The 72,089-nt window shown below is 37.1% G+C and overlaps 4 protein-coding genes across 4 annotated transcripts; 3 read left to right on the plus strand and 1 right to left on the minus strand.

Moving 5' to 3' along the window:
• The first annotated feature begins 19,796 nt into the window (after positions 1–19,796).
• Positions 19,797–36,708, plus strand: LOC132098838 (muskelin-like). Its single transcript, XM_059505058.1, has 18 exons — positions 19,797–19,912; positions 21,317–21,386; positions 21,928–22,070; positions 22,322–22,410; positions 22,790–22,899; positions 23,222–23,414; positions 26,799–26,876; positions 27,042–27,107; positions 27,598–27,710; positions 28,662–28,874; positions 28,998–29,219; positions 29,527–29,656; positions 31,985–32,132; positions 32,895–33,009; positions 33,345–33,484; positions 34,032–34,134; positions 34,327–34,381; positions 34,514–36,708. Exons 1-18 carry the CDS (start codon positions 19,800–19,802, stop codon positions 34,633–34,635), a joined length of 2,223 nt encoding a protein of 740 aa, XP_059361041.1. The 5' UTR covers positions 19,797–19,799; the 3' UTR covers positions 34,636–36,708.
• Positions 36,709–48,305: 11,597 nt separating this feature from the next.
• Positions 48,306–52,282, plus strand: LOC132098839 (scavenger receptor cysteine-rich type 1 protein M130-like). The gene is made up of 6 exons (XM_059505059.1): positions 48,306–48,716; positions 48,980–49,288; positions 50,220–50,516; positions 50,620–50,925; positions 51,426–51,728; positions 51,837–52,282. The coding sequence occupies exons 1-6, from the start codon at positions 48,659–48,661 to the stop codon at positions 52,193–52,195; spliced, it is 1,632 nt and encodes a 543-aa protein (XP_059361042.1). The 5' UTR covers positions 48,306–48,658; the 3' UTR covers positions 52,196–52,282.
• Positions 52,250–55,144, plus strand: LOC132098512 (antigen WC1.1-like; the record flags this gene model as incomplete). Its single annotated transcript, XM_059504601.1, has 7 exons — positions 52,250–52,577; positions 52,652–52,969; positions 53,451–53,753; positions 54,034–54,111; positions 54,334–54,648; positions 54,736–54,951; positions 55,050–55,144. Coding segments are annotated over 7 exons (1,653 nt in total), but the record flags the coding sequence as incomplete, so codon positions are not given.
• An 8,958-nt stretch (positions 55,145–64,102) lies between these two features.
• Positions 64,103–68,406, minus strand: LOC132098840 (NADH-cytochrome b5 reductase 3). Its single transcript, XM_059505060.1, has 9 exons — positions 68,259–68,406; positions 67,826–67,951; positions 67,603–67,675; positions 65,833–65,939; positions 65,600–65,729; positions 65,361–65,444; positions 65,183–65,268; positions 64,921–65,020; positions 64,103–64,786 (listed from the first exon to the last, which is right to left on the minus strand). The coding sequence occupies exons 1-9, from the start codon at positions 68,274–68,276 to the stop codon at positions 64,614–64,616; spliced, it is 897 nt and encodes a 298-aa protein (XP_059361043.1). The 5' UTR covers positions 68,277–68,406; the 3' UTR covers positions 64,103–64,613.
• Positions 68,407–72,089: the final 3,683 nt, after the last annotated feature.

The raw sequence follows: 72,089 nt of genomic DNA on the forward strand, positions 1-72,089 counted from the left end.
GACAGCAACAGTGTCAGAATGATAATCAGAACCTTTTTTCGTGACATAGGCAAAACAAATTTTCGGACCCCCCTTCCTTATTACAATAATAGGCTTAATATTACCACCCAAGCAAACTAAAATATTTCTTAATCAGTGGAAACGTTACAGTGTTTTCTATAGCAATAAGCACTTGCGTTCAGTCAATAAAATTCAAATGTAGCTCTTAATTTGAGAATTCATTCCATTTAATAGGCGTGGCGTACCACTTCGGGAGTTACTTCTCTAATAATTTTAACAGCCAGGAGTCTTAACCACACATCAAGACATTGTTCAGATGATTTGTTTCAAGACATTTGACATTTTTCCACCCTAAAACTCCAAAACGTCTTTTTAGAGCTAATAACAAAGGCTCGAGCCATTGATATGCAGGCTAATGCAGTTATTAATGCAGTTCTGTCAGGACCACTATCGTCAAAGATAACTTACAATTAGCATACATTTTAGGTTGGGGGTATGGTTCTGTTCTAGGCAACACTCCCTGCCCATCCAAGCACCCTAGTATGGATAGGAACAAGGAGAGCATAAATACCCCCCTAGGGTAAACTAAACAGAAACAAAACATGAATGATTAATGTAGCAGATATTGTAAATGTTCTAAGTGATTATTTTATACATCAACATAATTCAGTAGTCTGACTCAAGAAGAAATATCCAATGCCAAGTCCTGACGAAAAGGGTCTGGCTGCAGGCTTGCACTTGCACTCTCAGACTTGCATTCTCAGACTTGCACTCTCAGACACTTGTGCTTCCGCTAGCGACGTCACTTGCAGTCTTTATTTTTTTATTTTGTTCAATTTTTTTATTACTTTTTGTTTGAATCTCTCAACATTTTACAACAGTAGGCAGGTGGCGAAGACAAGAAAAAAGAAACTAAATCACAATGTCACTTGCAATCGCTACTTGCACTCTCCGCTACCTGTGACGTCACTTGCAATCAACACAAATCGTGCATGTTGCCAATGGAGACAAGACGCTGTGGTGGTGATTAAACGATTAAAACTAGATTAAGATACATTAAGTTAAATTAAAAGATTAAATTCGATATATAGTTATTTTTTAAAGTACTACAAGGTAAGCAGATGGCTATGAACACAATGCGCAAACTTTGTCCACCCATACAACAAAACGCTTAATGTGGCCTAATAACAGACTAAGATGATAAAGACAATTCAGTAGGTCTAGCCTATATGTCTTGTTGTTGACTCAACGTATATACAGACCAGCAAATATGAACGTGCATTATGAAATGCATTAAGTGATTTTAAAAGGATCAACTCCGTACAGGCAAGCAGATGAGTACAGAACGCAGTGCGTTAAATTGTACATTAAACGTTTTCCTCCTATAGAAAATCATTATAAATAAAACACATAATGTAGGTTAATGGACAAAGACAGTGATATAAACGAGTTGTAGACAGTTTATTCTACATTAATTATATTAATGAACTGTATATTTAATTAGATAATTTAATAGCATCTTAATATATTGAGCCATGTTAAGTGTTTTTTTCTACGCTTCGCGAGAGACTTGCGAAAACGTTCATATTCTGGTGTTCTGGCCACGGATTTGCCGGTCTTGTCTTTTTCTTGCAGGACCCTGTACGTTATAGGACTAAATTAGTTTTAATCGTTTAATCACCACCACAACGTCTTGTATCCATTGGCAACATGCACGATTTGTGTTGATTGCAAGTGACGTCGTCGTCACAGGTCGCGGAGAGTGCAAGTAGCGATTGCAAGTGACATTGTAATTTAGTTTCTTTTTTCTTGTCTTCGCCACCTGGCTACTGTTATAAAATGTTGGGAAATTCAAACAAAATAAAAAATAAAGACTGCAAGTGATGTCACTAGCGGAAGTGCAAGTGTCTGAGAGTGCCTGAGAGTGCAAATCTTAGAATGCAAGTCTGAGAGTGCAAGTGCAAGCCTGCAGCCAGACCCTCTTGGACTGGATGAGAGGAGGAGTTGGGGATGGATGTGGGTAAATAGCTCCTGAGCAAAGCGAGAGCTACTGAATAATGACTAACAGGAACTCATAGATGGAATTATGAGCGGCATCGTATTCCTATAGGCAGACGTGAATACCTGTGTCTGTGTGTCTCAGCATGTGTTCAGCAGCAGCGTCTACTAAAAATTACGATGAAAATCATTCGGATAAATTCAGAATGGGAGAAAACTGATGAGTGATTTTATGATAAGTGATTACAAAAAAAACGGGACAAATATGCTAACACAAATGTATAGTCCATCACTTAGCAACATCTACAATAGATTTTTTCCCCTCCTCGTTACACTAATCGGAGACATGTGTGTCGCATTCTTTAACGTTCTGTCTGCAAACAAAGATGCCGTGACACCAAACCCCGCACGAAAGAAGAAAGCTGTAGTGTTTACTACTATGACGACAGGCGCTTATCAGTATCAACTAAACACTACCGTTCCAAAAGAATGTGAAAGTTCACGCCACAGAATCTTTAAAATATGTCATATAGTTTTACACACCGGTCTGTTATTGTGGCGACATTTTCATGCCCTGAAACGTGACGGTGAACGAAAAGAACTGTGATTGGTTGTTGGTCAAACAGCCTTGTGGGGGTGCCTTAGCCAATGAAAGCTGCCATAAATTCCAGACCTTCAGCCGTCAGTCTTAAGGTCTGGCTACACAAGACTATGTTACCAGTAGAGTATTGCATGGCTGGAAAAGGCACTCAGCCAATCAAATTTGAGGACAATAAAAAACTATTGCATATATATATATATATATATATATATATATATATACAGCCCAAAAGTTTGAACACACCTTCTTATTCAAAGAGTTTTCTTTATTTTCATGACTATGAAAATTGTAGATTCACACTGAAGGCATCAAAACTATGAATTAACACATGTGGAATTATATATGGAATTGTATACATAACAAAAAATTGTGAAACAACTGAAAATGTCATATTCTAGGTTCTTCAAAGTAGCCACCTTTTGCTTTGATTACGGCTTTGCACACTCTTGGCATTCTCTTGATGAGCTTCAAGAGGTAGTCAGCTAAAATGGTCTTGAAGGAGTTCCCTGAGAGATGCTTAGCACTTGTTGGCCCTTTTGCCTTCTGTCTGCAGTTCAGCTCACCCCTAAACCATCTTGATTGGGTTCAGGTTTGGTGACTGTGGAGGACAGGTCATCTGGCACAGCAACCCATCATTCTCCTTCTTGGTCAAATAGCCCTTGATGCCTTCAGTGTGACTCTACAATTTTCATAGTCATGAAAATAAAGAAAACTCTTTGAATGAGAAGGTGTGTCCAAACTTTTGGTCTGTGCTGTATATATATATACATTCTGTGCTTGTAACATGGGAAATTCCCACAAATATTTTTGCGTGAAAGATACTCGGGACAGACGCCGGGATGTATCTTTTGCACGTGCTTTTGAGTCTTACAATTTTAAACATTCAAGTGCTCAATTCAGTACTTGTGTGCTCTCTGTGAATCCCCTTTCTGTGAGCTCACACCCAAAGCACACGCACATAGAGCCGCATCTGAGAGCATAAGACTATACAGAATGAAGTAAATGGCCAAAAAAATACAAAATTGCCAAAATGCCCGTCTTGATGAGTATTCACATAAACAGTCAACACTGCCGGTATATAGGCTATTAAGTGAATGTAAACAAATGAGAAACAAAACTTGCTGCTGTTTATTTATTTAATTTACTGACTGTTTACTTGTCTTTTTTAGTTAAATTCAATTTATGAATTTTTTTAAGAATCTTCCTCACAATATAAATATGAATCAACAACATTATAAATTGTAAAACAAATACACTGGGTGACAAAACATTTAGGTTGGATGATTGTAGTCAAAAATACCTTAACTCCCCCTAACGGAAGAACCCTCCCCACCTTTTCATTTCAGGTCCTGATAGTGTGAGTGTGAAAACAGTTGACAACCCTAAATTAAACCAAATTAACAAACCGAGATCCACAACAAACCGACCCAGGTTAATACTGCTGAAGTGGGAAATTAGTCTGTAATTATGTGTATAAGTGTATGTGGTATCCGCCTACTGCAATGTTCACAATGCAACTGGGAACAAGACATGTCGTTTCTGAAAGACCCTGACCTGTTCGAGACACATGTAACATGCACAGACTGAACACACTCACACTTGATCAAAGAGAGCATATACGGTCTTCCACGTGTGAGGTGGGACTACATGCCATGAAAACGACTAATAGAGAGTCATTTGAGTGGGAAAAGTCTTGTGTTGTATGCCATGTGCCAGATTAATGTGCTGTGCGCCAAGGTGTTTGTGTACTTCAAAGCATGAGAGCTTTGTTTATTACAGTGTCAGGACACATTGTCATCTTTTTAGCGAGTGAATGATTGCAGGCGTTTTACTGTGAGTATTGTGTTGGTGCATGCGAGTGAAATTCATGCGATGTGTATGTGTATTCACGTCACAATGAAGGCTGTGGGTTTGGCTCAAGGGTATCTCAAAACAGCGATTGTATCTTAAACATGACTTGTTTGTGTTCATGTTAGTGAGTACATGTGGTATGAGAGTTGCAAAGTGCTAATTTTAGCAAATTATATAACAATGTGGGATCCCATGGTCAGACCACAAATCCCAGCAGCCAATAAACAGCTGACACAGATAAACAACATGCTACATATTCTTCAGTGGTTGTGACCTACACACATGCACACACACACCTTCCCTCACAGCCATTTCTATATCAAGTATAAGTGCACTACGGCCCTCTAGTGGAAACAAATTATACTACAGAGTAAAACAAAAATGTTGAGGCATCATGCAACTATTTCAGGATCTGATTTACATTTTTGGCCTTGAAAACTCACTTTAAATGGAGAGATCTAAGTCTTGAAAATGCCTTCGGAAAAAAACACAGTGTTTGATGCTAAAGCTATGAGACAGATAATTGCATAATGCACATTTACAACAGCATGTCCAGAGAAGCCTATAGGATGAGACTTTTGCTCACCACTGACATTCCATCAGCTGAACACTGTCATATGACCTCTTTACTTAACAATCCATTATTATCAAAACCAGGCTCTCCCAGTTCAACTGTTTATTCCTCTCTGTTTCTGTATCCATCTCTCCATGGAGTGTTTGCCTAAGGTGGCAGCTGCAAAGAGTGGGAAAGACCCACCAGTCAGTGACAATATCAGAACACACCCACAAATAACTTCTTCATCTAATCAGTGAACACACTCATTCAAAGTCAAAACACAAGGAATTAATAGCAATACATGGAACAGAACAACAAGAAATTAGATTGCTCTGAAACACATTACCACAATGTTTTGTTATACAGTTCCTCACATGTTCTGACAGGATGTTAGCAAGTTATATGGTCTACTTAGGCTTACAATACTTTTCAAAAAAGCAACCCTGATTGGTGTTTGCAAGTTGCAATTGTCATTGCTAAGATGTTATGGATGGTTGCTGTGATGTTGCTTATTGGTCCAAGATGGTCATACGATACTGAAGTGTGTACTACTTATTATAGATACATTAGTGTGGATAACATGGTTAACATTACTAATTAAAAGCAATAATAACAGTGATGCTTGCCTTAGCACCACTAATAATTAAATATAAAATAAAGGTGCAAAAGAGAAACAGGTACAGTTATCAGGAAACATCAGAACTCAGCACAGTGGCTTCTCTGCGTAGCCATATTTGTGAGCGTCTGGGTGTGGGCGTTTGTCCTCTTTTGCTTGGTTGGCGCGTGGGCGATTGTGTGTATGCTCTCACAGTTTTTGGTGGGAAATGTTTGCATTTGTTATGTATTAGCGCGGGAGTATGTTTGACACTAAGGATGTCAAAAATGGCTGAAAAATGAAATTTGAATTTTGTATTTAAATATTATAAAAATTCAAATTATATTCAAATTTAAATTGCATAATTTCAGTTAGGGTGAATAACAGCTTTGGCTTCTCTTCTGAGGCCACATACCGAGCAAAATATTACTAATGCACATTTATTCAAAGCATAATACTATCTCTTGTGTCACTGATAAGGCAGCCTCTTTAATGCACACCTAAAATTCGAATGCAACGTTTTTGCATTTGAATGTGGATTTTTATATGAAATTCGACAAATATTTGAAATTTTGCTCTTTTTTTTTGACAGACTTATTTGACACTATTTGCATATATACGTGCGCATATAAGTGCATATGTTGTGATGTGGCACCGGCATAGTAAGCACTTCCTGTGGTGTTTGCCAAGCATCTGCCTACGTGTCTGGTGAAGTGTCAAAGGCTTTCTGCCCATGCTAAAGAAAGACCTGGAAGCCTAGCAGCTTGATGGGAGGGCATGGCCTCTTTTTTGGACCTGATTCAGCTTCCTTCATGATGATGATAACTGACCCCAGACCAGATTTTTTTTCTGCTTATCCCTACCTGTGCATGTAAAGCCTGATCAAGGTTCAGTAGTAACAATTGTATTTTAGAATGCATTGACAAGTAGCCACTAGGTGGAGGCAGATGTATTGTAGCAATCAAGCCAGTGCCGATACTGCTTGGTCATGATGAACTTATCTTTGGCCGATGATGCCCCGAGTTACCTTTCAGTCAGTCACTTCAATGTTGTGTTGAAGTTCTGACGCTAGGGGTCAGAATTGGGAGCACAGACACCTCTGACATCACTGAGAAAGGCCCAATGAAATTTGCAAGCAAAATTTGCATAGTCGGCCACATCAGGGACATCCAGGTATAAATAGGCAAGCATGGCATTTGCTCACTTGTTCTGTTCTTCGGAGCTGATGCAGTGTCTCTTTGGGAGATGCAGCACTGCATTCACTGCATTCAGTTTCCTTATTATTGGATCTATGGCACAAGCAGAGGTTTCTGCCTAGCCCATACACAGATAAGTGTAGTGAGAGTACCCCAGTTTCTTTTTTCCCAGTAGTGCACGAGGAGCTGATGAAATCATGGAAGGCAAATTTCTGCCAACACTGTACATCAGTTACTCCATTCTCAACATCCTTAACAGCAGTCCAGAAAGGGAATATACAAGGGTTCCATGGCTGAAGAGCAATTGCTGTGCATTTTTGCACAAGATGCCATTGCCTGGAGGGACCATTTGAGATTCCTGTCTAGAACATATAAATTCCCTTGTCCTTTGTGGTGAGAGCTTATGCTGCTTTTGGACAAGGTGTGTCTGCGGAGCATGCCATGGCTGTCCTGAAGGTATTTAGGCTAGGGTCTGCAAAAGGTGGTCCCAACCAGGAGCATGCAGGAACTGATTATGCCTTCTGAGTTACGAAGGTCACCGCACAGGCTCTAGGGAGGGCGATGTCCACATTAGTGGTCCAGGAGTGCTTTCTCATTGCCCCATTTTCTCAGGTTGGTATCTGCCTCTTCATTTTCTGATGCAACAGGTCAGTCATCAAGGCAGTATGACCAACAATCAGAGATGCAATCGGGTTTGTTTGACAAATGCAAGTCAAATGCAATGCTAATGGGATATGGGTATTGTATGATAAAATATGGCAAATTATCGGTAACATCTCTTTAAAAAAAAGTTTATAGTGTGCCACTTTACTGATATCACACGATTACAAGGTGTTATTTTCCTGTAAGATTAGCTCAGACTGACTATAAATTCTCTGGCTATCAGCAGAAGAGTTGCTTTTGGCTGACCTCAGTTCTCCTTTCTGTTTTTCTTCAGCAATTCATAAGAGGGAAATCAGTGATCTGGCTAAATATGGCAGCTATGCTAAGTCCATTTTTATCTCATATAGGCCATTCAAGCACACAAGAGAAGAAAGAAAGAGGAACAGAATCAAACACAAGGGCACAGAGGTCAGCATTTAGATGGAATGGATGATTGTTATACATGTAAAATACATTCTGAAAGAAAAATAAATTGGCTTATAAAAAATTTTTTAAACTACCTGAGCTGCTCATTAGTACATTTTCTTTCCTAACAGGCTTAAGCAGCATTCAGCTAACCTGCACAGTAATGCAACTGCCTGCATCTTCTGTTGCTAGCTTGTAGCAATGAGTCAGCAGTTTAAGCTATTTAGCCTGATTGAAAGCATTTTTATTGGTCACGGAAAGTCATTTGAATTATATGATTAGAAATGCAAGAGCTAGATGTAATGTGAAGAAATCTTTTTTAAAAGTAGACTGCTACAGGCGAAAAAACATTTTAAAGGAATGGCTATGGACAATAGACTTAATTGATTTGTTTGTATAGTTTCACTCCTTTTGACTTGTTTACTTTGCATCAAGGGCATGGAGAAAGGAGAAAGAGACAGGGTATGGTTTTAAATATGGGATGAATGTAGCTTTTCTCTGGCTGAAATGACCCAGTGGAACTGACCTGATTTTCACTCACCCCAAAAGACCTTGGAATCCAACTAGACAAACACCCAGCCTGGGTCCTTTCATTAGTTGGAAAACAAGTCGATACTGCACCACCAATGAAGTTTCTACAACTCTGTAAAGTCTGTAAAGTGACTGTCTGTAGCAGAACAATTTGCGGAATCATTTCAGTTCTGTCCAAGTCTTGCAAGTATGACTCATTATGCATTTCAAGTCTCAATAAAATGTTGGCTAAATGGTCAAATTAAGCAAATTGACTTGGAATTTCTTGCTCACATTGCTTAGTTCATTGACAAAGTGGCTAAAATAAGAACAAGCAAGCTGTCTTGGGTTAACTGTTTTTTTTTATGCAACTATCCTTAGAAATGCATTAATATGGCAGTGCGGCCTTCTTGCCTATAGCGTTTTACATTTCCTATGAAATTGTACTGCGTAACATTGACCGAACCACTTCCTTTGCTAAGGCATCTGCATAAGGAACGCGTTGTGCTATCCAGTGCGGTGGAATCAAAGCATTTTTGGCAACCACTGCCAAGTCCAGCTTGTGTCATTACTCTGTGAAAATGTATCCTCTTTATGCTGGTCACTTTGAAAGCCAAACCACAGTAGCTCTCCAACTCTCTCACAAACAGACACACTCAGACCACACTCTTGATAGATGAGGTTCTGAGTAGGGCCAAACAGTGCCCATGTAAAGTTGCTCTTTGTCAATGGCATCCCAAGTGAGATATGAGTTCACATTAGGCAGTGGATGTCTTGGGTAGTGGACTTGCCAGGTTTGCTTGCCCGGGCACATTCCTCTCCCATTCAGCACTTTGGGAACCGGGAACTTGGGACACAAATATCTGCCATTGTTGCACTCTCCCTGCCAAACTGAGAAGCCCTGGGAAGAGAGGAAGAATCTCTCACAAAGCCAAAGTTTGATTGGGGCTTTTAAACCATAAGTACTAGAGTTTTGCTTGAACACAAAGAGGTATTTAGTACTCATAATATATCATAAATGGCTGTTTACAAGGAAGGGATAGCATGTTAGAAGCCAGAGCGGATTTGTTACTGGGTGGGTGATCAAGTTTGAGAGCTATAGATGAACTTTAAAGTCAACATGAAACAGCATTATTTCCAAGTAAAACAGGTTATTCAGTAAGGGAAAAAAATTATGTTTTCCATTGGATAGTGATTGGATTATGAAAAGTGGGTGTTTCAGAATGGATTTAGAACCACTTTCGCAGAAACTGATAATCAAGTTCTCAATGTTTCCTAATGTCCAGTCCTGCTCCAGAGAGCTCCAATCCCAGTTAAACAAACCTGAACACAGTGTGTTTCATTCGACCAAAAGTGCCTTGCAAAGTGAACTTCACATGGTATTCTGCCATCTTAAATAAGATTACATTCTGAAGGGAGCAAACATATACAGTTTGAAGGGCACTGCAAATGGCATAGGGAATGTGGGTACAACGATACATCACTCCACAGGAAAATGAGAGGGAAATTTACCCACCTGTCACTACCCATCAGCACAGAAGTTTGGTTACTTTGAGAAGTTTGACTAAAATGAGTTGTAAGGTGTTCTGAATGAATGCACTTTGTCAGGTGACATGAACTTCAACAGGTATACTGTGCTCAGAGAGTAGGGAGCAGTGAACACTCCATAGAGACCCTGTCAATCACAGCTAAGGTCTTGAAGATTACTAGAAACTTCCAGGCAAGTGTGTTGGGGCAGGCTGGAGGTACTTTCTCCAGGTCACTGGACATCCAGGAGCAGGATTGGAAACCTCTTCCCGAAGCTTTATTTTCACATCTAGGGTCTCTATAAATCAACTAATGTATCAATTCATTTCATGTTAACTTTAAATAGCTCTAAGATAATCCATACTGCAATAAGTTGCCACCTTTGCTTTACCTCTCCCTATGTTTTTTTATGATGTCCCATATTTTCCCCTCTTATGCTGCCTCTATGGCTCTCCTACCATATATCTTCTCTGAAGTCTTGTTAGTCCTTTTTTTCCTGCTCAGGGTAATGGCGGCAGCCTCTGCTACTGTTCTGCTCCTCCTGCGTCATCGCTCACTTCCCCTCCCATCCACTGTCGGATGTAAACACATGCAGTCACATGGGAGCAGTACATCATGACCACACACACACACACCACAGCGGAAACGCAGGTTTCACAGCTGAGCGTGAATCACACACACTTGCATTGAACAATACATACTTGCATTGAATAACCACAAAATGCATTGTATAAACCCCTAATCACGCACACAAGCACCTTTGAACATCATCAAGACTTGCTAATTCAAACCTTAACAACTTGATGTCCGCAGATGCTTCAAATGATATGCACATTAACCCTGGGACAAACACACTGCGAGCATGCATATAAATGGAGCCATTTTCATCAGGAAATGAAACACATTCTGTGTGCTGTTGGTTTTTTTTTAGCTGTTCTCTAGAAGCGTATATTTAATCTTTGGTTTCCAGTAAAATGTTTGCATTAGCTAGCGTGCCATAGTTGACTCATCAAAAGAGGAAGCTGCATCTGGGCATCTGGGCTTTAAAGTGATTTTATCTAAGATTAAACTGCATGATGTTGTTGCCTGGAAGTTCCCCATAAGAGATTGGATGAGGGATGTAAGGTGGTAGACAAAATTACACTAAATTAACTTCTAGAGAAAGTACAGAATAGCTTGTTTCAGTTCTGGAGCTCTTGTGGTCTGTATTTTTATCAATAAGCCTAGTCCATCATGGCTGATGACGCACTTCATGATGTCTGTTTGTTTTTGGCAGTGGGAACACACATTAATGTGCACGCACAAATATCCACAGCAGGCCTCTCCCATGCATCAGCAGCTACTGGTTCATTTTTAATGCAATGTTAATCTTATTGTTTTCCTCCATGCAGTGGTGAGTAAATGTGCCTTGTTAATTCACCCCAGAGTGGAAATAACTCCTTACACCACACTGATTCACTTAACACTCCCCAGAACAACATGACCTCAAGTTGATTTTTCCCATTCAAAAACACAAGCCAATTTCATAAATACCATCCTTTTCGGGGAATGTAGAAGTTTCGGTAGTTATGATCTTTTTTACAAATACATTGTGCACTTGTCCCCTTATCTTTACAACAGAGATCACTTAAATCTGGGATGACCCGACAGTGACCTGTTGTTAACAAAAGGTAATATGTTCCTGTTTCAGCTGTTCTGCTCACTAGCTCAACTGAATGACACTGAAAAAGAAAAAAAAAAGCTGTTCCATTGCCATTGCAAGATGACTTGCCAATGCTTTTATGCGGGAATGTCCTTCAGAGAATCAGCTTGCAATGTAACGTTGCCATAACAATAACTCCTAACATGCTGCTTACTGCCATCCTCTCTGTAAAACCATCTTTTCAAGTTAGAAAATGACCAAACAAATATACATTTTTAACAACAAGCTTCAAGAAGCCTACAGAAGGTGTTTTGCCATCAATGTATTTGTTTATTTTATGCTGCCCACAGAGGTAAATCTAATATCGCAGCATTGTTTACATGGTTCTAGCACTTATTACATATGATGGAATAACATTTGATGGTTTTGGGTTCCAGTTTTTGTGATTATTATGTTTCAAATTATTTTAGCCAAAATATTTTAAAATATTACATTCACATGCAAATGTCAAACACTGTTGTTTTATTTTTATATTAGCATCTATATTATTATAAAGATGTTAAATCATATTAATAAATATACAATATATAAAAATAAATTATTACATTCACATGTAAATGTCAATAATATAATGAATTTTATTTGCAATTTATTCAGTTCAGATTTTGGGGAAAGAAACATCCACTGAAATATAAATAAAATAATCAAAATAGTGTATCCTGACATTTTCCCCCCAGCATTGTCATGACATCACTTTTCTCCAGAGTCTTTAGTCAAATGGCATTTACAGGCTCAAAACTATTCGGCAGCAGAATTACTGTCCATAACCAAAGATGGCAGATATCAAATATGCATACTGCACCACCTGAGCCATTAAGATGAATGGATGCTAATGGATGGCCTACCTCACTTAAGTTATTAGCCTATATGAACCTCCTAGGTTGACATACACTAGCCTCAACCTACAAAACATGAGATGTTCTCTCTTATTAAACATGATCCACTCCTTCCTATAATGTGTCCTGGTTGGAGGCTTTATAAAATCGACATCCTACTTAAATCTTAAACTTTTGAAGTTAATAAAGTGATAAGACTTACATATCCCAGGCAAACTCTGCTTAAACTATCTTTAAAGTGGCCTATTATTTGCAGTTAAAGTTGACTACTCATCATTGGCGGAATCTTCAATGTCAACGTAAATCCTCTTAATACGCCCTTTACCTACATTACATAGCGACCTACTTTACAACAACCTGTTTACGTCACTAACAATAAATCAAAACCATATTTCACGCTCGCCGCCTACTGTCACTGGTTTGCTGGTCTTCTTTGACCGACTAGCTACGCCACGGGCTCAACCTACAAAGATGCGCGTTCTCGTCAGCGCGCACGCTCAGGTTGTTGTCAGGTGCTCGGCTTGTTTTTCGTTCCTACACAACAATATAGTGGCGTCGCGTTCTTGCGGAAAAAAAAGAGAAACACAAAACCTTAACACCACCAGACGTACATAAATCTAATTCTAATTCTTTAATATCAGGATCCACACAGTTGCCGTCTGTTTGTTTATATACACAATAGTACTCCCGTGTCATGTTCGTAAATCGCTCTACGTATCTAGAAAATAAGCGCGAGCTTTTGGACTTGCGCACTCACAGAACGCTCCGAAATAGGTTCTAGCCTAGTCCTCACGCAACTATAGTTATTTAAACATAAATTCAAATAACTGAACACTCGTGTCAACGCTAGCTATATGCGGGGGAGTAGGCTACAACTAAAATCCATGACTTTATATTCCTTAAAACATTCAATGACGCGTCAAATCCATGTTATTGCCACCGAAACAAGATATTAACCGTACATTCCTATAGGCTTATATAACATACATATACGTAAATCTGTTAAATAACACTCAAGTGAATTGAAAATCACAAAAGTCTTACGTGTTTATGAGAGGCATCGAGCCGGCTCCTCGATTCTGCAAAGTTTTGCTTCATAACGCCGAAACGCCTGTTCCGCTTTATATTGTGTAATGATGATGACGATGGTACTGAAATAACAGCGCAACTTCTGAAAGTGCGTGAGGCTTTACTGCTTTAGATCTGAAAGGATCCCTCTCGCGTTTCTGGAAGCTTTAAACATCAATATATTCGTTTCATCGTCAATATTAAATGCTGAAGTCGGCTGTACGCAGACATAGGCATCGGCAAGCGTACTAGGTTGCAATTACATCCTTCAGCAACTGCGCACTTACAGGGGGCGTGATGTTTGAAGTGCGCAGAGGTTTTAAATAAGACATCATCCACACGTAGCATTGAATGCAGGACTGGGAAAAAACCACCTTCAATTTGGGATTTTAATCTGCGCAACAGAGCCCGGAATGCGGACGTTGGCAAGGGTTTGGTGGAGTCCTATCTTCAATAGGAGACCTTTTTCCCCTGGACATGCACATACTTTTCCAATAGGCTAAGGCATTATTGTACACACTTACTTTAAGAGCTGTTGTTCAAAACAGTCCACACATTTCGGCAGTTCTCACATGCGCGCGAGGAGTTTGCGGTAACTGTGTCATTCATCTTATAAAGAAGCCGCAAATAACTTCATGCGGACGCGCGTTTCTGCATAGCGCGTATTATGCGCGGCAGCAGGTGCAGTCCGGTCCGCACTACGAAACCATCACTGGGTGATGTTGGGAATACTGCAGCTCCAGTTGCTCCAGTTATGAAAATGTAGCGTTTACTGTACGACTGCGTTGCTTTACAGTCTTATTTTGCAGTCATTGACACACAAACACCTGGCTTTTTTGTTCGCTGTTTCATTATATCATATCCATCATGTGACATAGTGCGGCCCCCCTCAATGGAAACTTAAAGGGACCTCCTACTGAACTGCTGCTGGATCTCATTAGCAACCTGTTCCGCCTGGGACACACTAGGTGTTTTAACTCAGTTTTTTGGGGGGCCAAGTTGTTTGTTAATGTTTGGAAACAAGACGCACACTGTGCGTCTATTATATATTTCTTTCCAACAATAGTTTGCGTAAATATCACAAAATAAATATATATTCATATTGTATTTGTATACATTTTTGGAAGAAAATGCAGAGCTATTTTAAATAATTGATCATATAGTATTTCTGTGCCTGAGTCACCCATGTTACTCTCCCTAAACAATGAGTGACATATTTTTAGAGTTTATGAGCACTCTTTGCAAGCTTTGTAGTTTATAATCTATTTAAAATGTATAACTTCGTTTTTCGGTCACACACACATTGCAAATTTCGGGAATGAAGTCTGCATATCTATGCGGGATTCACTCTCGAAGTAGCAGTGATTTACATAGTGATAACCATAGCAATAGACGGGACAAAATATGTGAAAATGTGCATTACGACTAGAGCACCCTTATTAATTTTAGAAACATGATTATTTCTGGAACCTGGTTGATACACTTTTATTCCAAAACTATATACAAAAACAACAAAACACAAATGCACTAAATAAAATAAATGAATAAATGCATATTTACCAATTTAAGCACTTAACTGAAATAAGCACCTGCGTTGCCAGCCAAATTTCAGGGACCTGCTTTAGGGGTACAGTCGCTTGTGAGGCAGTACCCTGAAAGGGAGATCTTTGTGCCTTATTTACCCATTAAATGTTCATAGTTGTACATTAAGGTTACACATTACTTCTCTAAAGTAATGCACCTTTAAAGGGTAAATATGTATGAAATTGTTTTAGATCTCCAAAGGTACAATTTGTGCAATTTTGTTTTCCAATACATTTTATTTATCTTACATAATTATGCACAGGTTAAAAAAGTTGCGACACAAAAACAGTCCCCATCCATTTGAGGTGAATTAAAAGAGCTCTTGCCAAGATCTGGCCATGCACTTAGCTGAAAAGACATTAACTTCATTTCTTACATCAGCTTGTTTCCGGTAAAAGACACCATCAGTGTGCTTTTATTAACTAAAGGCAGGATGCATTTATCTAGAAGGTCATTGTGTTCTTCAGTTTGAATAATTAGCCTCACTGATATGGCATTTTGACAGCCATGTCCATAGTGATACAAAATAATCATATTAGTTTTCTTTTAAAGAAACTGTTTTAAAAAAATCATAATTTGCTAAACAGTTTACTCACACTAAGCCCAATTATGTAAATTAATTTGTTTCTTCACTGAAACAGATTTGGAGAAATTTAGCTTTACATCACTTGCACACCAGTGGACCAGTGCAGTGAAGGGGTGTCGTCAGAATGAGAGTGTCTATCTATCTATCTATCTATCTATCTATCTATCTATCTATCTATCTATCTATCTATCTATCTATCTATCTATCTATCTATCTATCTATCTATCTATCTATCTACAGTCTATCTAGCTATCTATCTAAGCTTTTATTTGCAAAAAATATATAATGAGTCAATATTTACAGTGTTTACCCTTGTTCTTTATAACCTCTGCAGTTCGCTCTGGCATGCTAAATATTAACTTCTGGGCCAAATCCTGACTGATGGCGATCCATTCTTGCCTTATTAGTTTTTGGTGTTGATCACAATTTGTGGGCTTCTGCTTGTTCACTCACCTTTTGAAGACTGACTACAGGTTATCTATGGGATTGAGATCCGGGGAGTTGCCTGGCCACGGATCCAAAATTTCAATGTAATGATCTTCGAGTCACTTCTTTATCTCTCTTGCTTTGTGACATTGTACTCCATCATGCAGGAAAATGTATGGATCATCCCCAAATTGCTCATGGATAGTTAGAAGAGGCCGATCTTGCAGGACGTTTTGATACCATTCTTTATTCATGGCAGTGTTTTTGGGCAGAATTATGAGAGAGCCCTCTCCCTTGGTTGAAAAGCAACCCCACACATGGATGGTCTCAGGATGCTCACTGTTGGCACAACACAGGACTCATGGTAGCATTCACCTTTTCTTCCCCGAACAATCAATTTTCCAGATGTCCCAAACAGTCGGAAGGAAGCTTCATCAGAGAAAATAACTTTGCACCAGTTTTCTGCTGAATTCCTGCAGAATTTCAGTCTGTTCTGGACGTTTTTCTTGGAGAGAAGTGGCTTCTTTGCTGCCCTTGCTGACACCAGGCCATTGTCCGAAATTCTTGGCCTCATTGTGTGTGCAGATGCTCTCACACCAACCTGCAGCCATCCCTGAGCAAGCTCTGCACTGCTGGAGACACGATTCCATAGCTGACTCCTCAGATCGACTGTCCTGGTACTTGCTGGACACTCTGGGACGTCATGAAAACGTATTTACTGCAGTCGAACCTCTCTCCTTGAAGTTCTTGATGATCCGGTAAATGGTTCTTTCAGATGCAATATTTTTTATAGCAATTTCCTTGCATCTATCTATCTGTCTTTCCGTCTGTCAATCCATGTCTGTCTAAACTTTCCAACTTTTTCAAAGATTACTACTCTATATTTTCTTGTCATATTATATCAAATCAAAGAATCGGTGATATCATGTGAAAACTGAAGCCCACAGTCGGCAGATAAAAGACCTTCAGTGCATGGGATTGAAGAGGATTAGTTCATTCAAACAAAGAAGCACCTCTGCCCCTCATCCCTCGCTTGGCTCCTTGGCTATGAGGATGGGATTGCCCCTTGGGCGGCTAGCGTCTTGGAGAGTAGCCACTGGTTCATTTGCTTGTGTCAAGAATAGCCTACTTTCAGGCTAGCTGCAGTAAATTTGCTCTGAGCCTCATTGTAATGCACTGTAATGCACCACACAATTATATTCCTTCTTAGAGAAAAATGGTATATGTGAGGATTTCCAGTCAGGATTTAGACCGTATCATAGTACTGAGACTGCTCTTCTTAGAGTTACAAATGATCTGCTCTTATCATCTGATCATGGGTGTATCTCTCTATTAGTTTTATTGGATCTTAGTGCTGCGTTTGACACAATTGACCACAACATTCTTTTGCATAGACTTGAATACTTTGTTGGCATCAGTGGAAGTGCATTAGCATGGTTTAAATCGTACTTATATGACCGCCATCAGTTCGTAGCAGTGAATGAAGATGTATCCTATCGATCACAAGTGCAGTATGGAGTACCTCAAGGCTCAGTACTAGGGCCGCTACTCTTCACGCTTTATATGTTACCCTTGGGAGATATCATCAGGAAACATGGTGTTAGCTTTCACTGTTATGCTGATGATACTCAGCTCTATATTTCTTCGCAGCCCGGTGAAACACACCAATTTGAAAAACTAATGGATTGCATAGTCGATATAAAAAACTGGATGACGAGTAATTTCTTACTGCTAAATTCTGAAAAAACAGAGGTGTTAATTATAGGACATAAAAACTCTGCTTGTAATAACCTAGAACACTGTCTAAGACTTGATGGTTGCTCTGTCAATTCTTCGTCATCAGTTAGGAACCTAGGTGTGCTACTTGATCGCAATCTTTCCTTAGAAAGCCACGTTTCTAGCATTTGTAAAACTGCATTTTTCCATCTCAAAAATATATCTAAATTACGGCCTATGCTCTCAATGTCAAATGCAGAAATGTTAATCCATGCATTTATGACCTCAAGGTTAGATTATTGTAATGCTTTATTGGGTGGTTGTTCTGCACGCTTAGTAAACAAACTACAGCTAGTCCAAAATGCAGCAGCAAGAGTTCTTACTAGAACCAGGAAGTATGACCATATTAGCCCGGTCCTGTCAACACTGCACTGGCTCCCTATCAAGCATCGCATAGATTTTAAAATATTGCTTATTACTTATAAAGCCCTGAATGGTTTAGCACCTCAGTATTTGAATGAGCTCCTTTTACATTATAATCCTCTACGTCCGCTACGTTCTCAAAACTCAGGCAATTTGATAATACTTTGAATATCAAAATCAACTGCAGGCGGCAGATCCTTTTCCTATTTGGCGCCCAAACTCTGGAATAACCTACCTAACATTGTTCGGGAGGCAGACACACTCTTGCAGTTTAAATCTAGATTAAAGACCCATCTCTTTAACCTGGCATACACATAACATACTAATATGCTTTTATTATCCAAATCCGTTAAAGGATTTTTAGGCTGCATTAATTAGGTAAACCGGAACCGGAAACACTTCCCATAACAACCTATGTACTTGCTACATCATTAGAAGAATGGCATCTACGCTAATATTTGTCTGTTTCTCTCTTGTTCCGAGGTCACCGTGGCCACCAGATCCAGTCTGTGTCCAGATCAGAGGGTCACTGCAGTCACCCGGATCCAGTACGTATCCAGACCAGATGCTGGATCAGCACCTAGAAAGGACCTCTACATCCCTGAAAGACAGCGGAGACCAGGACAACTAGAGCCCCAGATACAGATCCCCTGTAAAGACCTTGTCTCAGAGGAGCACCAGGACAAGACCACAGGAAACAGATGATTCTTCTGCACAATCTGACTTTGCTGCAGCCTGGAATTGAACTACTGGTTTCGTCTGGTCAGAGGAGAACTGGCCCCCCAACTGAGCCTGGTTTCTCCCAAGGTTTTTTTCTCCATTCTGTCACCGATGGAGTTTCGGTTCCTTGCCGCTGTCGCCTCTGGCTTGCTTAGTTGGGGACACTTCATCTACAGCGATATCGTTGACTTGATTGCAAATAAATGCACAGACACTATTTAACTGAACAGAGATGACATAACTGAATCCAATGATGAACTGCCTTTAACTATCATTTTTGCATTATTGACACTGTTTTCCTAATGAATGTTGTTCAGTTGCTTTGACGCAATGTATTTTGTTTAAAGCGCTATATAAATAAAGGTGACATTGACATTGACATAATGATAAATAGTTCAGCCATTGCTGGATGATTTATTTAAAGTATTAGTTCAAGGTTCTATGAAAATATTTAGGTTATGAGGAAGAGGGGAAAAGTTTTCCTATAGTTTACAGCAGCCTACAGAATGTGTGTGTTTTTAAGCCCTGTTTCTTGTAAAATGAATTGTTCAATGCACCATTTCACACCAGTTGAATTACCAGAGCTATTGGATATTTACTTTACTTTATTTTTTGGGGGGGGGTGGGGGGGTATAAAACACACAATAAATTTTAATACAAAAACACCATGTTATCAGATTGCATTGAATAAATCCCTTTATTATACACGTTATATATGAGCATTTATTTATTTATTATTATTCCCATAATGCTGTAGTCCTGGTCCACTTTAAGATCGCGTCTTTTTTTCTCTCTGTTTGTATGAGTGTGAATATGTATACATGTAATGTATGTATATGCGCGTGTGTGAGTGTGGCTCGTGCATCAAGATGGCGGTGGCTCCTGACAGCAGAGTGCTCTCCTACACTGTTTATAAATGGAGCTCCTACTCCTCTACATATTTACCCGAGTGAGTAACGCACATTAAACACTGACGTTAAGACTCTATATATGCTCTTAAATATACATGCAACGTATATAACTCTGTAATATTAACCAAATCCATGGCTTTATCTAACAAACGGGCCGGGCTACAGGCAGACGGGAACATATACATAAAGCAGTCGTAAATGTATAAACTGCAAACAATTAAATTTACTCATTTAAGTTCGATATTAATGTGCATCTGGATGTGCGGAAGTGGGCAAACGGCTATAACGTTAAATTTGTGGAAATGTGCAGATGTTACTCGCGTTAGCGTGCTAGGTTAGGCTAGTACGAAGCAGCCCATATTAGTTTACACAGTTAACACGTCTAAAATGCACAGATGTTGCATAGATTGCTAAGATGCACAGGTGTCTTCCTGCACTGCGTTTACACTTAAAATATAATTGACGTGTAATTGACGTGTAGTATGTAGCCGGTTAGCTACACTGCTAGTTTACTAACGTTAGAGTGAACTGTTATTTAAGTAACGTTAAATAAATCGCTGAAAGCAGTATTTATTTTAAAAAATCCGCTCGGAATACAATATAAATAGACTACACGTATTGTTTTAAAATACATAAATGCTTAAAGATTCTATGGCGGCTAATGCTAAACTGTTGGAATATGACACTGTGAGAGTCGCAGACTATTTTTATCCCCTCTTTTATCTGTTACTGTTGATCTACGATATGATGTAACAATACTTCCTTGCCTAAATGTATTTAACAGAGGAGCATTTGTACTTAATATGCTGTTATTTCTAGCTATGTAGCAAGGCACGAAGTAGCAGAGTTTCGGAACAAGTGTGCTGCCTATCAAGACAGCGGTCGCTCACTGAGTTTTGAAACACAACCAATGAGCTGACTGGTTATTGCGGTCTAACCTAAAATATCCATCCAATTTGTGTCATGCAAAATGGATCATATATTACAAATTTGCATCCCTTCTTTGTAATCTTTGTGTTAGATATGACAGCTGGAGGAAAATGTGCTGTAGACTGACATAAACAGTGCATATGTTCATGCATTAATCAGTGATGAAACATTATTGTTGTGACACCTGTGTACCCTTGCCAGTTTCGTTTTTGCTCTTCACATCAAACTTAAATGCTTTATGAACTAGCAAGCTGAACTGTGTTGGACTTGGCATAACCAGCATAATCCAATTGCAGGCATGATTGTATAAACAAGTCACATTTTGTGTATGCATTCGTTTTTTAAGTGTGCATCACCACTGGATACTTGTGCTTTCATGGTGACAGCATAATTTTATGGAAGATCAAAACAACATTTCATCATGCTTGCAAGGAAAAGAGGGCGGGGGGAGTTGTAGAGAATTTGTGTGGTGCATTATGCTTTTAATTCTTTCTTATTTTGTTTGCTTGCAGGAATATTTTAGTGGACAAACCTAGCGATCAGTCTTCCAGGTGGTCATCTGAGAGCAACTACCCTCCTCAGGTAAATTATGTTCATGTCTTTCAGTGTTGACCTGAGCTGGAAAATAGTTCCTATATCAGGGTTATTATTGTTAACAAAAACAAAAAACTGAAACCATAAAAATGGTACTTGGGAAAAATAAGTGAAAAAGTTAATTTATTGTATTTCAGCTAGTTGCCAGGGCATCAATTCTCATTTTCTTTTAGTTTATGGTACAAAAATAGATAAAGCTAAAACTGCAATAAAAAATGTATAAGAAATACATAAACATTTGAAAAAAGAAAAAAAAAAAGACAAAAACAGCATAATTATTTAAAAAAATCTAAAATTAACATGAGAACATTACATTAACATAACATTAATAAAAAACATTATAGTTTATCATTGACAATAAAATAACTCTTTTTATACAGATTTTCAGATTATTTGTTCTGCGAAATGACCTCTCTACATGTTTTAAATCATCAAATGATCATCATATGTTTTGATATTTGTGATCTAGAAGATTTCGGATTTGAACTGCTTTGTAGTAACTCTTTTTTTTCTTCTTTCTACTACTCAGTACTTGATCTTAAAACTGGAGAGACCAGCTATCGTTCTGAGCATCACCTATGGCAAATATGAGAAAACCCACGTGTGTAACCTGAAGAAGTTCAAGGTGTTCGGAGGCATGAGCGAAGAAAACATGACAGAACTCTTGTCTAGGTGAGACTTGAGAGAAGATGTTAGTTTGTGATTACAGTCTGCCTACAGGCTAATCTTTGTCAGATAAGCTTCATAGACTCTTAGCTTTTAGGCCATCTTGACAGCAGGTGACTAAACTTAGTAAGAGGACTTTAGAACACAAACATTTTAGTAAATGGCTTATAGTGTCTCTTGCAATGTGAGTTATGTTTGGGGAAATGGCTTCTTGTGATGTGATGAGGTCACTGACTGTCTTTCTCATCTAATCCTAGTGGCCTTAAGAATGACTTCAACAAGGAGACATTCACGCTAAAGCACAAGATCGATGAGCAGATGTTTCCCTGCAGGTTCATTAAAATAGGTGAGTGTTTACGGAAAGAGCGAGCTAAAGACCTGGTGAACTCATGTGCTGACACATTTAGGGGAAAGATCAGTCATCACATGATTTCAGAGGAAGACAAAGAGTTGAGTGAGTGATTGAATGACTCTGCAAGTCTTTGACAGAACAAACAAGTGCTTGTATGACCGCTGAACTCTTTTGACCAGACATTTTTCTCTTGTAAAGTCTCATGTTGTCTCTTTCAGACATTGAAATCTCTGAGAGTCGGTTGAGAATAGAACATTTGAAATAATCTCTCCTTGTTTTTTTTTTTTTTTTATACAGTGTATCTGCAGTTTGTCAACATATGTATGAATGTCCTCTCTTGATGCTGTGTCTGTGTGTGTTTGGTTATGTACAGTGCCTCTGATGTCATGGGGCCCCAGCTTTAACTTCAGCATCTGGTATATTGAGTTACACGGCATAGAAGATCCAGACGTTGTCCAGCCCTGCCTTAACTGGTACAGTAAGGTGAGTTGTGTCCAAACATCCACATCCATCTCTGAGGATGAATCGCACAAAAAATGTCCATAATTCACCCCAAAATGAAAATAACCATTTTAGGATTTTCTTTCTTTCTCCATTTGTATGCAATGATACACAGTGACATGATATTATGAATCTAAAAATGGGTGGCAAGTTTGATATAAAACTATATATGTATGTATATATATCTTAAAATAATTAAAAAGTTTAATGCTGCATTATAGAAAATGCTTATTTCAGAATATGCAATATTAAGGATGGATTGATGGCACGTTACAGCTAAAGCGGTTTGTTTTTTTCTCGACAGTACCGTGAACAGGAGGCCATCCGCCTGTGCCTGAAACACTTCCGGCAGCACAACTACACAGAAGCCTTCGAGTCCCTGCAGAAGAAAACACGGATCGCTCTCGAGCACCCCATGCTCACACACCTCCATGAGCGGCTGGTCCTCAGAGGAGACTTTGACGCCTGCGAGGAGCTCATAGACAAAGCCGTGAGAGGTACCTCACACTGTGATTCATCATATGGATCTGTGCCACATTCATTAAGTAGGGAATGTAGGCATGTTGGTTCACTGTAGGCAACAGAATGGTTCTGGATTATAATCATGTTATGGTGCAAGCAAGTACATCCTTGTTGACATTTTATGTAAAAAAAAAAATGCAGTCCTCTCCAAAAAATTCTTATTAAAATACACCGCTCTCACTGATTTTGATAAATTTGCAGCATTATGGCACAATTGTATTATTATACAGCGGTATGTAGTCCAAAATAAATGACTCAAAGCTTTAGTTCCTCGTATTCTCACTATTTGAATAGTCAATATTCTTTGCGAAACTTGTTTTTCACATACTCCCACCTGAGTTAATATTTGCCTGTTGCCTGAAGGGTGCAGGTAAAAAAAATGAGGAACTATGAATTTAATTAAAATGACCAAGATCGTCCCATTCATTTTAAATAACATGAGTCAAAAAAAAAAAAAAAGTACCAATGTGCTGATTTTGACACAAACTTGTGTGTGGTTTCACACAAACACAGGTGAGAGCTGTAGTTTCCATAACAGTGTTGGTCATATGTCAGTGGTGTGCAACTTAAAAAGTTCACCTGGTTATTAGGGCTGGGACAACGCGTCGAGGTCATCGATGACGTCGACGCAAAATATGTTCATCGATTCGTCGACCTGTTTTTATTTCTCTAAAAAACGTTTGCAAAACGTTTACCTTATGTGCGCTGAATATACGTGATGGCCGGATCAACATTCTGTCCAACGTTATATAACCAATCCAGGGGTTTTTCTGCATTGATCTTTTTTTTGGTGGCTGTCAAAGCCTTATTTGATCGGTGAGTGACAGTGACAGGGCGCGTACGAGAGAGAGCCCCGGCTGCGCGCACACTCACAGTCTTCAAACAACACGAGCGCTTCTTGCTCTCTCTCTCTTGTGCATATTAATCAAAATCATTAAACACGATAGAAAAAGGGCGAAACACCTACGTTTCACGCGCAGTTTCACTCACAGTGTTCAAACTACACGAGCGCGCTCTCTCCCCCCCCCCTCGTGAATAGTAACCAAAATCATTAGACACGATAGAAAAAGGGCGGAACGCCAAAGTTTCACGTGGAGCATTCGGAGATTTTTTTTTTCTCCATGACAGGCTGCTGGCTCCCACTGTTAATTTTTATTTTTTATTTTTTGGAAAAGCACTCTCTGTATTAGCTTAAAGCCCTAAAGTTCACATTGGTTACTGAATTCTTTCAATTGCTCTAAACAAGTATTTTGGGTGAACTTTTTTATTGAATGCTAGACACCAAGTTGTTGTTATTTTCATCTGAAAGAAGAACTTTTTTTCAGTAAGCTAGGCCCTATGTGTTCAGTAAGCTTGTTTCAGTAAGCTGTGTGTTTTCAAGGCTTCAAGGTTTTATTGAATGCTATCTCTATACAAGTGCAAAGTAATGCATTCTTAGTCAGTCTTTTATTTTGTAATTTACGAGCAATAAACATATATTGCAATGTTAAGGAATTCATGTTTTTTTCATTCAGATATGTAAATCAACATGTATAAATTGTTAGTAGTCAATTAATGGGGAGATAATCGAAATTGAATCGGTCTGGAAAAATTAATCGTTAGATTAATCGATGCATCGAAAAAATAATCGCTAGATTAATCGTTTCAAAAATAATCGTTTATCCCAGCCCTACTGGTTATGATTCAACCTGCAGAATGTGTGTCCTCAAAACATTCAAGCTTAAAGGAAGACATCTGCACAAATGCTGTTTAAATTTAAAGTAACCTTTGAATAGTTTGGTTAATTTGAGAATGGGTAATGCTACCAACATCAGTGTAGGACTCATTGACCGCTATTTGAATCACTGGAGGTTGTGAGTCTCTGTGCTCTTGGCTTCTAGTAGTTTTTAATGCCTCTCCTGATCTTTTCACCAGAACTGACAGTTGATTACAACAAATAAGAGGAAGTGCAGCACTCAGTATGGTCTCTCTAGAGCAGGAATTCCCGCCTTCTAGTAAAAAGAACCAATCTGTAATCCCTAAAGATCAAAAGTTGATGCTAGGTTTAATTGGCCTAAAATATGTTGTTTTATTGTGACCTTGGCGAGTGATCTTAGAGATATCAGTCTTCTCCCGTTCAAGTAGATAGGAGTTGGTTATTTATGCCCTAAATAGCTGCTCAGAGACAATAGCCGCATTTCCACTGTCGGGCCAAAAGCGGGCCAGCTGGGGCTAGAGGAGTGGTTATGAACAGAAGTGGAGTTTCTCGCAGCGAGTGTTTGAATCTTGATCCGATGTGGATTATTATCACCATACAAGGCAGAAATATTTATAAGTGATGCAAAAGATAATGCACGCTAGGCACGATAGTAAAATGGTAAATGCAGCCACTTGAAGAAATTGGACATCAGCTATATCACAATCGTGTATTTATTTAGTAACATTTTATCTGTCATGAGTCTAGTCTCGAGAGTTTAGCTTCATGTAGCCTATGTCATAAATATATAAAAATGTTTTTTGTTCGGGAACTTTTATAAAAATATAGAAACTATCATTATTTCTAAATGTGATGTATATAGGCTACTGTGACTACAAATAAACAGAAACTGAATCGACTGAATAAGCAGGCTATGTTCATAATGCTTTATTTCTGTGTGACTAATTTTCAGTCCTGATAAATTAATTATGATCAATGGATCACTTATTATAGTAAAACATCAAAGCTTTTGGATTTAAATATTTAATGTTTGAGTGTTTGTTTTGTGATCGCGCTAGTTCCAGTGTCTTATTTCTTATTCGTTTTCTGATAACCTCTCTTAGTTGGTGAAATGATGGGGTTGTGTGACGTTGATTCTGAGATTTTAGCGAAGCACAGCAGAGCTTCAGGCCCGACTGTGGAAACGCAGCGCTATTTTGACCTTGGTGCTACAGGTCCGAGGCTATTAGCCCTGCCCGGCCTGTTTAAAGCACTAGCTCGCACTGGCCTGACAGTGGAATAGCAGCTATTGCATATATGTCCACAGAATGAACTGACTTAAGTCAATTTTATGCAAATCGCCACGAACACACAGTAACATGTTACCATGTTTAAATCTGATCTACAGACAAAACAAATAGTCGATCCAGTCTTGTGCTGTCAGGCTAGTGAAGAGCAAATACTGTGTTTACAGATTTTTATATTAGGATGGGATAGGATTTTACACACTTGACCTTTAAAAATGTTCGCAATTGCATTTCATGTTATTGCACGTTCTTTTTATTGGTCACAGTGTAAATTTACAGTAATTAGAACCTAATGTACACTTGGATTGTTTCCCGCTCAGAGAGCATGCATTAGCAAATTAAAGTGCACACTTGACTCTCTATCTGTTCTCTTCCAGATGGTTTGTTTAATCAGTACATCAGCCAGCAGGATTATAAGCCACGCTGGAGTCAGATCGTCCCCAAATGTAACAAAGGTACGACAGCAGCCCACAGAACACAGAAGTGACTCCAGGGAATACATGTCTGCTGTATTAAATGACTTCAGGACTGTATTGATATTCAGTTTCTTGCTCCTGATACACACAACTTTAAGTTCACTTCTGTTCTTTCTCGTTTTTTTTATTTTATTTTTTTAATAGGTGACAGTGATGATAACAGGCCGGGCATGAGAGGAGGTCATCAGATGGTCATTGATGTTCAGACAGGTACTTTTTATGTTAGATAATGCAAAGTTTCTGATTGGTCGGTTATCGCAGCACTGTTAAGCTTGTCCTGTCTTACTTGTAATGGAATGCATGCTAAGTCTGCATTTAGCTCCACTGTTGTGAGTTAAGTGCTGTTTTAAATGTGTGTGTGAATCTGTGAGCTTGTTGTTAGAGGAAGAATCGATCTCGCAGCCCTCATGTGGCCCTGGGCTTTTAAAATGACCTCAAGTAACCCGCTCTACAGCTCAGCTCGCGCTCAATAGCTCAAACAACTGTCTCTGCTTATCACCATGGTGACATCAGCCTTTCAACCATAGCACAAGGCTGCTTTTCAAGAATTTGATGATGTAAAACAGCTTTAAAAACAACATAATCGGTTTCATCTTTCGATTCCATATTGAGTTTCTTTCAAAGGTGTAAAACACCTCACCCACTCACCATTGCTTTCTCTGTTTTTTTTTTTTTTTGTATTCACCTCTTTGTTCGGCAGAAACTGTGTATCTTTTTGGTGGCTGGGATGGAACGCAGGACTTGGCTGATTTCTGGGCATACAGTGTGAAGGAGAACCAATGGGCCTGTATCTCCAGGGATACAGAGAAGGAGGTATAAGAGGGATTTTCTTTCAATTATTACTCCGCTGAATGGAACAAAAATCTGCTAGATGTTTCAATCATGTCATCGAGTTTCACATACTTCACTGTGCTTTCTGTGCAGAGTTCACTGAGTGATGTAAACTCTTAAATCTGTAGGTTACTATTTTTGACTCATAGTTGTAGTTGAATGAATGTTCCTGTGAATGAGGAAGAGAATGAAATGATTGTAATGGAAAATATGTAGAATGACAATAGTGCTGACGGAAGTTATAATTGAGATCTCTTTGGTTGCTTAAATCTGCATAAATCTCAGTAGGGGTTCAATCCCTGACTGTGACCTGCCAGTGGTCTCATTCTGGTAGGTCACATGATCTGCCAGTAGTTGGCTGCCTGGCGGCTGGCAGTCTACTTCCTTTGCAAGTTTAAGGAACCAATGATTTATGGTAGACTTTGTTTTGCTCTCGCTCCCACTCTTACTTCAGGAATAATATAATTATTTTTTATTGTACATTTGTTCATATGATTTTATTATTTTCATGATCAACATACCAAGTAATATGGAATGCATTAAATCAGAGCTGAAAGTGACTGGCTGTAATGCATGGATGAGCATTAGTCAGGATCATGCCCATTTGTCTCCTTTATTCAGGATAACCCTGTCTTAAACGTTGATGATATAAAAGAGTAGACTGGATATTCCTGTGACTAGTTCTTCCTCTGAACGCCCATTATCGTGTCCTGGTACCTTAAAAAAACCTCAGAGAATAAAGCTTCTAAAAACAACTTTATTCTCTGAGAGACTGATTAAAAACTGAAAAGGTTTTGTATAACTTGAGGAAATCATTTAATATGCCATTTTGAAAACTTATTTTTATTTTTGTGTGCTCTATGTATGAGTTGATCTATAGGTAGGCAGGTAAGAGGTGAAAACTATAAAGGTTGTGTGATATATTTCTTTTAGAATGGTCCCAGTGCTCGTTCGTGTCACAAGATGTGCATCGACTCTCAGCGGAGGCAGATCTACACGCTGGGCCGTTATCTGGACTCCTCTGTCAGAAACAGCAAGTCACTGAAGAGTGACTTCTACTGCTATGACATTGACGCTAACACATGGACTCTTCTTAGCGAAGACACGTCCGCTGATGGAGGACCCAAACTCGTTTTCGACCACCAGGTACGCATTTTAAATTACGCTACCTGTATTCAGGATATATGCCCACATACCACCAGGAGTCTCCCTTTTACAGATTTATGATGAACAGTTCAGTATCTCTCAGGTTTTCTTTATCTCTCTCAGATGTGCATGGACTCTGAGAAGCACATGATCTACACTTTTGGTGGCCGAATTCTGACGTATAACGGCAGTGTGGATGACGGCAGGACGTCAGAACCTCAGTTCAGCGGGCTTTATGCGTATCACTGTCAAGCTGGCAGCTGGAGTTTGCTCAGAGAAGACTCGTGTAACGCTGGGCCAGAGGACATCCAGTCCCGCATCGGACACTGCATGCTCTTCCACATGGTCTGTCTCCTTAGTAACGACTCATAAAGCGCTTTGAGCTGCAACTCAGAGTATATATATATATATAATATATATATAATTTTTTTTTTCTGTATTATTTTGTTAAAGTAAAATATTTATATATACACACACACACACACACACACACACACACACACACAAATGAGATTTCACAATAAGAATAAAGTTAATTTCAAAAATGTTTTTTTTTTCATTCATTGGTATGTATTGGAATTAAAGTGTTTAATGGAATTTATGGGTGGTTTTAACAAATTTGATGTGATATTTTTTCTTTTCTCTCCCACAGAGAAATCGCTGCTTGTATGTTTTCGGAGGTCAGAGGTCCAAAACTTACTTGAATGATTTCTTCAGTTATGACGTTGATGGAGACCATGTGGAGATCATCTCAGATGGCACCAAGAAAGACTCAGGCATGGGTATGATGTCATTAGCAAGCTGTAGATTTGTGAAAATACTGGCGATTTGGTTTATTTTTTTGTCGTACTGTAACAATGGCTCTTACAAAGCCGTGCCCTGAGAAGACGCTCCTTAAAAGGAGAGCAGAGGAATCTTGAGCGTGAAGGTGACATCATGTTCAGAAATAGGGTTGAATCAGGTGGGGATTATGTCACTGCTGTGGCCTGTTACATGCAGCTGATGTGAACATGTGATCATTTGCAGTCCTACTGTTCAACAGCTAAATCAACTTGACGTCATCTTCTTGATACTGATATATACAGATCTGCTGGTCTGGGTGAAAGTGATGAACGTTTCTCATGAGAATTAAGTGTCCTGATGATGGGTGAATAATGCAGCAAATTCCTGTACAGGGAGACAAGGTTTTTGAGGTTACATGTTGCTCTACAAAGAACACGCACTCTGCCTTTCATCAACATAAAGTCCTCTGAAGACTCGGCATAAAATATACATTTTAATATTTAAAGTCCTCTTTGGCAGATTAGAAATGTGCAGCTTTAGATGACTCTAGTTATGTAAAACTCGTTTTTTTCTTTTGAAAATGCTAGTCTCACAGGCACTATTCTAGGGTGTTAAAGGTGGTTTCTGGGGTATTGCTAGCATCTCGTCAGTAAACGCGTATGGCTTTGTGTAGTAAATGCTGCTCCATCTGAAAGCAGGTGATGGAGATTTACTAATCACGGAACCAGCTTTTCTGACGAGATGCGAATGACAATCGCAAGCGATTAATTGCACAGCCCTATGCTAAATGGGATTTTGTGTAGTTGCTAGGTGGTTACTTACCCAATTCTTTGTGATAGTCGGGTCCTTGAATAGGGCACAGTTCCCTCTCTTCTTGAAAATAAGAGCTGTTTTTTCCCCTTACTGAATGAGTTATTAGAAAATACTTAATGCCCTCGCACTTGTGGTGCTCGTTTGATTAAGGGAGTTGGATTACTCATGTTAGCTACACACACACACACACATACAAATTAAACTTGCATGCACAATCAAGACTTCTAACAAAGCAGACTCTGTAAAACGTCTGATCAGCATGGAAAAGAATTTGGTGTGCAGACGGCTCATAATGTGTGCACACCCACATAATGTCTCCCAAATTTCTCTTCGCTTTCTCTATAATCAGTAATTATAGCATGATATAGTGTCAAGATCGGAGGAAGATACCAAATCAAACAGCCAGTTAACAGAGAGGAAAGACGCAGAAGGTAAACGAGTGTGAGAGCTCTGTGAAGCCTGTGAGAGACTGTGCAGACACAGGCCTGTGACACACTTCCTGTTCCCATAAACAGATTGTGTAAAATCTCAATGGGTGACTTTATGCAATGAGAGAGTATAAAAAGACCTCTGTGTTCTCTCTGTTATCGTGTTAGAGAGAGAAGTGTGTGCGACGAGGACAGGGGGTGACAGAAAGAGAACAAGAGCAAGAAGGCAGCAGAGAGAGACAAAAATAAGACTGAACAAAACACAATTTACCAGGAAGGAAAGGAGGCATTGAGCCCACAACCAGGCCTTAAAGAATAGTTCACCCCCCAAAAATCATTTAGCATGTAGTTCCAAACCGGGCTGATGTTTTAATGAGCATAAAAACAAAACAAAATTTTGGAATTACAGACCAGTTGGCAGTGTGAAACCAATCTAGAGATTCAAACACTGTCCTGGGACATCATCCTGCTTATTTCACAACTATTTGCTAAAATGTTTTATTTGGGTTGAAACTGGAATTTTTTTTTTTGAAGAGACTAGATACCATGGAGAAATACAACAAAATAAAACCGTTATATTAATAATGCTAAAATAATATATTATTTTAATATGATTTAAAATCAACAATAAGGCAAATTCTGTAAATTCACTTGCTAATGCTAGATTTATAGCAATGTAAAATGATTAATATTTTTATTTGTTATTATATAAATATATTATTAATCAAATATTTTAAAACCTCATTAGACATTAATGCTTAAATATTTCATATTATATCTGTAGTCATATTAATGTGATCTAGAAATAATGCAAAACTTCATGGCCGATTTGAAAATAAAAAATAATGCAAATTTGGGAAATTCATTCACCATTTCCAGGTGAGGCAAAAAGGTTAATTTTCTACTATTGGTAGAACATTTGTTGAGTTTGGCTGAAACCATAGAAAAAAATAGAGGTGATTTGCATGTTTTTTTTTTGTTTGTTTTTTTACACAAATGACTACACCAAGCTGCTTCATCATGAAACTTTAAACTGTTTACACCTTTTCTTAATGATCTAAGTTTAAGTCTGTGTTTGTGTTGCAGTACCAATGACGGGATTCACTCAGCGTGCCACCATTGACCCAGAGCTCAATGAGATCCACGTTCTATCAGGGCTCAGCAAAGACAAAGACAAACGCGAGGAGAATGTACGCAACTCCTTCTGGATCTATGACATTGCACGCAACAACTGGTGCGTGAGTTCTTGGACACGCTCTTCATCTGTACAGCAGTGCACGTTGAATACTAATAAGTACACTAGACCTGTGTTTATACACTGTGGCCCTGAGGACACCCTGAATCAGTAATCCACAAAGTGCCTTCCAACGCTTAATTCCGGAGGCTTTAGATTGCCATACACTGCTGGAAAAGAATAAAATCTTCAGTTGTGATGGAAAAAAACATGTTCTTTCATTCCTGCAGTGTATGTTCTATTTTCAGTGCATTGAATAGCCATAGTATTGAATGATGCATATATGATGTCTGTAAATGTATCATACAAAAAACACATAAATTACATAAATTGTTCTCTGCTTGCATGTGCATTGACACAATTGAATATAGCGAGAGCAAAATTGTATTTGTATTGAATTGTATTTCAAAGGCCCGCCTAACCTTCAGAAAGGGGGTTGGAGACCATCAAACGGGAACAGAATGTTCTCTGCTTGCATGTGGGTCTGGCCGCTCGTGTGTGTGTGTGTGTGTGTGTGTGTGTGTGTGTGTGTAAATGTGCGTTGCATTTAAACTGGTGTAGAAAAAAAATCCCTTTGTTCTGTATGCTAATTGAAGCAGTTGACTTACAGTTTCTGAAAAAATTCTGTCACCGTTTCCTTTGAATCTGGTGCACTGGTTTGTCATTTTGTTTATATGACTTGAATTGGGTTTGTGCATATGTGTACACTTTTCTAGGACAGTATGCACAGTTTGGTGTAATAGACAGTATGTTTGTGTGCAGGTCATGCGTTTATAAGAATGACCAGGCCGTGAAAGAAAACACCACAAAGGCTCTACAAGAAGAAGAACCTTGTCCTCGTTTTGCTCATCAGTTAGTCTATGATGAGTTGCACAAGGTAATGTAGGTCATTTCACTTCTATACCCATTTCTTCTTTCTTGTTTGGTTAAATATCCTGTTTTAATTCAGAAGTATCTGGTCTGTTGGGTATCTTTACCTTTTTAAAGAAGACATTGATTATATATCACGAACTGAATTCAAATGACCATATGTGACAACTTTCAAATTACAAGGTTGTAACCTGTGAACGTTTGTAGAGACATTTTAAATATAATTTATATTAACCTCTGGCACTTTGACAGCTTGAGCTGATAAAACACCCATTTCCTTAATTGCTGTACTGATTAATCAAAGCAATTAGCAGGGGATTGATAAGATGATATGGTACACAGGTGCATTACCTTTTCGGTGGAAACCCAGGGAAGTCAAGCTCACCCAAAATGAGATTGGATGATTTCTGGTCTCTAAAGCTGTGCCGCCCTTCCAAAGAATATCTGCTTCGACACTGCAAATACCTCATTCGCAAATACAGGTACAAATATACTTTTATATAAATGTGAAAGCTGTTCACGGACTCAATAGTCTGACCTCACAGTTCTTCATTAGGAAATTGTGCTAAAGAATAATGTTTACTGAATTGCATAGTCTGCTCTCTCTCTGTCTGAAGCCAAAGAAAACTGTCAGGTGCTCTTCGTTTCCTAATGGCGCTAGGAAAATGTTTAGATATCTGTTCCATGTTAAATAGTTTGTCCAGTGTTAATATTAAGAACATGATCTTTGTCTGATCCTGTTGTGATCTCTGATCTGAATGTAAACCATTAGGACGCATGTGTATTGTTCTGTAATTGCAGTGTCTTGCAGCTCTGCAGTTAGTGATTAAATTACAGCAGTAGTTATACATTGGTGCATGCGATTTCTGCTCACTTTGTGCCATCTGGTGGCCAATTTTGGTTACTTAATGAAACAGTAGTGTTCCTAGGAAAAAATAAAATTGGTCCTCATTTGTCGTTATTACATTTACTATTGCAGAGTTTTAAAGGCACATTTAAACATGTTTAAATTCTTATGTGTGTTTGCAGGTTTGAGGAGAAGGCTCAGACCGAGCCCTTGAATGCACTTAAATATCTACAGAATGATCTGTCTCTTACCGTGGACCACACCGACCCCGATGAGACAAAAGAGGTCAGGACCCTGATAAGAAATGGTTAAATTGTACGATTAAGCTTGTAGATAACAAACCTTTAAACAATTAGCTTTTTCAAAAGTTTGTGAATTTAATGAGTTTTAAAAGTATTGTGTAAATGCTTGAGTCTGACTAGGCCCATTACATATTTCACAAGTAAAATGTGCTTTTTGTGTGTTTGTTTCTTGTAGTTCCAGCTCTTGCCCTCTGCTCTGTTCAAATCCAGCTCAGACTTCATTCCTCTAGGTGAGCGCTCTTTTTGATGAACACAATTGTCCTCCAATCACGTTCTTTTACTACTGCTGAAAATCAGCACAGAGTCTGCCAGAATATATTCATTAGTGCTTTGATACTTAATACAGATCTTTTTCATGACAGGCTTTTCAGATGTGGATCAGACGTATGCCCAGCGCACACAGCTGTTCGACATGCTTGTCAATTTCTTCCCAGACAATATGACACCACCCAAGGGTAACCTTGTTGACCTCATCACCCTGTAGCCACGCCCTACACAATAGACCACACCCCTCTTTAGACTCCTCCAACCCAAAACAGAAGTTATTTTTCTACATTTTTCACCCGAGGTGTGCCGTGCCCACCTACTGTGTTTTCTCTTACAGAAGCAATGGCACTTAAATGTCCCTGAGACTTATTTAAAATGCAGAAATATAATTTTTTCTTTACTCTGGTTTGCCAGGGTTGTGATGTTTTTGTTTTTGATTTTTAAAAAGGTGTCAGAATTAGGTCTAAATATGCATATCTGCCAAATTGCGCACTGAATTATTATTATTATTTTTTAACAAACCTGCTTAGTTTCAAATCTGTTTCAGTTTTATCATTTCAATTTTCTTTCATACAGGTTGAAATATATTTGAGTTAAAAATCCAAACAGCTTACATCATAAAGGGGTGGTTTTGATTTATGAACTGTGTGATCAACATGGGTTGCCTTTATATTTTAAATAACATTTTTATGGACAAACATATGTGCGCTGAGCCAGTGGAGCCTGAAGGCAAAGATCAGAGTGCCCTCTAGAGTCAGTTTTCTCACTCTAGTAGATATATTCTGTTCTCTCTCAATACTGGTTTTGAATACTGGCTTCCATCTAAACCTGCTGCTGCTATTGGATGCTGCCATGACATTAGTGCTTTCTTTGACTCTTTAATAGTGATGAAACACCCGATTTCATAAATTCTCATCCACAAATTTTAAAAGGTTAGATTGCTATAGTGGCATGTTTGAGGTGTATTGCACACATTTAGGTACACAAGAACTGTTTTCCACTGTGTGTAGGAACGCAAATATTAGTAGCACATGATAATTCATGGCAACACTCTGTACATTATAACATATCATTTCACTTGCATCCATTAGAGAATGGATGAGCGAACACTTTGCTGCACTTAGACAAACCGAAGATATGGATGATTTGAATTTTTGAAGTGTAGATTGCTGTTTACTTCAGGTTATGGCTGCTTTTAGAACTCCGTATAGTCTAGTTCATCCTGCTTTGTTTCACAGACTGTTCAGTTTACTGGTAACTTACCGACTCAAAGTAGTCTTATTGGGACCACCGAAGACAGAAGAGACCCCTCACTATTTATTATTAATATTATTATTATTATTATTATTGTTTCATGGTGAACTTGAGCCCTGAATGTCATATATCATGTTCTTTTTCTCTCTATGGTGTCATAGAGACGTCTATATGTGCCCTTCATTCCGTATGAGCTTCCGGGTTGTTTCCAGTTCTGGACAGATGAAAGTGTGCTGGATGATAGATAGTCTTCCATATAGTTCATCCATACATCAGGATAACTTGGCCTCTATTTGTGCAGTGCTAGTTTAACAGCAGTTGTTTTTGTTATTTGTCTCCCTGTGCACGAGTAGCAAGTTTTCCCCTTCCAAAAAAAAAAAAAAAAAAAAAAGTTTCTGTAATTAGATCGCTGTTAAATTTGCTGTAGTTTTTGCTTCACCCACGCAGAAACCAAAGGCTCAAAGAACCATGGGACAGTACATTATGCTTCACCCTGCTGATTGTGTCCTCCCAAGTGTCATATCTCAATTCCCTAAACTCAGTATTATCTGAGATTTCATTCTGTGGAGAAACACTTACGGCGCACTGGAGTGTGGAAGTTTGACTTCTTTGTGATTGGCCAGTTGGTAATTTATAAGATTCAGTGCTCTTTATTTCTTTCCTGGCTTGAACGCAATTTGGGTCTAAATGATTTGGAATCCAGGGCTTACTTTGCCTTTCGTAGCTCTAGCAGTGTTTTTATGTCAGAAAGAAAACAATGAAATCAAGGATACATGAGAGGATCAACACTTAAAACCGGAGACTTATGCCAAATACGTTTTCTTGCTTTTGGTGTACATTTCTGCAGTGTCAGAGATGAAATGACTTTCTCTTTTCCTCTCTCTTGGAAATCCTCATCTCTGCTCTTGAGCGAGGGCACATTGAGGTGTCAGCACTACACTGTGGCTCTCATGAATGTGTAGAACCCATTAAAGAACTGCATTGTATGTAATGTACATAAAGAATAAAGATTGTATTTTGTTCAAGTTTTCTTAAATATTGTCTCGGTCTTCCTTTAGCATAGACCTATAAAAACTTTCAGCATTTTTAGCCCATTAGTAATTTCCCCAACCCAAAAAACAATGCTTTTAAACCAATTATTTTATTGATTTATTTTTGCTGTAGTGTGTCAGTAGGAAAAATCATTTCATCATTTCAAAATCATCGTTTACATTTCCAAACATTCTTTTTGCCATTAATTGAAATAATCCAGTGAGATTTTTGTTTGCACAAGGAGCCTGACAACAGCCAGTGCTCCACTCAGAGATCAACATCTATTCTGTTTGGAATGACATGAAGAATCAGAAAAAACTGAGGCTGATTAAATCTAGAAGAACTGTTCCTGTTCCTTGTGAGCTACCTGAAATCTATGCGCAAGTGTACCTAGGACAAATGCCGTTTTAAAATCAAAGGTTGGTCACACTAAATGTTGATTTGATTTAGTTAATAGAAGTTAATTGATAAATAAAATGTATTTGACATTATTTTTGAAAGCATCCTGAATTAACAGCATTTGTATAGGTAGGATTCTTGAATAATCTTGGAGATGTTGCCAAAGTTGTTTGTTTGCACGTTTATAACGCTCTAAAGTGTTGACAATTTAGGGACCTTTTAATGATCCATAAAGAAAAGGGTGATCAATGCACTAAACTGAAAATTCTTATTAAAGACAATGACATTAACCTGTGACACGTTTTATATCTGTAACTAAACTTAAAGAATGTAAGTGAGTTGTGTTGGATTTAGTGTCATGTTTCAGGTTGATGAGAATGAAAACCTTTACCAACACAGAGACGCAGATGGAACACAAAGAAAATTTTTTGACGTCTTAATTTACCAGGATGAATTTTCCATTGGTCAAAGCATAATTTGGTGCCTGAGAGTTAATTTTCCCTAAACAAAAAACAAACAAATTGTGGAAGACGCATAAAAATAAGCATTGCATACAAGAACAACAGTTATAATTCCTCTCAGGAAATAATACAAGGTTCCCACTGTCCTAGATGTTTTTTCTAGGTCTCAAAAAATCATGGGAAACGTGATGGAAATTTTTATAGTAATAATAGAATTTATGCTCACTTTGGTAGAAACAACTATTTGTAACTTTGATTGGAAAGTTCATGAAAATATCATGGAAATTCACTGACTAGAAACTTTTAACTTGAATCCTGAATAAATCACTTTGGAGAGATGTTTCATGTGAAACTTAAACTTAACTTTGCTTGATAACATTTTAAGGCACTATAAAGCACACTCCTAATGCAAAGGCAGTGCAATTGATGCCTTATTTTTGCCAAATTCTAAAAAAGCAGTCCCTAAAATGCATTGCAGTGGAAAATCTAAATTATTATTATTTTTTCATTTGGTTTTAAATTAAAAATGGGATGTTTAAACACATTTTTGTTGTATATTTTATGCTCATCAAATTGTTTATTAAAAAACTATTGGTTTTGGGAAAAAAAGTTGAGGCACAAAGAAATGCCATAGATTGTGCATCGACGTTCCATTTACAGAATTTTCTCTTTCCCATATGACATACAAAACTTGAAACTTTTATTTCTAGCACAAACTTAGTATTTATCGAATTTCTTAAAGCATGTACATCCAGGCACCAAATGAAACCATTTAATGTTTGATAGTCTTTATGTCAGTCTCCGCTTTCTCTAGATTCTGTCACAATCCACCGTTATGATAGCAGCAGGTTTCTCTCTGCTGACAGCTCATCCGGTTCCATTACAAGTGTGTGTCTTCTTCATCAGGTATGTCCTCATTCAGCAGGTTGTCTCTAGGGACGATTCAGCTGTCATTGAACTCTTTCTCTTTTGTGTTAAATAACTGTTTTCTATTTTAATATATTTAAAAATGTTATTTATTCATATGATGGTAAAGCTAAATTATTAATAATAGTTATTATTATTATTGATGTTGAAAAGTTACTGCTGCTTAATCTTTTTTTTACGGAAACCATGAAACACTTTTTGGCTAATGAAATTTCAGCTTTGCCATGACAGCATTAAATTATTTGACAATTAAATTAAAATCATTTTAATTTGAAATAAATATTATTAGAATTCTAACAACTCATTGTTAGAATTTTAATAAATAGAAACTGTTATTTTGTAAATTGTAATAATATTTCACAATTATACTGTTTTTGCTGTATTTTTGATCAAATAAATGCAGCCTTGGTGGACACGAGATACTTTTTTTCAAAAACTAAATTATTTCATACTTTCATGGTAGTGAAAAGTTTGTGAAAATGACATTTGTCAATCCAGCTTTGTATAAACAGTACAAATCTTTAATTTAAAGGGGCATTTTTGTGGCCAGGAGTGTTGTGTAATAAATGGAAAACAAAGTTATGTTTGTATTGCTATTATATTGCTATTATTGTGGCATTCATAAAGTTTTATTTTGTTCCTTAATTGCCTCTTGGGGATTAATAAAGATGTATTATATTGTATTGTACGAATTACTTTGAATAAGATATGCACATACTCCGTTTACCCCCTCCCTATGATTGTGGGGGACAAAAAAATGTCAGTATTTTTGCAGCCTTGGTGACATAAGAGACTGAATGCAATTTCAAACAATTATTTAGACCTTTTAGAAAAGACTGACTGAGACAGAGGAGACTCAAACATGCTTATGATGCTTTTTACAAGGTTGGCTAAACAAAACAGGAGCACTTTTCTAATGACCATCAGTCTGATGTCTGAATAATTAAAGAATAACAGTCCTCCCTCACATCCCTCTTGAGTCTGAGACGCACACTTCATCTGTAATTGTGGCACTGTTTGTAATTTCAGAAAAACAGCTGACAGAAATGTTGAGAGGCACAGATGCTGTACTAAGAGCTCTACCAGGATTTTCTGCCACCGTTATATTTGCAGAACAGATAACTACAGTACATGCTGAACAGATTAGTATCTGATGTGCATTCAAATATGAATTTATATGAGAAGTTAATCAAAACAATTTTTGATTCCCAACTGACATTTTAAAAGCATGCAAAAAAGGTAGCCAGAATTATTACATTTAATTTGGCTAACTTCAGGCATATAAGACCATGCTTAACAATAGAAGCAGCAAACTCTGCATGCACACTGTGATTTTTTTCCACATATTATATATTGTTTTACGAGTTAGTCACAAGCACTGAGTTTTAATAATAAACATTTGCTTGATGCTTAGTTGATTTTTAAGATTTTAAATGGTTATGCACCTCCCCCACTATTCCAGTTTGTAATGCAGAGGGATAATAATTACAAGAGTTTCAAGAGCAACTAGAGGAGACTGTGTTGTACAGTTTAGGCGTGCAACATTTGGACAGTCAGTCTTCTCAGTTAGAGCCATTAATTATTGGAATACTCTACAAACTGAATTAAGGAGTAGTACAAATTATTTAACATATAAATTAAAGAAATTGTTAAAAGCAAGTCATATTTGTAATAGTGTAAAAAAAAATCCCCTTTATGATACTGCCATTATTGTCATTTGTGGTTACTTGTAAATGTTATTATATGTTTATGTGTGATAATCTACTGTATTTTAGATTTTTAGGTTGCCTTTTTAAAATCTGGCAAGGGGCAACAGATGAAAATTAGCCTTTGGGGCTTACTCTGGCTTATTTACAGTATTTTACTGTTGATAAATGAGCACTGTCTCTTTTTAATAAAAAAATATAGGATTTCTACAACAGTTTTTGTTCATTTATCTAAAAGGACTCAGGGCAAAAATGTTACAAAGACAACCCAGCCAACAAAAATATGTTAAGAACGTTTTGTTAACGTTGTTAGTTATAGAAATGTTAGTTATAATAAACCGGGTTTTTTTTCCGAGTGTGAAAGTTGAGAAAACATTCCGTTTTATAATTTTGCAAACATTATGGGACTGTTTGAATATTCTCTGAATGTTTTAGGTAAAAAAAGATACAACAAAATGTTTCAGAAATAAAATGTTCCATAAACAATGCAAATAATGCTTTTGTGCTAAAGATTTGTGATCAGACATTCTATTTAAGTTTCTATTAATATTAAGATACACTAACATTGGCAAAATTTCTGAAAACGTTCTTTGTTAGCTGGCAGGTGTTTAACATAAATGGATTTTTATTTTTATATGGTTTCAAAAACAGTAAGCCCTTATAAACATTAACAAGGAAATGTTTTTTCTTAACACGAAAATATTTAAAAAGTTCTAAAATAACGAACCGTTTAAGAGGTGCTTGAATGCTCAACTGTAAATGAGCTAATTCAGCTTATTTATATCACATTATATCGATGCAATTAATGCTAATAATAAATATGAGAAATGTTCAAGTAGAACATTTAAGCACATCCTTAACTCCTTAACATCTTTTTTTTTGCATTGTAAATAAAATGTTTAATTAGGGTTATTATTTTATAAGCTGAACCAAACAGAAAAAAATTAAAACATGACAAAGCTTCTAAAATGAAAGAACCAAAGGCACATATACATGAAAACAAAATAAATCTAATTAAATTAAAATAAAAACACTTTTAAAAACATATGAATGAACATATGATATAGTATATAGATATAATAATGTGCATAGGTACAGAAATAGTTTAGGTATTAATTTAATATATTATTATTATTATTATAGGTTATTTACATTTTGTTTTGTTCTAAGCATTAAAAAAAATAAGGTATTTTAATCTAGATTATTAATTTAATTTAATTTAATTCATATTTAGGTTCACAGCATAGAGAAAACTGGGCAAAGAAATTGTTTTATTATTTGTTTTGGTCCTTTTTTTGAGTATTACAGGTGCAGCAGCTGTATTTTATTTTTATTACTTCTTCACAAAATTAACCTACCAAAACTGATTTACATGTTTTTCCCTTCAAGACTTCACCAGCATGTCATACTCCCACATGGGAAAGTCTTTAACAGTTTTCCTGGAGTAATGATAAATGGAGAGACTGAACTCTCAGAGGCACAGGTGGTCAGTGTGTGTGTGTGTGTGTGTGTGTGTCTGTACATTAAAACACAAAGCTTAAAATGGCAGAGGAGTACAGGCATCATGACACATAAGAATGCAGCAGACTGAACACAGGGTTGACACGTCAGACATTCTGCATGGTGTCTCTGAACCATCAGAATAATATTTGCATAATCTTGCCCATGTTGCCTGAATTCTCTCTTTTACTGTGAGATAAATGCATGCGTGTGTCCTTGAAAGTTATTTAGGAGTTGTCAGGACACAGGAGTCTATCCCCGGGAGTAAAAACAGGACCTTTTGCTCTGATAGCACTGAAGTGAACTAACCCTGGAACATAACCTGCTCCGGAGCAGGTTATCTTCAGAGAGCTAGTTACTATGGTTACTTGCATACCCTGAAAGTAACCTCCGATTTCGGAACCGAAAGCTGAGGTTATCTGCTCGCTTATCCTCAAACAGACCCAGGTATGTCACATAACCTGCTTTTTGAATACCCCCCAGATGTCTATGAGCAGCTTTCTATTTAAAGAAGAATTTTGAACTAAACCCACACATCTCAATTCTGTAAGGGAAAGACAGAATTTAACTAAGAAAATACACAATATTGTATAAACAAAGTTTGGAATTGGACCCTTTATTCTATCAAAGTCTCTCACCCGAGAGCATGTGTTTAGTCACTAGCACCCCGAGGCTTTCACACTGATGGCTGGTATTTTGTAAATTATGCCCATTACACCTGTTTCTGCCAAATTGTTAATAGAATATGAATAGAAAGACACTATATTTCATAGAAAGCGATTTAAAAAACACTGGTGGTGACTGCTTATTTTTCATCTGAACTGTTGAGGGCAATGGCAAAGAGTCAAAGAATCCCAGATCTACAAACAACAGAACAAAATTAAATAATAAACAATTATTGTTCCTGTAGCTCAATAGAACATTTGCGCTATAAAGGTTGGGGGTTCGATTCCACGGGAACACATGATAGGTAAAAACTGTTAGCCTGAAAGCACTGTAAGTCGCTTTGGATAAAAGCGTCTGCTAAATGCATATAAAAATGCATACAAAATAATTAAACCTACTACTCATAGAATAAAACTACCACAATATTTCCCTTACAGACATTCAAATACCTCCCTGATTTATACATATAAGAAAAAAAAACTTTACATTACACTTATACATACAAAAATTCTTACATTTAAATATGTGTGCAATTCTGGTTTATTTTAAACCACCGCTTTACCTTCAATGTAAAGGACTTTATTTCAAATGTTGCCTTAAACTCATTTGGCAACAGGTTCCAGAGTTTGGAGCCCTCAATAGAAAAGCCTCTTTGCCCTTGTGTAGTTCTACAAAAATGTTTCCTACAATTCCCACCTGCCTAACTCCTAGTAATTCTACTTGTATCATCCGGTCTCTTTATCAATTTACCTAAAACAGTATGAGATGCAGGACAAGATCATTGCATGCATAAAAAGATGAGCTGCCTCATTTGAGATATATTTTCTAATAAGTCTAAAACAGTTTAGGTTACTCCTTACCATTTTTGATAGCTTTTTTATATGTTTATCAAATTAAAGTTGTGACTCTAAAACAGTACCTAAAAAATTAAGCTCATCTATTTCCTCTATTTCTTTATTTACTCGAATTATTACTTTTTCTTTTTGCTTTGTATTAGAAAAGCACATAAAGACAGTTTTCCTAACATTCAGAGTAAGAAGATTTTCCTGGAGCCATATAGATATCCTTTCCATTTGTTTATTTAAAACTGCCGCAACCTTAGCAGATGACTTAGCCGATGTATAAATTACTGTGTAATCAGCATAAAGCTGACATTCAACATCTGGGCAACAACATAGATTATTTATATACCATCGATGAAACCACAAAGCTGACGGGGAGGTATGTATAACTGCAATATAAAGTAATTTTGAGTATTATTGCTATTAGTATTATTTTCTAAAATTAGGTACATGTAATAAAAAGTACATATGGCAATGTTTTTACAACAGCTCCAAGTCTCACGCGCAGTACGTCACTGTCCGAATCCATTCACTTATTTATTTGTTCACTCCTTCCTGATATAGTGAACTCAACTGCCACACTATATAGGAATTAGTGAATGAGTGAGCGATTTCAGACACAGCGACGGTGTACACGGAGGGAGGGGCTGTGTGTGTGTGTGCGTGTATGTATGTATGTATGTATGTATGTATGTGTGAGAGAGAGACGTGTGAGTGAGAGACGCAGGGAAAGGAAATGCAGCTGAACGTTATTTGCTCTATGAAATACATTAACAAAGACGAAAACTAAGGACATTTAATCTATAATTTTATTTTATTTTAGTTAGTTTTGCCAAACACACATGACAGTTTTAGTTATCGTTTTTTTGTAATGCCTCGTTTTTATTTTTATGTCATTAACGACAATGTTTTTTCCCACCTAGTTTTCGTTTTTTGTTTCGTTTTCGTTAACGATTATAACCTTGCTCAATACAGACCAAAAATTGCTGTTTACTTATATATTAACAGTCTGCTCTTCTTTTTTAGCAAAAGAGTGAGATATTATGATGATGTCACCAGCAACAGTGGCCTAAAAGGTCGGTGACCTTTTAAATTGATCAAATTACTCAACACCAAATGTTTAATAAATTCTCAATCTCAAGATCTGCAACAAGAACATATTTTGGCTTTTGTATCTGAACATATTGTGTGTTGATGCAGAAGAGATGGTGAAGGAAATCACACTGGGATACTATGATGATGTCATCACTGATGGACTGAAGCCAGATCGTGAGACAGGTGTCACTCTCTTATTCTACAACAGCATATAATATACTTTTAAATTAAAAATATTACAGTATATTTAAGATAGATATTAAAAATTTGTTCTATATGTAATGAATGTGTGAATTTGTAGAAGACACACCTGAGACTTATGATGATGTCATGACGAGACACAACTCTGATATCAAAAAAAGGTGTTTACGATTTTATCAACTTTTTAAAATAATATTACTCTGAAATCAAGATCATTACAGATAATATTTTAAATATATATATTTTTTTTGCTTACATATTTAATTTTGACTGATATTTTCATTTGTAGTGGACACACCTGAGCATTATGATGATGTCATCATTAATAGACAGAGCTCTCGAGGGGTAACAGGTGAGATGCACAGAAATACATTTTTATCACCCTTTGCATGTTTAGATGAGTATTAGACATTTGTTCAAGTCACTTAAAGGAAAAGGGATTCCTGAAATTATATGACATGTTTTTCTGTCATTCTTGATCAGAGAGAGTTCAGGAGGAGTATGATGATGTGATGAGTGTCAGTGAAGATGTGAGAAACCTGTTGGGTAACAGGATCTTTTGTTATCATTATATTAACATCTTTATTTATATTGTAATATTTTTGACATTTTTCCAGCTTTTTATACTATTAAAATATTCATCCAATTACAACATTTTACATAATATTTTATATTTTTAATATCAGATTATGATGATGTGGTGGAGGAGTCAAACAAAGATTTTTCCCAATGATCATCCACTGCATTGGTTCAACAAATTTGAACAAAGTTTGAGTGATATTGTTATTGATATGTCATATCTTAGGGATTTAACTGTTCTTTTTTTGTATTAAAATTTCTATGTCTTTGTGAGATTTTGTTGTTTTGTTTTTTGGCCTTGTTAATAGCAAAAAAAAAACTTTTTCGACAAATTTTTGTGTGTATTTTAATAAGACATTACACAAACCTCAAAAGTCTGATCTTACCTTTTAATGCACAACTGCTGCAGTGACAATCGAAGACATCCTAAATATAAGCCGTAAATGTCCAGCAGTGATTTCTCAGCCCTCAGCATCACCACAGCAAGTACTGCAGTTTTGTGAGTGGATAATGCTTAAAAATGCATTTACTTTGGATGCATTATAGAGTAACTTAGAAGTGGTGTTGAGTTATATATGTAAATCAACAAACTGTAACATGTTTAAAAGTCATATTTCTTCTCTATAAACCATCAGAATCAGATCAGAATCAGAAAGAGCTTTATTGCCAAGTATGCTTGCGCATACAAGGAATTTGTTTTAGTGACATAAGCTTCCAGTAAACAGAGACAACAACACACAGACAAAAAAAAAAAAAAAAGGTTTACAGGAACCATAAAAATTTTTAAACCATAAAAATCCATTTAAAATAACTTCAATATATTATGACTTAATAATGCTTAACAGCAGACCATTAAATCCCAAGCAGATCATGTTTTATCCATCAATATAAAACAAGCACAGTTGCCTGTTATGTCACAGTAATTTCCACTTCATCAAGCACTCATTTTGTATCTCGATGTTAATAACTCATTACTGTTTTGCTGAGTGAACTCCAATGATTCAGTTCTACGATTTACTGAACAATAAAGAACTGGATTCAGAAGATTAATTCGGGAATTGCTAGTTCTGATTCTAAACAACAGACTAAAAAAAATAAGACTTAATTCCAGAAGTATTGTCAGGGTAAATGTTGCTCTGGTCAGTATACTGTAGCTAAAAATTCATGAGTAAAACTGTTCTGGCACAGACAACTTTTCACTGGGGCTCGTGTCTCAGTCACACGAGTGGAGAAGTATGGAATTACATTTGTTTCAATAATAATGAACGGAACTTTATAAAACTGAACGTAACTTTTTCAGAAACTATCAAAAATATGCCATTACAAAAGAAGAAAAAAACTCAGTTGCACAAATGTAACATGCTCTTCAAATATGCTTCATTCTTTAATGATTTTCAAAGATTCGTTTTCGCTAATCGTGGATTCTGAATTCATTGCCACAGATTTGCTTACGGATCGCAGTTTTTCGTTTGGCGTTTTGACACAAACCTCTCGTGGGGGAACGGGGTTAACAGTGATCTACTCTGATTGGATAGTGAGCTTTTGATGGACAGTTGCTCTCTGACCGGGAAGTACAGACGCCACTCAGTTGCGCAAAATATGGGAAAGCTCTCGTGATTGTGATTTGTATTACTAAATATGTAAATAATATTTGACCTTTGATCGTCTCAGTCTGTAAAGATGAGCTCTTGTCCTTCAAGGTAGCTTGAAGCAAGCTTACTTCAAGCTGCCTTGAAGGACAAGCGAGGGGGAAGATGATGCCGCTCCGTGTCTCCTGAGAGCTCATCTTTACAGACTGAGACGATCGGAGGTCAAATATTATTTATATATTTAGTAACACAAGGCACGACGTACTGTATTGCATACAAATCACCTTTTTTTTTCTTTTTCTATTTTTATTAATGCAGAGAACAAAAACATACAAAGGTATAAACATACATCACATAATATCCACCACGAAAAAAAAAATCTAAACAAAATGAAACCATGAGATCAAAGGCAGAGCAAATCTAACGGTCCTTATAGCTTTCTTATTAGTAGATACTGAGATTGCATTCAAATAGTTTTCCATTTCTTTCAGGAAAACAGAGAAGACAGGTTTACAGTTGGAGAATTTGCATTTGTGAATGTGAAATTTGTTTAGGATTTTTTTTTAAATTAATAACAAAACTGTTATTTTCGTTTGTGGGGTCAGAGTCATAATACCCAAATATAATTTTTTACATATGTACTGAGAGGCCTGGCAAAATCTTACTCATGACAAACACACTAATATCATCACAAAGTTTCTGAGTGTATGACATGACCGAAATAAGTGTACAGTTTCTTCAGAACTCAAACAAAAAGAGCATGTAAGATCAATGTCAGATTTAAATCTTTGTATAAACTTCTTTACAGGGTAGAACCTGTATAAGAGCTTAAAATAAATGTCTTTCACTTTGTCTGTGAAAAAAAAATATTTTGCGGTAGAGACCAGATTTAATCACCGCGAGAGCTTTGCAATATGCGCGCCACTGAGTGGTGTACTTCCCGAACAGAGAGCACCTGTCCATCAAAAGCTCACTTTCCAATCAGAGTAGATCACTGTTAACCCCGCCCCCATGAGAGGTTTGTGTCAAAACACCAAACAAAAAACTGTGAAACATAAGCAAAATCTGTGGTAATGAATTTAGAATCCACGATTAGCAAAAACGAATCTTTGAAAAACATTAACAAAGAATGAAGTATATTTGAAGAGCCTATTAAATTTGTGCGACTGAGTTCACTTTTTTCATTTTCATTGTGTTTTTCTTCTTTTGTAATGGCATATTTTTGATAGTTTCTGAAAAAGTTACGTTCAGTTTTATAAAGTTTCGTTCATTATTATTGAAACAAATGTAATTCCATAGAGAAGCACCTTTACTGTAGGCATCAAATTTGTCATCTCTTTTTTACTGCCACCCACAGGAATAGATCGGTATTACAGTATTAAACATATAAAAGTGTTGCTGCAAACTTGGCTCTTGTATGATGAACTGTGCATGACCATAGATTTATTTTATTTTATTTTAACAAAATGCCCTTCTAAAATACTATATGTATTAATATATGCTGTGAATTGACAAACATTGCTAAAATATAATTATGAATAACAGTAGCTAAAACAATTATTCAAAAAGTACATTTGATTTCATATTTTATGATCTTTTTTGTTGTGAGCATTAGTATTTCTATATCTGAAAATGCTGGGCTTTGATGCTGTTAATAAACTGGAATGTTTCCTGTCACTGAAATCAGTTTCCTGTATGTTTGACTGTCACCCCTCTATCTTGTGTGTTTCTCCCCAGTTAAGTGTCTCTATCAGATGGAGGAGGAGTCCTGTTCATTAATGCTGACGTACTTTTAATAAATATGGTGAAAATCATAAATACGCCTTCTGATTAGTCAGTGAAGCTTTTTGATGATTTCCTCTCTTCTGTCTAATAAGGTAAAAGTGTTTGTGATTGGCTTGTTGTTTGGTGGTTGTGAAGTCTTCTGTCTCTGTCTCTCTTGAACCTTTCGGTTCAGAGTTGATCATACAAAGTGCATGATCAGTAAAGATGGAGAACTGTCTAACTCTCATTTTTTTGTCTTCTGTGATCAAACTCTCCACAGCTGGTATGTACACTCAGGATCATTATGTGTTAGTTATATTATAGCGATTGACTGTTTGTGTTATGAATTGGTCATAATATCATTTATAGTTCCCCTTTTGTATGTGTAGTATTTGCATTAATATAAAAGTGAATTTCTCTCTCTCTCTCTCTCTCTCTGTCTCTCTCTCATGGTCATTTTCTCTCTCTTTTGCTGACTTTTCTCTGTTGTTGTTTGTCTTCTCTCAATCACATTTTTATATACATCATTCTGTATCTTGTCTGCAGGAAACGTGAGGCTGGTTGGTGGTAATAATTCCTGTGCTGGTAGGGTGGAGGTTTACTATAATGGAGAATGGGGAACCGTGTGTGATGATTATTGGGCTTTGACAAACACTGCAGTGGTGTGTAGAGAGCTGGGCTGTGACGAAAATTCAAACACAATGCGTGCTGCTCACTTTGGACCAGGATCAGGAAAAATCTGGATGGATAATGTGAGATGTAGTGGATCTGAGTCCTCAATATTTAATTGCTTAAAAACAAAAATGGGTGACCATAACTGTGGACATAGTGAAGATGTTGGCATTATCTGCTCAGGTAGGATGATTTTATCATTACCTTTCATTAACAAATAAATACATTATTGACTATAATAAAAGCATGCATGTACTAAGTAGGTTATCTAATCAGAATTTAAACCATTAGGAGAGTCAAAGGAGTAATGTTATACAGTGTGAGTTTTACCATTTAGAAATCACTTAATATTATATCAATCATATAGGACCCCTGTATGATCTGAGGTGAAAGCAGAAGTTATAAGTGTCTGTGTAAAAATATAAAGGATCTACAGTGCATGAATAAAAATGATGGTTTATGATTTGAATTGTGGTCAGGTCAATGTTTAATTTCAGTACATTACCTGAAACTCCCATATATAATATTTACTCTAAATGTTATACTTTTATTATATGTTAAGAACAGACCCTAATTTGAGTAGACTTGGACTGCTCCATGTACAGGGCAATGGTGACAACAGAATAGAAAAAGTAAATGATTCTGCTTAGCTAAAAATACAGAATTATGTTTCAGTTAAATACACATATGCTTACACTCTGTCCCCAACTACATTTTGTTAAATTATGCATTTTATTTTACATTTATTCATAAATAATAATAATTAATGAATAATAATGAATAAATAAGAAACATGAAAGCTCAAATGTGTGACCTTTTGGGTTTACCATATTTAATGTGCCATTATTTATTTGATGCTAAATTAAATGTCTGAACTTTTTATTTTCATACTGTGACATAATATATTGCTACACCCCTAGTCAACAACAGTATTTTCTAAATAATTTAAGATAAGTTGTAGATTTTAAAACAACTTTAATTTGTGGCAAAAGGCTGTTAAAGCACAGCGTCACAACACTTCTCTCCTAGTACAGTATATATGCTTTTTTATTTTGGGGAATTTTTAAAATGTTATATTATGATTGTAAACAGTTTGTTTCGACTAACATTTCAGGCATCAGGCTTGTTGGAGGTTCTCGCTGCTCTGGGAAGTTAGAGGTGCCTCATGGGAACACATGGTACACAGTGTGTGACGCTGTCTTTGACCAGAAGGATGCAGAGGTTGTGTGTAGAGAGCTGGACTGTGGGGCTCCTGTACAGGTGCTGGGAGCAGCTGCTTTTGGCAAAGGAGACACTCAGATGTGGACACAAGAGATTCAGTGTAGTGGAAATGAGTATCAGTTTGCTCTTTGTCCAGCTTCACCTTCACAATTTTGTTCCCATGAGAACGATGTGAGCGTTGTATGTGCTGGTAGGTAAATTACGTATGAACTATGAGTATTGACAAAATTCTTGAGTAATATTGTAAAAAAAATAAAACAACTTACTTGAACTTTGTGTTCTTTTACCTTCAGAAACCGTGAGAGTAGTAGGCGCTAACAGTCGCTGTGCTGGTAGAGTGGAGGTTCTTTATAGAGGTCAGTGGGGAACAGTGAATGATGTTGGCTGGGATTTGCCTGATGCTGCGGTGGTGTGTAGAGAACTTGGCTGTGGAGAGGCTTTAACTGCACCAAAGGGTGCTCACTTTGGTGAAGGATCAGGAAGAGTCTGGGTTTCTGATTTACAGTGTACTGGATCAGAGTTGACACTGACAAACTGTAGATTCAATGGATGGGGAATAAAAGCTAATCATACTGAAGATGCTGGAGTCATCTGCTCTGGTAAGATCATCTTGACTTATTTCATAATTTTCTCCCACAGAATTCCAGGATGGATACAGATTTTTGCTCCACCTTCAGTGTTATGTCAGGTGCCTGTGAGGAGCGAAGTATTAATTATTATATGACATGTTGAATGATGATATGAAACACACAAAAAGCATTTTGTGGACAACATGCATTTTTTGTTCCAGACGATTCCTTTTCTGATTCAGAAATACATAGTATCTCATTCGGATTGAGCATTTCACAGACAAAATGCATTTTGATGACATACTGGGTGCATTTTGTTCACATTTTTCTTTTCTGATATTCATTAAATGAAAACATATTCACTCTTATGTGCAAAAAATTGCAAGAATTGTATGTGAATTTTATGCCCCCCCCCCACACACATACACAAACTGCTGACAGTTGATGAAAGGTGTATGGTTTAGCTTTATACAGTAATATTAGGACAAGAATTAGCAAATATCATCAAATTTGTAAATTTTTTATTTAAGGAGTCAGGCTGGTTGGAGGATCTCACTGTTCTGGCAGAGTAGAAGTGCCTCATAATCAGACCTGGATGTCAGTGTGTGACGCTGCCTTTGACCAGCAGGATGCAGAGGTTGTGTGTAGAGAGCTGGACTGTGGGGCTCCTGTACAGGTGCTGGGAGCAGCTGCTTTTGGCAAAGGAGACGCTCAGATGTGGAAACAAGAGATTCAGTGCAGAGGAAATGAATCCTATATATCTTTGTGTCCAACTTCATCTTCTCTCAAACAAAATTGCACCCATGAGAATTCTATTGGGTTGTTATGTTCTGGTAATAAAGCAGTAGTTACTTATTGAGAGAATCACAAACTAGTTTTGTAAAACACTTTTTTTTTGCTTTTTTCATACTGTTAAACTAAACTCTCTGTTCTTTGTCCAGGTTACACTGATCTCAGACTGGTAAACGGTCCTGACATCTGTTCTGGTCGAGTCGAACGTCAGTACATCAGTAAATGGGGCACAGTGTGCAATGCATGCTGGGATATGAGAGCTGCCAGTGTCCTCTGTAGACAGCTGAATTGTGGGATTGCTGTGTCTGTTGTGGGATCAGACTGGTTTGGAGAAGGAAGTATTGAAATCTGGGCTGATGTGTTTGATTGTGACGGAAATGAAACAAAACTCTCAGAATGTTCCATCTCTTCATGGAGTCGAGCTGAATGTTTACATAGACAAGATGTTGGAGTCATCTGCTCTAGTGAGTCCATTCATGCCGTGATGAAGTCATGGGTTTCAGACTAAAACTACATCTCAGTATATTTTAGATAAATACTGAATAATAAATAAATACTCTCTTCAGATTCCTCTCTGGGTCTTCATGACGGTCTGGTGCGGTTGTCTGGAGAGAGACAGTGTGAGGGGGAGGTGGAAGTTTTCATCCATCAGGTCTGGAGGAGAGTTCTGCTGGACTCCTGGAGTCTCACTGAATCCTCTGTGGTCTGCAGACAGCTGGGCTGTGGCTCTGTGCTGAACTTCTCCAGCTCCTCTTCATCCAGTCCTGAACACAGTCATGAGTGTGTGACGGGCTTCCAGTGCTCTGGGAGTGAAGCTCATCTGGGGAACTGCAGCTCTCCACAAACTCTCAACTGCAGCTCCACACAACAGCTGTCAATCACCTGCATCGGTGAGAACAACAACATCTGGACAGATTCTTTAGTTGTTCGTGATTAATAGTGTTTTTCTGTCTCTGAATATCAGGTTGGGGGTCCATCAGGCTGGTGGGTTCTGGGGGAGACTGTGCAGGGAGGCTGGAGGTTTTTCACAGCGGCTCATGGGGAACAGTGTGTGATGACTCCTGGGATATTAAAGATGCTCATGTGGTGTGCAGACAGCTGCAGTGTGGAGTAGCCCTCAGTAATCAGCAGGTACCAGCCTGGTTTGGTCCTGGTTCTGGACACATATGGCTGGATGAGGTGGAGTGTGAGGGGAATGAGACGTCCCTGTGGAGCTGCTCTTCTCCAGGCTGGGGAAAACATGACTGTCAACACAAAGAGGATGTAGGAGTCGTGTGCTCAGGTAAACAGTACACTAGAGGAAATATTTATCAAAGATAAAGTTCTTTTTTCAGAAAATATACCATGTAATCATTAAACTCCATGGTAAACAGAAACCAAAGGGGTCTGAAGGGGTTTGTTTTGAGTTAATAATTGACTTTACATTTCATGACTACTTACCAAAATATTTCAACACAAAATATTGATTTGAGAGTAAATTACTTTATAATTTTAAATATAATGTCTTCCTATGAGAAAATTAGCTCACTACAGAAATACAAAACAATCATATGGTAGCAGTGATATTACTATATTAATACAGAATTTCTCTGTATTTTAATAACAAATTATGGAGCTATATTTAATGTTTTGCTTATCTGTTTTTATGCAATCAGTGCTTGCAGCATGCATGAGCCTCATATTAAATCACTGTTTTGGTAAATATTTTAGCTTTATCACAACCTAAATTTTAATTGTTTAAATGCACATCATTTTCTCTCCAGTGTTTAAAGAGATCAGGTTAACTGAGGGCTGTGAAGGGAATCTGGAGGTTTTCTACAATGGATCCTGGGGTAATGTGTGCTGGAACCAGATGGACGGAGACACAGCGAGTCTGATCTGTCAAGAGCTGAACTGTGGAAGATCTGGTGTTTTGTCTGATTCTACAGCAAGAGTGAAATCAGCTCCTAACTGGCTGGATAAAGTTACATGTCGACCATATGATTTAACTTTATGGCAGTGTCCATCTTCACCCTGGGGACAGAATTACTGTGGGAAAGATGAAGTGGCCAAAATCACCTGTTCAGGTTGGATAATATTTAAATAATTTAATATGGTCTCAATAATAATCCTTCTGGGTGATTCTATTATTGCAGGTACATTTGGTGTCCATAGTCATTATTTTTTGTTTCACCTGCACTTATAAAATCACCCATTTATGTCTAATGGGGTAAGTAAAATAAAAGTTTCTGAGAGCTAAAGTGAGCTGATGATTTGTAAGTTGTAAGGGTAAAATGTGAGATATGTAAGATGTCTAATCCTAATATTCTATTCACTTTTCTTTTTTTTATCATGTTATAATCTCAGAGGAGGAAACTAGTGATTCGCCTCAGAGTCGTCTGACATGTTTTACCTCACCATCTCCTTACCAGAGACAGTGTGCAAGTAAGTTTATTCACAACCAATCTATTGAATGTTTGTTAATGTAAGCCTATATTTTCCTAGCAAATTACTGTTAAATTATTAATATAATATATGCATTTTTAAAATAGGAATTATTTCCCTCAGAAAATAATCAGTTTTAAAAGCCTCTATTTTCATTATTAGTATGTGTTTTGTTGTATATGTTGTGCTGAAGCTGGTCAGTGGTTGATGTGTGTGTTTTAGATCATCTTCCTCTCAGACTGCGTGGAGGGGACGGCCGGTGCTCTGGGAGGCTGGAGGTGTATCATAACGCTGTGTGGGGCTCAGTCTGTGATGATCACTGGGACATCAGCGATGCTCAGGTGGTCTGCAGGCAGCTGGGTTGTGGAGCAGCACTGAGGGCTGATGGGTATTCAGTCTTTGGTGCTGGTGAAGGTGTTGTTTGGATGAACAAAGTCGAGTGCAGAGGGAATGAGATTCACCTGTGGGACTGTGATCTCTCCCTGAATAACCGCACTGACTGCTTCCGCAAAGAGCACGCTGGACTCACCTGTGCAGGTCATGACAAAACACTGAGGAATAATATTAATTTTAGATCATTTTATGTATTCCCAATTGTTAATGTGTTTGTGTCTGTTTTGACAGACTTGTCAGATGTGTCAGTGTCCACTACTCCTGCCACAACATCATCAGCTTCTCCTCCAGTTTCTCCTTCAGTGCGCTCAACATCAGTCTCTCCTCCACAAACTCCTCCACCAGTGTCTTCTTCCCCAGTGCTTGTGATTGTTCTGGGAGTTGTGCTCTTACTGCTCTTAGTGCCACTGCTTATACTGATTCAGCAGAACAGAGTGATGAGGAGAGGTAGGAGAGATCCAGAGACTGTCATATTGTGTCTTATTCAGTGTGTGATCAGTCATGTGTTGTGAACTGACAGCAGGTTTGTCTGTCTACACTCACAGCTCTCTCTAAGAGGAGACACAGGATGAAGACTGAGGCCGTTTATGAGGAGATTCAGCACAGACACAATCACTTCACTCAGAGGGGTGAGACATGAGCCATCAATCTCATTTAATACCATTAATAAGAGTCTGTCAGACAGTTGATGTTCATCTATTATTAGTCCTGTTAAACCTCCTGCTTCAAACCACAGAATTCCTGACAGAAAACCACAGAGCTGCAGGTGCATGTTTGTGTGTGTGTATGTGTCAGACTGCGTGTCTTCCTGAGTGTATTTCTGGATGGCAGTGATGAATGGGTTCATGTGAGGAGACGTGTGTGTGTGTGTGTGTGTGTGTGTGTGTGTGTGTGTGTTTTTGGTAATTGGCCCAACATAACATTCTGTCTCTTTTTTAAAAATGCAAGTAATTGACATTTTTGTTGTATTGTCACTAACACAATGTCTGTTTGTAATGATGAACATGTTTCTGACTGTTCTGCTCTTCTTTAACAGGGAGTCTCATCTCTGGAGAACGGCATTCTGGGTATGAAGATGCTGATGAGCTTCTCTCAGGTTAGAGAGCTGAAATATATTCAAATTAATACCTAAAAATAAAATTTTGATGTTCAAACTAAATGTAATTCACACTCAAAATCACACAAATATAATTCTTCTAGTAAATGAAATGTCACCAATGACTCAACTGTTCATAATACTAAAACATTTATCTTATTAGAAATAGTGTTCAACACTGCATATTATGATGTCAACAATGGCAGGTCTCAAGACCTGCAAGAGAATATATTTCATTTTGTTTAAAAAAAATTCCAATATGCCCAAATATACCACATGTGCTGATGCAGAAGAGATGAAGCAAATCATACCGGGATACTATGATGATGTCATCACTGATGGACTCCAAACAGATCGTGAGACAGGTATCACACTTTTATTCTGTAATTAGATTAAATATTTAAAATACATAAAGCAAGGGTGTCCAGTCCTGCTCCTGGAGTGCCAAGAGTTTAGCTTCATCCATCTCTAACACACTTGTCTGGATGTTTCTATTGAGTGCTTCTCAGGTGCATCCTTTGTGTCCTTCAGTTGCCTACAATCCTTTGCACCGATTCCAATTCACGACAAATTAGTTAAATGAAAACGATGCCTTCACCTCAAAAAAAAAAAAGGTGATTATATTTTTATTTGTTTAGTTGTAAAAGAATCACATAATGCTAAACTATGTGTAATATAAACCAGTGAGAGACCACAGACGGTCATTACCTGTACTGAATTAAAAGACAGTTAATAAAAAAATTGTTCAGTATAAAGTATTATTCCAAATATAATTCTAGTAGTATTTTTATCTGTGACAGAAACATTTATCATGTAGCCATGTGCACTTAGACCATATCATTCTAGCCTTGAATCTTCAGAAGGACTGGACTAGGAAGGATGTATCCTCACTAGGATGTGTATTCCATCTGAGAAGCACTTAGTGAGTCTGAAGACCTTGATTACTTTGGTTCAGGTGAGGTGTGTTTAATTAGGGTTGAAGCTAAACTCTGCAGGACAGTGGCCCTTCAGGAACAGGTATGGACATCTCTGATATAAAATATTTTTCTCTCTCTTAGTGCTGATATGATGATGTGACATTTGTTCTGTTTATATCTTCATGTATGTGTAGTGGACACACTAGATCGTTATGATGATGTCATCATAATTGGACAGAACTTTCAAGGTGTAACTAGTGAGTTACTCTTATATAAGTTTTTATGATATATTGAACATGCATTTCTACATTTACATTACATTTACATTTATTCATTTAGCAGACGCTTTTATCCAAAGCGACTTACAAATGAGGACAGTGGAAGCAATCAAAAACAACAAAAAGGGCAATGATATATAAGTGCTATAACAAGTTATGTTATTCAACCATTAATGAATCATCTTGGCTTTATCTGGTTTAGTCTAATAGTCTAAGATGGTCATGAGGAGAATGAGATGAATTAAACAAGCTGTGTTATACATTACAATGTGGAGTTTTATTTCTCATGTGTATCAGAGGGAGATCAGGAGGAGTATGATGATGTGAAGAACAGCAATGAAGATGAGAGAAACGTGTTAGGTATATCTTTCGTCAGATATTTATATGATCTACTTTTAATCGTAATGTTGCTCATTTAAACCCTATTTAAACTAAATCGTGATTATAAAAATGAATGTTAATTTGCTTGTTTTTTTTTTAAACAGACTATGATGATGTGGGGGAGGAGTCAAATAAAGAAGGAGGGGCCATATGACTCAATGGCCACACCCTCTGCCTCTGTTTATGAAATCATATTACAGTTACTGGAGCTGCTGGGAGCTTCTCATATTGCTACTAATGCATCAGTGCCTTATGTTTTTGTTATTTTAAATATTTTTGTATGAAAAGTAAGATGCTTTGCAAAATTCAGTGTCAAACAATTTAAATATTTGTATTTTATTTAGCATTTGTTCTTTTATTACCATTTTGATATCAATGCTTTTCACCTAATAAACAAAAGATATAATTCCAACATCATGTCACAAAAATACTTTTAAAAGAGTGGTTAGAGAAAAGAAGAAATGAATGCTAAAAAATGTTTACGAAAGTATTTGTAGGCACTACTGTACTTTTAGGCTACTGACAGCATTATTTACCTACATATAAATGATAAATGATAGAAGAGCTCCATGGGGGCAAGCGAGTGCTACCTGAACACAAGTCGTGGTCTGATCAGCCGCGGCTGGGTCGCCTGGGCGAGGGTGTCTGATGTTGAAAGACCCGAAATACCCGAGGACCTCAGGTAACATCACTGATGATGTGTTGAAGTGCATCTGAAGATGTGTTTCAAGAAAAAATAAAATAAAAATAGATTTACCACATAATAGATATTATAAAGCTTCATGTTTTTTTCCATAAGCATACTGCCATAGCATTAGTTCTGTACGGTCATCTTGAATTAACTCAAGAAGAGTGTAATTTAATATTTTATTTACAAGAAATATTACTGGGAAATAAAACTAAATATTCCTAAAACTAAATTCTAGTACGTATATATCGGGATTTATAAAAAATAAGCTTGGCGTAAATATGTACGCACCATACGGACATTATAAACCATGCGTATGAACTCTTTTTCATGGAGTGAGAAAATTAATGAAGTAAACATGAATTTAAACTCCGTTTTCATGTCGATATACTCTTTAACATTAAATATTCCACTCGCATTAAAAGAGATTAACACTGAAATTACATAATTTTACAAACAACATAATTGCATAATTTAACAATAAACAATTTTCCTGTGACATGTTATTTTTATTAAAGCGAGGAGTGCTATAGGTGCACAATAAGTAATCTTTAAACTAAACTACAGACCACATGTTATGAGAAATATTTTAGCGAGAACAATGATTGATGATGCACATTTACTGCAATATTATGGCGGACACTGCTGGATTACTGTACAACCACATCTGCAGGGAGGTGTCAATGTTGTGTAAAGTCATCTCTACTACATTATGAAAAATTCCACTATATCTGAAGGACATAACTAGGAGAAAATGGTAAGATTTGTATGTTTCCTTTTTACAATACTTTGTCAGTGACACTCCGAATCAGAAAATACACTGCAATAAATATGCAATATCTGTTTCCACTGAAATAGCTAAAATATGTTTATCTTATCAGCAAAACTGCATACTTTTAATTTGAAATAATAGAAATTCGATTTGGCCAGTGTAAAAGAATGAGATCATCTAAAATATCTGAGAACTATTTGAAACCATTTTGTTTTTATGGATATTTTCATGTATTTATACTAAAACATAGCAGGGATACTATTTCCCTACTGTCTCTGTGTTAAACATTGTGTCACGTGCATGGGAATTCGCATCTAAATGATATGCAGATGAGGTTATGCATAGTAAAACTAGGCGTTGTAAGCTTCATATATGGAGATTTCGGGGTGGAGATGAGGTGGAAATGCATGTACGCACACTCATCCCTTACTGGGATTTATAAAGAGATTTTTGCCCAGGTTCTGGTGTGCGCATGGTTTTATAAATCTGAAAACGTTTGGCCGTACGCAAAATCTAGCTTTTATGCCTACGTAAAATTTTAGAATGAAATCTACAGAGAGTTTTATAAATGAGACCCCTGGTGCCACACTCTAATCAGCTAATTACCTCAAAACACCTGCAAAGGCTTTTAAATGGTCTCTCAGTCTAGTTCTTTAGGATACACAATCATGGGGAAGACTGCGGACTTGACAGATGTCCAAAAGACGACCACTGACACCTTGCACAAGGAGGGCAAGACACAAAAGGTATTTGCAAAAGAGGCTGGCTGTTCACAGAGCTCTGTGTCCAAGCACATTAATAGAGAGGTGAAGGGAAGGAAAAGATGTGGTAGAAAAAAAGTGTACAAGCAATAGGGATAACCACATCCTGGAGAGGATTGTGAAACAAAACCCATTCAAAAATTTGGGGTAGATTCACAAAGAGTGGACTGCAGCTGGAGTCAGTGCTTCAAGAACCACTATACACAGATGTATGCGAGACATGGGTTTCAGCTGTCGCATTCCTTGTGTCAAGCCACTCTTGAACAACAGACAGCATCAGAAGTGTCTCGCCTGGGCTAAAGACAAAAAGGATTGGACTGCTGCTGAGTGATCCAAAGTTATGATCTCTGATGAAAGTAAATTTTGCATTTCCTTCGGAAGTCAGGGTGGCAGAGTCTGGAGGAAGAGAGGAGAGGCACACAATCCACGTTGCTTGAGGTTCAGTGTAAAGTGTCCACAGTCAGTGATGGTTTGCGGTGCCATGTCATCTGTTGGTGTTGGTCCACTGTGTTTTCTGAGGTCCAAGATCAACGCAGCCGTATACCAGGACGTTTTAGAGCACTTCATGCTTCCTGCTGCTGACCAACTTTATGGAGATGCAGATTTCATTTTCCAATAGGACTTGGCTCCTGCACACAGTGCCAAAGCTTCTAGTACCTGGTTTAAGGACCATGGTATCCCTGTTCTTAATTGGCCAGCAAACTCGCCTGACCTTAACCCCATAGAAAATCTATGGGGTATTGAGAAGAGGAAGATGTGATATGCCAGACTCAACAATGCAGAAGAGCTGAAGGCCACTATCAAAGCAACCTGGGCTCTCTGAGTAGTGCCACAGACTGTTTGACTCCATGCCACACCACATTGCTGCAGTAATTCAGGCAAAAGGAGCCCCAACTAAGTATTGAGTGCAGTACATGCTCATACTTTTCATGTTCATATACTTTTCAGTTGGCCATGATTTCTAAAAATCCTTTCTTTGTATTTGTCAAGTAATATTCTAATAACTTTCTGAGCTACTGAATTTGGGATTTTCCTTAATTATCAAAATTAAAAGAAATAAACATTTGAAATATATCAGTCTGTGTGTAATGAATGAATATAATATACAAGTTTCACTTTCTGAATGGAATTAGTGAAATCAACTTTTTGATGACATTCTAATTATATGACCAGCACCTGTATTTGTGTGTGTCTGTGTTTATGTGTGTATGTGTATATATATCTGTTACTGTACCTGTCAGACTCTGCTGGTTCATTAGCTGAATCAGAGGCAGTATTTTTGTCAGTCATTGTGTTTGAGATGTGTTTCTCAGTGAAAGGAGAATCCAGCACTGATTTTAGTTCATCGTCTGCCTCTGTCTCTTCATCAACTGCTTTCCCTTTACATCTTTTCTTCTTTTTTTCTTGTTCTTCTTCATCTAGTCGTTCTCGTTCCGCCAGGTATAGATGTCTCAGATGCTCGGGATATTCCTCCTCTAACTAGATTTTTGATGCTTGCAATTTCTTCCTCTCATTTCGAAGAAGTTTGTTTTATTCATATTTTATTTTCTCCTTCCTTTTGAAAGCAAAGCCCTGACCTGAGAAAGAATGAGAGAGAGATGAGATTCAGACAGAATACATTTCAAATTTAGTCCTTTTTATGCACACTATGCTTCTGAATTTTTTTTTGCTCTATCTCTGGACTCGGTTGCGAGACCATCGACCCTCTGCAAAAAGAACTTTGTGAAAGCTCATTTTCTATTGCTATTTTACATATTAAGGTTAATAAATCTCCTGGGGTTGATGGCCTCAAAGCAGAGTTCCACCAAACGTTTTCTGATCATATCGCTCCCTTTCTTAAAGACGTTTATATGGAAAGTATAGAAACTCAAGGATTAATAACATTGATTCCAAAATCAAGAAAAGATCTATTTCTTTTGGAGAATTGGAGACCTATTTCACTACTAAACAATGATTATAAGATTTTTGCCCTGATCTTTGCAAATAGAATAGAGTAAATTATGGGCCCCCTTATATATGAGGCCCAATCTGGCTTCTTGGCATATCTCAAATAATATAAGGCTAATTTTAGACTTGATGGATTACTCTAATTTATGTATGGATAATGGATTTATTCTTTTCTTAGACTTTTATAAAGCCTTCGACACTTTAGAGCATGCTTTTATTTTTAGGTCATTAAAAACATTTGGGTTTGGAGAGTTCTTCTGTAAAACTATAGAAACAATGTATACGAATACAAACAGTTCTATTAAACTTAAAGGACGTTCATCTTCTAGATTTGATTGAAAACGTGGTTGTCAGACAAGGCTGTCCCATTTCCCCATACCTTTTTCTTTTTTGTGTTCAGCTAATGAATATTTATGTTAGATCAAGCCACTTAAAAGGTATATCTGTAGCTGGTAGAGATATTATCATATCCCAACTAGTAGATGACACTGCACTATTCTTGAAAAATCATTATCAGGTCCCAATTGCTCTTGAAGTAATAGAGGCATTTTCTAAAGCCTCTGTCCTTTGTTAAAACATTACTAAATGTGAATTGTTATCTATAAAAGACTGTGACTTACAACAAATTGCTAATATTCCAGTGAAGGATTCTGTTACATACTTGGGGATTGTTATCACGAAGGATCAGAAATCTAGGTGTAAGATTAATGTTGAATCTATTCTTCAGAAGACTAAGGCAAAACTGAATCATTGGCTTTTAAGGGATTTATCCATAAAAGGTAGAGTTTTGTTGTGTAAAGCAGAGGGACTGTCAATATTAGTTTATGCAGCCACTTCACTTAGTGTCTCTAAGGAAATGTGTAAAGATGTTGATACTGCTTTGTTTAATTTTCTGTGGAGAAATAAAACACATTACATTAGAAAATCTACAATAATGAATACATATAAATCAGCAAGATTGAACTTTCTTGATTTCTGTACTCTAAATAATACTTTTAAAATTAACTGGATCAGACATTTCACTCTAAATCCAAATTCTCTGTGGAATTTTATACCTAATTTTTTTCCCCAAGTTCGGTGGTCTTAGATTTCTCTTGATTTGCAGTTACAAAATTTATACAATTCCTTTAAGAACTTTCATAGATGTTGCTGGCTCACGTCATCTGCAAGTTCTTCTGTTCGGCAGCTTGGACGAAAGTGAAGCGCGCTTCTGCCGCCTAGTGGAGCGGATGGGAAACTGTTCTTTAATTTCAACCAAAAAGGACGACTAAAAGAGACAATAATAATACAAAATAAATAAAAACACAAGTTCCCCCTTTCTCAAATCCCAACCAACGTGAATTCATCAGATTCGGTAAATGAACCAAATTTACCATTCGGTAAATTTGCTCTCATCTGATGCGGTAAGAAAGAGAAAATGCTTTGAACTCAAAAGGCACGTGATCATAGTTCAAACACACGAACAACTTCTTTTGTATGCATTTATCTGTTCAAGTAGATGTTTTTTTTTGTCTGCAGTTATTTAAAATATGTGTCGTGTTTGTTCAAGTTACTGTATATCTGTGGTTGCAGGTTCAAGCAGTATTTATAGCAAAGCTTGAGTACCGTAATTCAGGAATTATTTGTTTAAATGGTTAAAGTGTCAAAATCCATGTTGACGTCTATAATCTAAAATTAATGACTGAGTTAACGACTAAACTCCTAAATTGTGTCTAATATTGGCTTTTACTGATTAATACAAAGGCACATGCATGAGATCAGATCAGTGTATCAGCTCACATGCATTAATATATGAGAGGTGCAGTTCCTGTATATCTTTTGTAGAAGCGCTTTGTCACTTTCCTGTTAATTTAATTGTGAATGTATTTTAACTCTATAAAGTGACACCGTGATATGGGGAATGCACCGAAACATATTTACCATTTCCATAAATGCAAAATATTTCACAGGCACACTTATATTTAATAGCCGAGTCATCGGAACACTTGTGTTTGCGTGTTGTTAGTGGTAGATCATTTCCTGAAACTCATTCTGCGCCTTACATTGTTACGCCAGCAGGTGGCGACAAATTACTTACTTCATGAACGAGTCATTGGAGTCGATTCGTTCGAAACACTGCTTCATTCAGTAACAAAACAAGTGAGACATTCAGAGCGGCCGACGCAAACATTAACAGAACTGTATCATTAGTTTGTTGATGGATCGGACAATAAGTATTAAATAAGCATTCCGTTGCCTTTGTTTGAGGCTGATCTTTTGGCATTTCGAATGATTGATAGAGTTCATTTTGACATTAAACAATATGAAATATTAACTTCTACAAAATCAAAGAACATACCTTTATTGATCAAAGCAAAATTATTGCAGAAATGCATTTTTCGGCCATGTAGACAAGTTATATGAGCTGCAGTTAATAAACCATGTTTTTACTCTTTAAATACAGAATTTACTCTATGGAATCATGCACTTAAAACTGAATCAAATCAACAACGCAACTTAAAATGTTTACAGAAAGGCACTTCATAATGGACTGATTGAAAATTGCTTGATTACTTCTTGAAATGTTGGTTAATTAGTTTTTTTCTTGACTACTTATATCAATGACAAATTTCTGGTTCTTCTTAATCCTGGTCCTGCACCTTTTGTTAATTGGACACACTCTGCAAATTATGATGCATTAAATCAGGTGAGAGAGACAAACTAATATGCAGTACTGGACCAGAATCAATGCAGATCTGATTGAATCAGTCCAATTTGTGAGCATCCATCAATACATTAATACATACAGCGTACAACCAATGTACATGAACCTTGTACTTACTTAGTTTAACAACTTGTTTCTGCCAATGTAAACATTATTTGTTACATGGACACTATTATTGTAAAGTATTATCCATCACAAATATCTTTTGCATTTTGAAAGATGCATAAATTAAGCAAAAATCAAACAAAAACTCTTGACACGCTAAATGACTTCATTCCAATATCAGCTGGCATCCGCTAAATAAAAGCAACACTCTTTTTTTGCATTTAAGGCATAAAACACACAAAAAACATAAGATTTCCAATAAATGACTTAATTGGCAGGTACATCTTGCATGCAGAACTTTCTCAGGAAAACATCTGGTACATTTTGATATAAAGGTTTTTTTGTATTATTATAGATCCTTTTCATTTAGTGTGCATGTGGAATATATGAGAGCATCTTGCAGGTGGTAGCATGGTTATAATTTTGACTTTTTAACTGCTTGGTTTCAGGTGACATCCTTCTAGAAGGTGAAGCGCCTGTCACTGGAATGGCCCACCTTGTCCAGGCTGGGGTTGCAGGCGAACTGAATCATGGGAGGAGGTCCACACATGAGGATGAGTGTGTCATCTGCGGGTGGAGGAAGGTGGTTCTTCACCATCTCCTCATTGATGAAGCCTTGGCTGTACTCCCAACCTAACGCATAAAGGTGATTACTTCAGCTTGTCAGATTCTGCTTGATTATCAATGTCTGGTTTATCTTGATTAAGTCACTTAATCTGAAGTGGTTCATTTGGCTAAACAGCATCTGTAAAACATGATATTCTTACCATCTGGAGCCCTGTCAACAGTGAACCACAGCTTAAAACGATTCGGGTGATTGACCACGATCTCTTCTAACTCAGGACGAAGGAGGATGTCTTTTTCGGTCTGTTGGAGAAGACAAAAAGAGTAGTGGGTGGGAATAATTAGTTTTGTATATGTTCCATAACAAAAACAAACATATTGAACCAAACACATTGGTATTTCTGTGCGCAATTTCACTTTTATAATAAAATATATATTTTTGTTCATAATTAGTATTTTGCTAACCTGGTTTGCAAAAAGTAAGTAACACATGGTCTCATCCTTTGGATCTTTCATGATTGCTTGGATTATCTGGAGCATAGGTGTAATGCCTAAAAAAAAAAAAAAAGATGAGCTCACAGAAAAATCCTTGCAATTGCTCTTGATTATTATTTTTTTTTTTTTCTTTTAATCATGTGCTTACCTGTTCCTCCAGCGATCATGCCAACTTGTTTTGCAGTTTTCATTTCAGGGTTAGATTTCTTATCAGGCTTGATTGCAAATGATCCTGTAGAAAAGGTTACAAGTACAGTAAGTCAACTTGAAAATAATGTTATGAAGTGTTAAAATGGTCACATTATATTTTCATAACTTTATCCTTTCCCTTGCAGCAGTGGTTTCATAGCTTCTTTCTGACTCACAGTGGATTTCAAAATGACAAACCTTTGCCTTTGTAAACCAACAGTCCACTTGGTCCCCTGAAATCAATTGTGTCACCAATACGAAGGCTCTCCAAGTATTGGGACATCTTCCCACCCTCAGGAAACTTAGGATGGACATTTTTGTAGTATATCTGAAATAAACGAGAGGCAACAAAGTGTTTATACTTGAAAAAAAAATGGCATTTTTAAACATAATTATTTTTGTTTAACACTTGTATTTATTGTATGTTATACCTTCACAACCAGATCAACAAAGCCCTTGTCGTCATCACTAGACACAGGGGTGTAAGGCCTCACCACGAGGTTGCCATCAATTCTGGCAGACAAGTAAATGTGCTGTCCTGCATTTGGAACGCATAAACATTAATGTTAGTACATAAACAGTCAAATGCACAGTGATGGTGTACAGGTGCTGGTCATATAATTAGAATATCATCAAAAAGTATATTTCACTAATTCCATTCAAAAAGGGAAACTTGTATATTATATTAATTTATTACACACAGACTTATATATTTTCAAATGTCTATCTCTTTTTATTTTATGATTATAACTGACAACTAAGGAAAATCCCAAATTCAGTATCTCAGAAAATTAGAATATAACTTAAGACCAATACCAAAAAGTTGCTAACTAAAAATTATGAAAATGAAAAGTATGAGCATGTACAGCACTCAATACTTAGTTGGGGCTCCTTTTGCCTGAATTACTGCAGCAATGTAGCGTGGCATGGAGTGGATCAGTCTGTGGCACTGCTCAGGTGTTATTAGAGCCCAGGTTGCTCTGATAGTGCCCTTCAGCTCTTCTGCATTGTTCGGTCTGGCATATCACATCTTTCTCTTCCCAATACCCCATAGATTTTCTATGGGGTTAAGGTCAGGCGAGTTTTCTGGCCAATTAAGAACAGGGATACCATGGTCCTTAAACCAGGTACTGGAAGCTTTGGCACTTTGTGCAGGTGCAAAGTCCTGTTGGAAAATGAAATTTGCATCTCCATAAAGTTGGTCAACAGCAGGGAGCATGAAGTGCTCTAAAATGTCCTGGTACACGGCTGCGTTGACCATGGACCTCAGAAAACACAGTGGACCAACACCAACAGATGACATGGCACCCCAAACCATCACTGACTGTGGACACTTTACACTGAACCTCAAGCAAAGAGGATTGTGTGCCTCTCCTCTGATATCCTCTGATATGGTCCCTGATATCCAAAGGAAATGCAAAATTTACTTTCATCAGAGAACATAACTTTGGACCACTCAGCAGCAGTCCAGTCCTTTTTGTCTTTAGACGCTTCTGGCGCCGTCTGTTGTTCAAGAGTGGCTTGACACAAGGAATGCGACAGCTGAAACCCATGTCTCGCATACATCTGTGTATAGTGGTTCTTGAAGCACTGACTCCAGCTGCAGTCCACTCTTTGTGAATCTCCCCCACAGTTTTGAATGGTTTTTGTTTCACAATTCTGTCCAGGGTGCAGTTATCCCTATTGCTTGTACACTTTTTTTCTACCACATCTTTTCCTTCCCTTCGCCTCTCTGTTAATGTGCTTGGACACAGAGCTCTGTGAACAGCCAGCCTCTTTTGCAATGACCTTTCGTGTCTTGCCCTCCTTGTGCAAGGTGTCAATGGTCATCTTTTGGACATCTGTCAAGTCCGCAGTCTTCCCCATGATTGTGTAGCCTACAGAACTAGACTGAGAGACCATTTAAAGGCCTTTGCATGTGTTTTGAGTTAATTAGCTGATTAGAGTGTGGAACCAGGGGTCTTCAATATTGAACCTTTTCACAATATTCTCATTTTCTGAGATACTGAATTTGGGATTTTCCGTAGTTGTCAGTAATAATCATTAAAATTAAAAGAAATAAACATTTAAAATATATCAGTCTGTGTGTAATGAATGAATATAATATACAAGTGTCACTTTCTGAATGGAATTAGTGAAATAAATCAACTTTTTGATGATATTCTAATTATATGACCAGCACCTGTATATACTGCACTCACCAATAGGAAGTCCAAGAACATGCTCCGGTGATTTTAAAGCAAAGCGAAACCTTCTTGTGTCATGACTAATAATCTTAAAAGAGAGATAGAAATTAGAATTAAATTAGCTTAAAGAAACAGATTTACATGTCTCTCTCTCTCTGTGTGTGTGTGAATATGTATGTGTGTATATATATATATTGCCTGACACAAGTTAAACCATGACATTTTAAATGATCCTCACCTCTTTGTCCACAAGACGTAATGGATACTTCACATCAGGGTCTTCAAGGGTAATGGCAGGTCTTCTTTTTATGCCAAAGAACCTCCGGATAAAATCAAACACGAACTGAAAGCTGCTAGAGATGAGCTACGGAAGGTAAAATAAAACGGTATTTTCTAAACGTGCAGTAATGTACCAAACATGTTCATGTGCAAAATTATAATGGGCGTGTGCTGCAAAACAAACTGTGATGGGTGTTAGACTGTCAACAAACCGTCAAAATAGAGTTGATAAACATCCTTTCAAGCGATGAAATCGCATTTGAAACATGTGTATACATAAGATTAGAGTATGCTATGTTGTCAATGTAACGTACAGCTGCATGCTGCAAAAAAAAAAAACTACTTGGAAAAACGACGTTCTGCAAGCACTTATTTAATATATAGATACTCACGTTAAAGATGAAAGACATTTTCTCCTGTTGTGTTTAGTGAGAAACTATCAAGCAACGAAGACTACAGACTACGAATAACTTTACTAGAAAGTAAGATCCCTATCAAAACGCCAATCGCTTCCTGGAGAGGGAGGGGCTAAGTGCTGGTGGTGACGTAATCGCGTAAAGATTCAAATCCTTTGTGAATCATTTGATTCATATTATATAATGAAGCTCCGTTACGTCAAAACTGTTCGAAACCTTTTGAAATGCGGTGTGTTGCCAAATGCCAACTTGGCGATTTAAACTTGGGATTTTGTTGCTAGGTTTAGCAACTTTTTAGACTACCCTTGCAACTTTTTTTCAAAAAGCACTTAGCAATACATTTAGCTATTTTTAGTTTCAAGTTTTTGGCAACTTTTGTAAAGTGACTAAAATGACATAAAAGCACATATTTTCAACTAAATTACACAAAAAGAGGAAACCACACAGCTAGCCAGCCAAGCAGCACATCAACAAGAGCTGGAGAAAAATGCCTAACGGTACAAACATCAAATATGCATTAAGTTGCTAGTTTTGATTTGATTTGATTTATTTTCACTACAAAAGCATAAAACACAATATTATAACTTTCACAAAAAAAATTTGATGGAGAATTGCCGAAAAACCCTCAAGGGGCTTAATTGGTGGCAATATCCATAAAAAACAATTCTATTTAATAAATTAAAAACATATTATAAAACATATTATCAAACAGTTGAAAGTTAGGTTTAAAACACAAACCCATAAGGAAAATTCAAATAAATTAGTAACAACAATTTTACTCTCTGTTAAAACTGTTCTTTAGAAACCTCAATAAGTGATGTAGGAAGACTGTTCCATACCTTTGACCCTCTATATAATACACTAAACTGTGTTGTGAGTCGTACGAGAGTAGGGAGGCCTGATAAGACAATAACTACGAGTTGGATAGTGATGGAATTCATTATTAAAAATAAAAATATTACAAAGGTGCTGGGGAAATAACTTTTTTATAGAACTATAAACGAATAAAAGAATTTGAAGTTGATTTACTTGATAAACAGTAAGAATACTTGCCTGAGTAAACAGTGATTGGGAAGGGTGTCTACGATTTACACAAAATATTATTCTTAAAGCTCGCTTCTGAAGTCGAAAAATAGATTCCAGTTTAGTTGGGTGGGTACTAGCCCAAGCAACATTGCAGTAATTTATATGTGGGTACAACATTGAATATTACAACATGACTGAAACTTTTTTGTTAATCAGGTGCCGTATTTTACCTAATATACCGACATCTTTGGTTATTTTTGTACTTGTGGCACTAATGTGCGGTTTCCAAGATAAAAGAGTCATCTAGTATAACACAGAGGAAACGAGCGGATCTAACATTGTTAATGGAGATATCATCAATTTGGATTTTCATTGAGGAATTAAATGAATCAGACTTGGTACCGAACAATATATTTTATTTACCTTTATTTTACCAGGAAATAATCCCATTGAGATTCAGAATCTCTTTTTCAAGGGAATCCTGGCCAAGACGGCAGAATAATAGTTCCATTTTAAAAATACATATACAAACATTTAACAGAAAAAGACATTTTGGCAATTTAAACATCATCTCAACATATTCACCAGCAGCACTCAGTAACAGCACATGTGCATTTAGTACTCAAATAGTTCTTTATCCTCATTTTAAATTGTGTCATTGTCGGTAAATAGTCAAATTTTAGCTTATTCTGCAATTTATACCAGGAAAAAGGTGCAAAAACTTTAAAAGCACTTTCACCTAAGACAGTTCGCGTTCGTGGAATATCATACATGATTTGGCCATGATCTAAGATTACACGTCCTGGTAGTGTCTTTTGGAGTCAGAAGAGAACATAAGTAAGGAGGCAATTTACCAAGTATGGCCTTAAAAAGAAAAATATACCAGTGTTCCAGCCTGCGATTGTGCAGAGATGGCCAACCAACACTCTCATACAAGTTGCAATGATGAGTACGAAAATTGGAATTAGTCACAAATCTTAGTGCTGCATGATATACTGAATCTAGCATTTCCAAAGAAGCTTTGTTTGCATGCATATGTAAAATATCACCATAATCCAGCATTGACATAAATGTTGTTTGTATAAGTGTTTTTCTTGTACTAAAAGAGAAACATCCTTTGTTTCTATAATAGAAACCCAACTTTACTCTTAGTTTTTTTGTTAGACCCTCTATATGCTGTTTGAAAGACAAATTTTCTTCTAAAAGGAAACCAAGATATTTATAGACTGATACTCGTTCAATTACTTTCTCGTCTAGTGCAGCAATTTGACTAGCATCTTCTGTTTTCCTTGATTTAGAAAAGCACATCATTCTAGTTTTATCAGAGTTTAGTACAAGTCTCAATTTCTGAAGATTCTTCTGAATAATTATAAAGGCAGATTGCAGATCTATAGCACTTGTCAATGCTGGAGCAGAACAATACAAAACAGTATCATCCGCATAAAAATGACATTTAGCATTTGTTACATTTTTACACAAGTCATTTATATAAATAGTAAATAAAATGGGACCCAAAATGGACCCCTGGGGAACACCATTTTGTATAAATAATGAGTTTGAGGACACACCATCAACATGAACACTTTGTGTTCTGCCACTCAAATAGTTGCCAAACCATTTGACAGCTTTTGGAGACATTCCAATATCCACCAATCTCTGAGACAGAACATAGTGGTCAACTGTGTCAAATGCTTTTGAAAGATCTAAAAACAGTGCAGCACAATAATCTTTAGAATCAATAGCACTTATAAAATCATTTAACACTTTCATAGTGGCAGTGACAGTGCTATGACTTTTACGAAAACCCGATTGCGAATCATGTAAAATATTTTATGTTAATAAGTAGTCTTTTAACTGGTCACTTATAAGCCCTTCTAAAACCTTGGCTAAAGCAGATAGCTTAGATATAGGCCTATAATTATTTGGGTTTGATCGGTCACCACCCTTTAATAAAGGAGTGACATATGCTGACTTCAAAACACTTGGTATTAATCCAGTTTCAATGGTCAAGTTGAAAATGTGTGTCAAAGGTTCTGCAATATGTTCAGCAGCAATATTTAAAAAGTATGGATCCATCCCATCTGGACCAGCAGATTTCTTAGTATTTAACCCTATTAGAGCATCATACACCTCCTTTGTTCCAATACAAACAAGATCAAAATCAATAGGTACATTTTCCCTAGTCAAAGAGTCATCCTCTTGTCTCTGATGTTTTGTTGAATGGTCAAACAACAACCCAGAAGATATAAAGTGCTGATTCAGGGAATCTAACATACTTTTCTTGTCTGTAATAATTTTATCGTTTAACTTCAATATATTGGGCATAACAGTATCCCTAGCGTCAGAAGACAGTGATTTTATAACTTTCCAAAATTTTGAGGGATTAGCTGAGCTATCACATAATTCATTTACATAAAAATCAGATTTTGCTTTACGTATTTGAGAGACACATTTGTTTCTCAGGTGCCTAAAATTTTGCCAGTCTGAACTATTTTTGGATTTCTTTGCCATTGACCAAGCAAGATCACGGTCATGAATTAAATCAAACAATTTCTCTGAAAACCACGGATTATCACGGCCTTTAATTTTATATTTCCTAAAAGGTGCATGCTTGTTTATAATATTCAAAAATAGTGACATAAAATATTTCAACGCTATTTCGGGATCTGGTATCAAATTCACTCTGGCCCAGTCACAAAGATTAAGATCAATACAAAAGGCTTGTTTACAGAATGACTTCAGATTTCTCTTAATTATAGTACGCGGTTTACATTTAGATAT

This window comes from Carassius carassius, chromosome 22 (genome assembly GCF_963082965.1).
Source record: "Carassius carassius chromosome 22, fCarCar2.1, whole genome shotgun sequence".
NCBI lineage: Eukaryota > Metazoa > Chordata > Actinopteri > Cypriniformes > Cyprinidae > Carassius > Carassius carassius.

Excerpts from the sequence above, each read along its gene's own strand:
- LOC132098838 (XM_059505058.1), top strand. The coding sequence starts at position 19,800 with ATGCGCGTGTGTGAGTGTGGCTCGTGCATCAAGATGGCGGTGGCTCCT. Across the intron at positions 22,071-22,321 it reads ATGACAGAACTCTTGTCTAG|TGGCCTTAAGAATGACTTCA; the intron begins GTGAGACTTGAG and ends ATCTAATCCTAG. Across the intron at positions 26,877-27,041 it reads CGTCCCCAAATGTAACAAAG|GTGACAGTGATGATAACAGG; the intron begins GTACGACAGCAG and ends TTTTTTTAATAG.
- LOC132098839 (XM_059505059.1), top strand. The coding sequence starts at position 48,659 with ATGGAGAACTGTCTAACTCTCATTTTTTTGTCTTCTGTGATCAAACTC. Across the intron at positions 49,289-50,219 it reads TGTTGGCATTATCTGCTCAG|GCATCAGGCTTGTTGGAGGT; the intron begins GTAGGATGATTT and ends CTAACATTTCAG. Across the intron at positions 50,517-50,619 it reads TGTGAGCGTTGTATGTGCTG|AAACCGTGAGAGTAGTAGGC; the intron begins GTAGGTAAATTA and ends TTTTACCTTCAG.
- LOC132098840 (XM_059505060.1), bottom strand. Across the intron at positions 65,730-65,832 it reads TTGTTGATCTGGTTGTGAAG|ATATACTACAAAAATGTCCA; the intron begins GTATAACATACA and ends CGTTTATTTCAG. Across the intron at positions 65,269-65,360 it reads CATGATCGCTGGAGGAACAG|GCATTACACCTATGCTCCAG; the intron begins GTAAGCACATGA and ends TTTTTTTTTTAG.